This window comes from Drosophila santomea, chromosome 3R, assembly GCF_016746245.2.
Source record: "Drosophila santomea strain STO CAGO 1482 chromosome 3R, Prin_Dsan_1.1, whole genome shotgun sequence".
NCBI lineage: Eukaryota > Metazoa > Arthropoda > Insecta > Diptera > Drosophilidae > Drosophila > Drosophila santomea.
The window spans coordinates 12,232,438-12,299,724 of record NC_053019.2 but is presented as its reverse complement, the minus strand read 5'-3'; the positions used below and the strand labels follow the sequence as shown (position 1 = coordinate 12,299,724).

Genomic DNA, 67,287 nt, shown 5'->3' with positions numbered 1-67,287 from the left:
AATCGAAATTGGGCAAAAGGAAGCAAGCAGGCTGGCAGAAAAGCAAAAGTTGCACTCATTTGTAACAATTTATTTGATTTCGAGCATAGAAATTCCCTCAGCCGGTTTCCCATTTGTTGGCCTTTTTTGCCGACTTCCTATGATGGCGCTCAATGCAAAAGCGTTTTTTATTCAATTTTCTGCTCACGTAATATTGACAAATTATTAGCGGGGATTTTTGACGGTAGTGCGGGTCACAGAGGGCGGTTCGAGAACAGATGGTGAACCGATGGGAAAATTTTTTATTGTTCCTTCGAACGAAAGGTGCAGCTGGCAGAGGATTTTCCAGGGGCCAGAATGACTTTGTTTTGCATTTTTTATTGGGATCCGAGAAATAACAAAACGATAGGCATTTTTAAATTGATTATGCCTCCGTAGCCACAGCCTCGCTAAATGAGATTTGGCCACCCTCTCATCGATGCGATTTCGCAGCCCCAAGCAAACAAATTGTTGCACAAATATTTGCTATTAATTTCCATAGGCAACGTTTGTGCCCCCAAATGAGCACGAAAATGAGCACCCCTGAGGGTATATCGAGTACTAGGGCGTGCCACGCCCCATCGTGAAATACCAATGAAATTTCAATGTATTAATTGACATAAATTAGCTCTGGCTATCACAGTTTAGTCAGGCCATTTGACAAGTTGCCACCTTAGGTCCTTTTATTGCACTGGAAGGCGGAGGAACTCGTAAAAATGACTCCTTCAATCCGTTCAAAATGGCTAACAGAGAGAATAACAGCATCCTTACAGCGAGCGAGAGCATCCGAATAAGGAGCAGCGCCTGCGTTCTGATTTCTCTCAGCCGAAGGACCTCTTGCTCTTTATGATTTATGAAATTCCTGGCTGCTCTCTTCGTAGGTCCTTGATGGTGGGGAGCGGTGGCTGCAATCGTATCTGATATTGGCCTGTTGACATATATTTTCTAATTGGCATTTCCGCTGCGTTCCAGGCAGCCTTTACCTTTAGATAGCTCCCTGATCCTTTGACTACGTGGGCACTAAAGCGAAGTTTCAATGCATGCGGTTGCTTTAGTAGAGATATGCATATTTACTCGTAGAGTAAAAGGGTATACTAGATTCGTTTCAAAGTATGTAACAGGCAGAAGGAAGCGTTTCCGACCATATAAAGTATATATATTCTTGATCAGGATAAATAGCCGAGTCGATATGGCCATGTCCGACTGTCCGTATGAACGTCGAGATCTCAGGAACTACAAAAGCTAGAAAGTTAAGCATACAGACTCCAAAGACATAGACGCAGCGCAAGTTTGTCGATTCATGTTGCCACGCCCTTTCTAACGCCCACAAACCGCCCAAAACTGCCATGCCCACAATTTTGAAAAATGTTTTAATATTTTTCTTTTTTTTTTTAGTCTTATAAATTTCTATCGATCTGCCAAAAATCTTTTTGCCACGCCCACAAACCACCAAAAACTGTCAGTGTGGAAGACTCTCCTTCGCACTTCCTCTAGCTGGGTAACGGGTATCAGATAGTCGGGGAACTGGACTATAGTGTTCTCTCTTGTTGTAGTATTTTCGGTTTAAGTGTATTAGTGTGTATAAACACTAGTATGGTTTTTAAAGATATTTTATTTCAAAATGTGCTAAGATTGTTCTAGTGTACAATCCACCTTTTCTTATGTCTCCCTGCATCTCAAAAACTTTGAACGTACATGTCTATTGGTTCTTTAAAGTATTTAACAAGTATAGTGCCCAAAGTTATTCTTTTCATAATACTGCGTAATTATTTAATTTGAAACCAACACCGAAAAGGGCGCACAATTAGCTGCCTGAGTTTCCGCAATAAAGTTGAATGAGCAATCCAAATACTTAATAAATTTGGGTCAAGTATTCAGGAGCTGTGCCCCTTGGCCATCAGAAGCCACAAAATGTGCAATTTGATGAAAATCTTTTATCGAACTATTCAACGAACAAAGCGGAAAGGATGAAAATTAGCGAGTCAAGTATTCCGACGGGGACACGTGCCAAGTTTTAGGTCCAAGTGTTTTGCCATGCGAGTTTCGACTGAATGCACACGGACGGCTCAGCATATGGTCTAATGCACTAAGACATACGCAGAGTGTGGGCTTTGGCACACACACATCGTAAATCTCTGTGCATTAACAACAAAAGGGTCGGCAAAGGTTTGGGGCAAGGCTGGAGCCAATATTCTAATTAACTCATGCATAAACGAATAACAACAAACAAAAGTGCTATAAATTTCCACTTGACTTGATTGATGGCCTCTAAATTGCACACACATGTATACCCTAACGAGTTGCTTGGCACACACACTTGCGTGAGTGTGTCTAGGAGTGAATATGTTTTGTTGGATTTGACCTTTTCACATCTGACATTTCCGCGGCAGTGTGTTCGCTTAATAGCAAACTCGGATCCAATTAAATATTCGGTTAATGAATTTTCGGACTTTTTAATTCGTGCATTGTTTGCTTACAGGCAATATCCATCGAAACTTCATTGCAAATAATCACGTCAATGCAAATAATCTAAAATAATTTTAATATTAATCACGTATGTATATCAGCTTATTGACTGTATAAACTGGCCGAGGTGTTTGTTCACTTATTTGCACAAAATAATAGCGATACATGTAAATACATATATGCTCATCTCTAAAATCAACCTAGCAAAGTATGAGACCCGAATCCATAGAACTGCTTTCAAAACCGCTTAAATGAAGCACGGACCATTTGAAACAGGTAGAAAATGCTTTCGGCCTTCGGTCAACACGTCCTACATTGTCTGGACACTAAATCACAATTTATGTTGTTCTCACGTAAAGCCCATTAGAGGGACATCAAAAAATTATTACTATAGCACTTTATTTACGATTATTTGATCAAATACGGTGGCCATGTCTGCATGCCATTTGCGGCGTCCTTCGCCAACAACAACAAACACATCTTAAGAGGGGGAATTCACCCACATCCAAGTGGGCGTATAATGTTATGTGTTAAGGGTCATAAAGTTAATGCAAGCCAAACACTAGCAACAAAAGCATTTGCTCGAACAAAAACGCAAAAAAGGCGAGGGATATGAGGTTGTCTGGATTTCCTGACACGTTTCAAAGGTGCCTGCAAATGCAAAGTTGAAGAAAATAAAATGGAATACAGCCTCGTGATTTTAAGGCTCCTGTATACGCTGTATCTCATTGGATTTGTACACCAATTTTATGGTAAAATTCTTTCTATTAACATAATTTCCAATACTAATTAATACTCAACGGAGTTTCCAAAAGCGAAATCTGCAATCCTCTATATTTGCCTAAACAAAATAAACCGAGCAGCAGCACGGAGACGTATTAGATCTTTAAGACATCATTTGAAGCGACACACTGGCCAAACTGATCCGAACTTAACCAAGCCAAGGCATCAGGCATCAGGTGTATGCTTTTGGGCTGCTGCAGAATGTAAACACGTTTTAATTAAAATACTAAGACAACAATAATGGCCCAGGCTCCAGTGTTCCCAGGAAGGATGTCAAAGTCAGCAGCTGGCCAGGAGCAGCAAACTGGACTGAAGCCAGTTCAAATGAATTTGTGGTGAACTGGATATCAGTGGAGGGAGCAGCTTGCAACAAGGGACAAATCTAATCGCATTCAACGAATGGGTTTCCTACGCATTTTGTTTGCATGTGCATGACATAAACAACCGAAAGCTGCCGGGGATGGACTGTACTGCTAAAATTGAGTACTAAGTTTATTTAAAATAATAATTAAAAACAATAGTGCTGCTTTTTAGTAATCGAACAAGAAGTTTATAGTAGAACAATTTTTTTTAATCAAAAATGCGTTGGAAAATCACATTAACTGGTGTCGTAAAACATTAACCCTTTTTTAAATATTACAATTTGTTTTGCATACTTTGAGCATCCTTTTTAAGTGCGTTTATACCAATCATTTCTCTCAGTGCCTGTACGTGTACGAAACGTGCATATTGGGGCCCAGGAAGTAAGTCGGCTGTGCACGAGTGTTGGGAACTTAAACAGAGTTCCTGCCAGACAACTGCCTAATGGCTGTGGCTAATGAATGATGACAGCATTTAATGTCTCTCCCACTATTATTTCCTTGACCAGCATCATTAATAACCCGCCTGACCGAAAATGGCAGCAGTCGGACCATCAGCAACACCTTGACCAATAAAATCAAATTAAAGCCAACGGCAGAGCAACGAACCCACCAGAAGGATGGTCAGGCCGGCCGCCCACAAACGGAAGGCCGAAATGTTGACCGCAGCCCATTAAAAACTGATGCCCTTCTATGGCAGCTAGGCGAGCTAACAATGGACACATCATCGATACACCGCACGTCGGACTGGTCAGCCGGCCATTTGTAATGTATCCTCGGATGCGCGGCTGTCGGCAGGGTTGCGATCTCCATCCGCCAGATGCATCCTGCTTGGACCACGGCGCTTACTTAATTACTCTTGCTGCGTCCACAGCAAATTAATGATGCTTAAAAGCAGCGGGGGTGCCTCGTCACTGGATAAGGAGGAGCAGGAGCGGGAGTGGCAGGAGGCGGAGGGGCGGAATGTTGGAGTTATGGCAGACTCGGAGTGGCATTGTGCGTGCGGTGATGTGTGACCGCGGCTGACTGCATTACTCATACGCACCGTTGCACAATTAACGTAGTTTGCCCGTAATGCCGTCTGAAATCGGCACCAAAATTATGGCCCGGGAGTTATGCAAAAAAAAGAAATTTAAGGCTGAGAGAGAAGCGAGTTAAGGAGCTTAAAGTCTTCTCAAGGCCTTAATGATGAGTAATCTGATTAAAAGAGGAAAAAAAACTCTGGGATAAAGGTTTAAATTTGAGCTGGACGCAAAATCGAATTTTATCTGCAAAATATAGGAACTTGATGCTTACCTACTCAGAGCTATTAGAATAAATGCTTCTTCCTTATCTGTTTTGCTTCCTTTTAACCACAGCATTAAACATCGTGCTCGGGCTTTTTGAATTAAATTTGCTTTGTTTGCTCCTATTACACAGCGCTTAAATGATGCAATTAAAAAAGGCAAATATTTAGTTTGGATATTTAATAATTGGCCTTTTAAATGGAAACTGAAATAGTGGGGCGACCCAGAAGAACCCCTGGTGACCCAGAGTCCGCCCCCCCCCCAGACATTCGATAACCGGTTGGGGGTCAGTCGCTCGTTCGCCATTATACATAGCGTCCGATGTGTTGCACTGATGTTGGCTTAGTTGCGGAGCGAGCCAAAGCCAAATGGCAAACATCGGATGCAATGGCGTGGCCAAAAGGACGACCGCGCAAACAAAGTGCTGCAATCTACATCAGCCCACTTTGCCGGACTCCAAATGGCTTACTCGATGCGATGCGATGTGAAACGGGGGCGCTACACTAAATATAATTGCAACATTCAAGAGGCAAATCGCTGGCCGTTCCGTGATTATTATTATTTGTTGTTGCCGCATTAGAACTTTTGCAAATTGGTTTCGTTTTTACCAGCCGGCTCATATGGCTCATATGGTTCATATGCCAAGTATCGTGTTTTCACACACTGCATACGGGCTGCAGTGCCGCCTGGCCATTATAAATGATTATGCCGGCCGCTGGCCCTACTCCAAAAAATGTTTCGCATATTTCATTTATTTTGGGGAACACATAAATACCGAGCGCAGTCCAGACCAAACTGAAAAATGTACCATATGCAGGGCGCCCTTAGCTTCATATGCATAGATTTACATTCCGAATGGCATCGCTCAGGGACCTTTGAGTTGATGGTTGTTATTACACGGATTTATATTGTTGGTCGTGCGGATTGTAAAATTATTCAGGTTCGGCAAGGTGTAACATTCTATTGCACTGCATAACGTTTAGCCAATTGCAATAACTGCAATTGCATTAAAGCAAGCCACAAAAAAGTAAGCACAAGTGCACAAAGTACTCGAATGCCCAAAGCAGTCTTATTAACTGACTCCAGACGACTAAGGCCCACTGAATCCGCTGGAATCCCGGCTGAATCGGACTTTCCCAGCTTTAAGATACCTCCGGCAACCACTGCGGCATTCCCTGCTGCCGATGTCACTGTCCACATCGACTTGGGCAATGTGCGAGTCCTCCAGCGCCGGCATATGCAATAAAATTGGGAATCTCTCGACTCGACATTTTTCCATTTTATGGCACACTTCGCTGACATCGGTCTCGATACTCTCGATTCCCTCGCTTTATCGAGTTTATTGTGGGTAAATGCGCTGCGAAAAAATCAACAATAAGTGCACACAGATGCAATGTATTTAAAATGTTATATGTATATATATATGTATGTATCCACAAGTGGATGTTCGGGTGCATGAAACACGCGGACCTGATTATTTGGTAAACATGGCGAATTTACGTAACCAGGACAACTGGTAAATGACCATCGGTGGAGAAGGAAACGGGTTGGGGATCGAGAATGGAGAGAGCGGTCGCTGGAAGGAATTGATTTCGCCCTACTTGCTATTCATAAATTGGGAGAGTATCAATACAACTTTTATTTGGCGTTAATTAAAGATTGTTAATGATTTCATCTTGTATTTTACCGGTTAACACAACTCAAAGTTGCTACAATTAAATGTTTGAAAATAGGAGCATGACCTAAAATCAACTGATAATTTATAGAGTACATCAACTAGAGCGGATTGAAGTATCGGAACTAAGCCCCTTTCGTTATCCCTAAATGCGAAATAGGCCAAGCAGTAGTTGGCAGCTTTGTACACAAGCGATCGACAGACTGTCTGCCACTTGGGGATAGGTTTCCCCCGTGAGGTTAGATAATAGCCACGTTTCCCAGGCTTTCGGGTGCAAATGGGGGACGGGTTCCAGCCCAGAACCATGCGGATGAAAAAACCCGCTTGGCAGCCGTAATCAGTGCAGCCAATGCAGAAATTGTTCCCAAAATGAAAACTAATCGATGGGTGGGGAGGGGGAAAAGCCACAGGCGAGGGGCGCGTTGGAGGCTTTGGGGCGTTGGGTGGGCTGTTAGCCAAAGTGGGCGTGCCCGGCTTGATGGCGTTCCTTTAGGTGTTTTACACGCTGGACGTGCATAAAATTGTGCGCAACCCGACGTACGTGGCAGGAGGAAAAACCAAACGCAGAACCGGAAAATGGGATGTGGATCCTTCGTTGGATTCCCATCACGTATCGCAATTTAAATTAACACTTTGATATTTTTTGCTAAACGTGTCGCGGTTTTTATGCGCCGTTCCCAGTACGTTTGGCGAAAGGAAAAAAGAGAGAGGGCTAAGCTGCCAAAGGACTTTTGGCGCCGTATAATAGAGCATTTATTATTTTAATTAAGCGTTTAGTGCCGCACAGACGGATCCTGTGAAATGTACGAGTATTCACATATTCGAGGGAAAAAACGTAATCTATCAGCCGGATTGACAGACTCGCTTTTTTATGCACTCAATCAGTCTGCTACTTTCGTTTATTAAAAGGAACAACTTTTTTCTTATTTTCATATGCAAAATACATGCCTGCAGTACCAGATTTCCGTAGAGCAGCTATTGTGTGTATGGAAAATCCCTTTCCCTGGAAAGTCCCGCAAATTAGTTGCTCTTTGTTAAAACTCCGTGTCGATTCAGTTGCATCCAGCATACACCAAAGCCGAAAATACAAAAAAGCCAGGTGCAGTGCAACAATATGGTCAGGATGGGGCAAAGAAATGCATAATTATGGACAAAGTTCTCATTTATTTTCGAGCTGAATTAATTAAAAGTTCACTTATGCACGGAATTTGCATAAAAATTACATTTTAATTGCGCTTCATTTGCGAGCAGGATCCCAAGTCATCTTCGTCAGTGCCTTTTGCCATGGCGTTATGAGAAATTCCCCTACGTCTAGGGCTCCAACAAACGTTTGGAAACGAAGGGAAAGTCTAGGATGGGAAAGGCTTGGGTGCCAAAGGAGGGCTCCAGTGCCAGAGCGTCGGAGAAGTGCACTCAAGGCAGACAAGAACACTCCGAGATCCACTACAAAGCGCACTTGCCAGTCGTAATGAAAAAACACATTTTCCTTTAATGTCTTAGCCGAGTTTGCAATGGGTGGTGGCGGTGGTGTTAGCGGTGGCACGGGACTCGGTTTCACGGAAAGTAAACAAATATAAATATTTATTAGGATTCCACCATGAGTATTATTCAATCCTGCTGCTTCTAATGCGTTTCTGTAGGAAAAAAACAATATGAAGTTAGTCGATGATAGCGGACCAAAGGAACTGGATTATAAAGGAATAATTTGGAAATAAACAATAAAAAGGGATGGCAATTATTATAAAATATTTATTCATTGGGTGCTTCCATCACCGTCAGTTGTTGAATCCAAATTTAATACAAAAAGAATAAAAATGCACATAAAATATTTTGATCTCACTTCAATCTCGATTGTTTGCAATGAAAATAGTTCTAACTTTTCACATATTGTCTTTAGTCAAACAAGATTTTCTTAAGAATAAGTAAAAACAAATCACTTGAGTTGGCACCGATAACTTAAAAAGTATTAAAAGTAACTGAAGAGTGGTTCTGGGTAAGCTGCCCTGTAAACAGTATCATTATTTGATATTCACATTTCGGAGTGTATAATGCCACATTCATCGACATTAGTGAGAACTGCGCGCAATGACTGCAAATCTTGAGTGACAGCAATTTTCAGCTCATCGCATTAAATGTGCCCCTATTAGCTTAACAAGTACCTGACAAATAAGTTAATTCCCGTACGTAAACATCAAGGAACATTAACGCCTTTAGCCGAGCCACGCCCCTGCCCCTGCCCCTGCCCCCGCCCACAAATATGGTGGTGGCCTTCTGTGGAGGGTGCGAAAGAATCAACTCAGAGTTAATGTGGAACGCCCCCTCCACACCCACGCCCATGCCCATGAGGAGGAGGGGAGGGGAGGCTGGCAGACAAGACTCCTCGGCTTTTCATCAACTTGGTCCAATGCACAGAGCGAACTGAAGAGAGGAAACGAGACAGATGGAAGCTGCAAGAAAAAAGTTGGCCAAAATATTCTCAAGTTTCGGCTGGATTTGGCTTGTTCTTGTAGTTGTTGTTGGATTTATCTCCGTTTTTTTGTCCATTTCCGAATACGGGCAACCTGAGGTTTGTTTTAATTTGCCGCTTTTCTATGAGGCTGGGACTGGGACTGGGAATGGGAGTGGGACCCTCCGCCATTCCATCCAGAGCATTGTCTTACCGACCGAAGCAAAACTTTTGCATTTTCTCATTTTCGGAAAATGTGCAAAGGGATTTGTTTTCATGTCTGCCACTGGTGCTGCTACTGGTACTGGTACTCCTGCTGTTTCTGTTCCTGTTTCTGGTCCTTGTGTTGTTGCCTGATATGATTTCTGGCCTTGTCCACCCTCCTTCCCGCCAAATATGCGTGCGTGTGTGTGTGAGGGGTCCTTTGAGATTATTTTTGTGATGCGGTGGCACAAAAGACAACAAGCGGAGCCCCGATCCGAATCCCCTAACCCAGACTGAAAATAAATAAAGCCGAATACATCTGTTTTCCCATAAATTGTATGAGCATCTGTATGAGCTGCGTGGGAGTGAGTACTTTTATGAACACGTATGTATACATACATCCGTATCCATACGGTCCTTGAAATGATATCTTGTTTTTGGTTTGTCGTGCCACAAAGTTTTCCGTTTGCTTCTGCGGTTGCTTTTGCGATAATCTGGAATTATCTTCTGTGTACTTGATTCGGGGTTTCATTACGGGTTTCGGCCACGGCTTAAAATAATGCTCAAGTGTTTACAGCGCAGATAATTTGGATAATTAATCGAAGTTCTTTTCCGGTCCCGAACAAAGCACTCGATTTTCTTATTACGAAGTTCAAGCGTTCCGCTTCTATTTCAATTCTATTTTCGGTTCAAGGACTTGAGTCCGATTTCCAGGATAATTTTGGGCGCCCTGGCAGCGGTTTTCGTTACGTGTGTGTATGTGGAAAGCTTCCTTTGTTGTCGAACATTTCCTTGTGCAGTCCCAGCAGCAGGGAGCATTTGCCTATTAGGCCACGTTCTCGGCATCCTGTGGTAAATTACATTGTTTTATTTGAATTACGATTTGTCCCGGCCAGAGCACATAGTCCTGCCTCATTCGCTCTCTCCTCGGCCAACCTAGACATGGCATGTCCTAGACGTGAAAGCAGCTTTGGTGTAATTTAATTTGTCCCACTCCGAGGGAAATGCGTGTTTATGTGATTGTCTTCGGGTGCGGAGGTCCTGTAATGGGAGCCGGCACATCCTGGGAGAACACTTGGCATCTGCTCTCGTGCTCCCCAGCCTTACGAGATTACTGTTCCTCAATTCGTCAATTCGTCAATTCGTCATTCGAATTGCATTATTCACGCGTTCCGAAAGTCAGAGCGTGTCAAGACCCTCATTATAATTGAATAAATCAGAGCAGCTCGTAAAAACTCCATCGCATTACCGCCTCGTACGTGCCGCGCTCGCGAATCAATTAACCCAAAGCCGGGGAACTTCGCAATCCCGAGCTCAACTGGACTCCAAAATGCACTTCCTGACCACTTTCCCGTGGGAAAGCTGACTCAATTGAGCTGAACTCCTTCTTGGCTCGTTTATTTCGCCTGCGGACATGCTAAAAAGGTTTCGCCAACAGGAAGAAAATCTCGGGCTACGTGGAATGCGGCACGTGGCGAATCCTTCGTGGCGCGAAACAAGTGTAAATACCCGGATGATGGCTTTCCCTACTTTTTCCTTTTTTTTTGTTATGGCCGAGGTAATAAATGGACAAGGTTGTCATTGTCCTTGTGGCTTTGTTACCCGTCGCTTGGCTGGCCGCAAATTGTGTCCGGATATACTCTGCTGCAGAAACTCTAATCCACTCTAATGCACTCATGGAATATCAGACCTGTGTTTTCAGGGAAGCAGTTTTTAATATTTAATGTTAGTTCGTTTCAAACTTAATTGACGTTGCTATGTAAGCAAGCCATCATCCTTAAATATGGTTTCATATTCTAGTAAGAAAGTACTTTAAAACTGTTGGTTCATCACTGTTAAGAACTTGAACTTCTTTTTAGCTCAGCTTTAAAATTGAAGCCAACTCAGACGGGTAATTCAAACTGCAGGGAAAGCATACTCAAAGCATAATTTTGCAAAAATATTTGCTTACAGTCTTAAATTGCATCACATGCAGCGTTTGGTAAAATTTCACAGCAACCAGAACAAAACTTGGTAGCAGTGCCAACACATCATGCTCATATTATTGATCTACTAAGTTGAGAAAAACTAACAAGCTCGACAAAGTTTTCTCGCCAATGACTAAAAGGTAAAAAAATCGCTAAAATAATAAAACAAAAGCGGAAACGGAAAAAGTGCAGATCAGAGGTGGACAGGGACGGGAATCGCATGTGGAACTGGACATCTGGACAAGTGGACAACTGGAGAACTGGTCACTGGGAAGGCATTAGCACTGCAGGATAAATTCGGTGCCAGGCAGATGGAAAACCTGAGCTAAAAACTTGTGAGAATGGAAAAAGAAGCGACATCACGTGTGAATGTGAGTGTGTCTATCTGCTTTGTTGGAAGACATATGCTTGGCACTTAGGTGCCCTGCTTCCATTCCATTCCATTCCTTTCGATTCCGCACTGAATTCAGGTATACTCGCCAAACTGACAACGTTTTTCCAGCTCTTGGGTAAAAGCAAACGCTTTTCCTGCATTAGTTTTTGCCCAACTCACGGCGCTTTTGCAGCTTTCTTGCTCCTTCTGTTCTGAGTCCTCCGCGTCCCCCGCGTCCTCCAAGTCCTGCGAGCCATTTGTGCCTCATGTATGTGAATGGTTTTGTGGTAAATGTTTTTCAATTCCTTGCTCGACCAAGGACTTTGAGCCAACGCACGGCAACGCAGGGCATCGCAACCGCCGAAAAGTACACAAATTTAGCGTTTTATTTGCACCTGCTGCGGCCGCCTCTCAATGCGCTGCTAAGGTGTGTGTAAGTGCTGGCAATTCAGCGTGGAAAGGCGGAAATGGAGCTTATTATGTGGCCCTCTAACGCGGCTCACATGCTCCTGGCCAGGATGAAGTCAAGGGGTGGGGTTTCGAGCCAGTCCGGTTCGCTCATTTCGCAGTTCACAGCTGGCTTTGAATCGAGATTGAATGGAATTGGAGGAAGTGCCATAGAATTCCCTTAGAATTTACACTGAATGGGGGCCTCGTTTACCACATATTCTCAAGAATCATTTGCTTCCCCGCCGCCCATTTTGGCTCGCCTCTGATTGGGTTGGCCCAGAACCTTTTGGCCCATTTGTGGCCTCTATTTATGGTTAGAGTCCTCAGAAGAGAGCACATTCAATCTCCCGATTAGAGATGATTCCATGGCCATATGCCAAAGTACCTTTCCCCTTATTGGGGATCCACAAGTCACTGTGGCTAACTTCTGAGGGGCGTCCAATGTAAACGTTCTCCTTACTAGACAAAATATTTGGAATTCATTAACTTCCTAACTATGCCTACAGGAATCGGAAATTTTATTCAAGTATTTAAAGTTTCACCATCATAAGTCCAAGCAGAAGTCACGATTATAAGCTACTTAAATAAAAGTTAATTATTTGTTTATTCCCAAAGAGTCGACCATAACACAATCGGTTGAGTGCAAATGCAAATGCCAGCGAAGCGAAACAATTTGTGAGAGAAAGCACATAAAATGGTAAATAAAAGGAGTGCACATCAATGAATTCAATAAAAAATAAATTGATTCGGAAAAGAAAAGGCAGCAGTGAAAACGGAAGTGCAGCAGGTGAATTGGCAGTGGAGCATGGAAAATGCTTTGTGGACCCCAAAAAGAAAAGCTCCAAGGCTCACCGAGCTTATTTACTTTGAATATTTTCACAATACTTCTCCTAGATGTACATATTTTTGGAAACAACTTTTTTAAAAATATTTATGGCCAATCAATGGGAAAAATGCAGCTTAACTGAGTATTTTATTGTCCAACTGACCGTAGACTTGTCTCCCATATAAAAGAATTAGCTCGCCAAGACAAAAATATCCAAATTATGATGTGAACAATGCGGAATTGCTGCAATAAAATTGTTTGTTGGTCGGTCAAACGAGCATTTCAGTTAAATTAAACCTCAAGCTGGATAAGAAACATGCTGCACATCCCATCTGAGTGAAAAGTTCATAAATTGTGTATGTGCGTGCTGCTAAAATACTATGAACTTTTGTCAGAACCCTTTTGTATGGTAGGGGTAAAGGGGCAAAGGGAACATAATTCCTTGTTGCAAAAAGGACATGTGCTGAGTGCCCACAGTCGTTCTGAGTTGCGGCCTCGCCTGCTGAACAAATGTCACTAGGCGTTGAATGGAAACTCGGCTAAAACGAAGCTAAAACCCTACAGCCTCGCCCCACCCACAAAGATATTTCAAATTTCAGCAGCAACAATGCGGCAACAACTCCAGAAATGTCCACATCGACAAATGTAATTGACATTTCTTTAAGCGTTCACATGTTCACATCTAGAAAATATCCAAAAACCAGAGACAGCACAAGAAGTTCGGGCTTATCCTCGTTCTGGGCACAGGCTGTGTGAATACGTGTCCACATTTGAAGAAAGTGCTAGTCCTTGCGTCATGTGTTATTGTGATATCCTTCGGACATGAACCTGAAACACGTAGCCAAGTCAATGCTACCTTATCTTGAGTAGCATTTAAATTGTGTTGTAACTCGGACAACCCTCCTCATTGGGCCATGAAAATTGGCCTGGTAAAGTGACCACTAGCCACTGGACCTAATATAAACAGAGCCTTTCCAAACATCAGCCCATAAAATCATAAAAATGATTCCAAAGATGCGAGAGAATAAAGTGGGGCCCCCTCGAAGCCAAATCGAAAAAGTTTCCGCTTAGGCCTGGCATTAAAAACTTGGCAGCTTGTTAAGAGTCGGCTGAAGACCAGATTGTAGTTCGCAGTGCTGGGGGCCAAATTAAATCCGCAAACTGTAGACAAAATGCAATAAAATAAATTGCAACAATATCCGCAAAAACCGAAGCCAAAGGCGAAAGGCGGTAGAGTGGAGAGCGGAGAGCGGAGCTAAGCGAAATAAAAGTTCCTTATAAATGATGCTGCTAACCTTAGTGCCGCATTCGGAGTGAACATAATATAAATTTTCAACGGGGCTGAGCAGGAGCCAAATGAAAGGTGACAGCTGGGATGTGGGGGAATTGGGGCTGGGAGCTATGGCTAAACAATAGTTCAGCAAAAAATAAGTTGAAAACGAGTGAGAAAAACTTAAGTGCCCGTTAAATTTCCCAGCGGACTAATGATAAAAGTTACGCGACTCCTGGCCACGCCCTTCAGCCGCCTTCTTACACCTAACGCCCTCTTCCGCGCATTCTCCTACCTTTCCTGCAGCATTTTCGCCGGCTTGTCGGATTTGTTTGCTCTTTAACCCTTTCCATTTGGCGATGCCTTTTCATTGTTTTTTTAGCTCCTTTCGCCATACTTTTTGTTGTTTTTCCCTTGCCTCGAGTACCGGTAAATACATTGCGGCATTCAAGTTAATTTACCACAAGAAAGGAGCTAGCAAGGAGTCACAAGGAGCAGAAGCCTGCAAGGAGTGGAAAAGCAGTCTCGGGAAAAGGCTGAAAAAAATGCAATGAAAATTATGTTGAACCAGGCCAGGGATCGTAATTAGTTTACTGCCATTTAACTTGCTACATTAGTTGCAATTACGTAGTAAATATTGCTCGTTTATTCCGTAGTTCATTTGAATTTTTTAAACTGTTTGCTGGGGTTTCCCGTTCCTGAATATTTCCGAGAATTTCTGAAAGGGTGAAAATATCTCGGGTATTTAAAAAGGGCGTGAAGCATTTTCAATTGAATAGTCGATTTCATTTTTTCGCACATGGCATTTAGTTTAAAGTACTTCTTAATTTAATAAAGATCTGAAAGTTTGAGAATCGAGTACATAAATAAAAATAATTTTGAATAATTACTAACCCTGTCCCTAAATTGTAAATCTATAAAGCAAACAATTCAACAAGGAAACCCATTTACATTCCTAACCAGATTAAACACTTATCACCAAGTGCTTTAAGTGTCAAGTCCTTGGAATTTCGCCACTACGGAAATCTTGAAAAAGCATTCAAGTGGCTGGAGAATTTCTCAAAAGTTAATTGATGCAAAATGTTGATTGGCTTTTTTTGTTCAATATTTAATATTTTACTTGCCACTGCTGTTGATACAGTATGTGCGTGCGTGCCGTGCCATTCGATTTGTGTTTGTTATGTGCTTTGCATAATTTAACACTTTGCCTTTAAAACAATCAAATTGTCAAGTGTCAAAAGTTCGTGTCGGCCCAGAATATTCCTCCGCTCAACTGGTCTCTGTTCGAGCTGCCATGTAAATGTAAATAAAAATGCATTAAAAATGTAGCTGTAATTTACTCACTCACACTTTCCCGGGAGGTGAAAATGGGCTGAAAAGCGGAAAGGAGGTGGCGACCGAAAGTGTGTGAAAGTGGGTGCTTGTGTGCAATATTTTGCATTTGCCTGCCAGTTTTTCCGGTTTGCTCTGACCACAAAGTGTTGGCCATTAACCGAGCGCAGTCTGAGCCACCCGCTGGCCCATGCCACGTTTATGCCGCACGCTTCGAGAATGGGAATTTTCATGAAATTAAAAATGTTCAGTTGGAATGTGTCGGATAGGTTGATCGTACTTTCCATATTATATAGTTTTGTGGGATGTACCAACGAATTTGTCACCATTTGGTAATATACTTCGTAATTTGTCGATTCCTGTGAAAGTTTTTTGTCGATATAGTTTGCGACAAGAGCACCGCATAAACGCAGTAACAGTTAGTTTCCAAGGGAAGCGGAAAGGCAGGCTGACGCGTGTTAATTTGAATAAATTATTAAAGCACGTGATGAGCGCGACCTTTCAACCAATTGGGGCAACTACCAGCCAGCACCCACACTAACACCCACACCAATTCCAATTGGAGGGTCGGCATCACCCCACCCCCCGCACGCCAAGTGCAATTAAGCACGAAAAAACCAATCAAACTGGAAATAAATTGCGCCATAGTTGCAGCAGCCACACAGCGACCAGGGTTGCCATACGGCGCCGATTTTTGCGAATTTTTTTTGCCTAGCCAGCACTTTGCACTTTGTATGCCCCTTCTGCGTGCGGGGGGTGGGGTGTGAGGGGGTTGGGTGTTTCCCTTTTTATTGTGGCCGCTGGGTGAAAATTGTTTGCATTGCATTCTCTGCTGATGCATGCGAATTGAGAAATATTTGCAATTTAGCAAAATACACCCGGAAGCGGCTCCGGATTGAAGCTTCAGCTCCTTTTGCCACATTTCGCAATTTCGATTTTCGCCCCGCATTTGTATTCATATTTGTATTTGGTTTTTCCAATCGCACTCGGACCTCGGAGCCGACTTTCCACACGCTTGCAGTGCGTGCAAAATGACGGCAATTAGGTGTATGTGTTGCGCTGATTTGTGTTTTTTTCTTTTAGTTGATCGCCTCACCTTCGAAAATTGCCAGAAATGCTATATCCATTGTTTTTGTGCCGAGAATTACTTTGGGTAAAATGCAGGGGCTTAGAATTATTGGTGAATGCTGGTTGTATGCCATTCTTTCTAGCAAAGATAATTGGAGATCACTTATCAGTGACCCCAGACTCAGAGAGAATCGAATGTATTTGATTGAGGTACGCAAACTCCTTCGCAGCTCAGATCAATTGTCGAGCTCAGTGATGCAGGAGGAGATAGAATAAAGTATAAATACAATTTGTATGCTTGATGTAATTTCATTTCCACTTATCTTGGTATTTTCTCTGCATTTCGCTTCATGCGATTGATTTATCGCACAGAAAATAATAGGCAGCCAATGTCTGTGCATCCTGTGAAAGGACTCGCTCTCGGCCTTCCAAGCATTCAATCCCTGAGCCGGGTTCAGTTTATATTCAAATGCTTACGCTTAAATGTCAATAATACGTGAAATTGAACTGCCAATTCAATCTCCACAACTACTCCGCAGCGCTCCTCCTCCTCCACTGCTCCATTGCTCCAGTGAAATCATTTCCATATAAGCGTTTTCCCATCTCGTCTATTTATATATATGTATTTCTTTTCTTTTCGTTCGCAACTCTTTTTTATTTTCCATCCTGCGAGAAAAATTCTTCCTGTTCATATGTGGAAAAACTATTTGCAAAAGTCTCAAGTGTGCTCGGTTCCCGGCCAGCACAGTTTGCGGGGCGTGTGGAGTGGGGCGGCGGTGGAGCTGGAGGTGGAGGTGGAGGTGTTGGTGTTGGACTTTTTAAAACGACGCCTGCAAATTGTACGCAGATCACATTACACTTGCTCCAGCGGACGGCATGTGCAACTGCCTGCTGCCTCTGTGGATTGCTTTACATTTGGCTGCACTTCCTACCCGGCATTCACTCGAAAAATTGAAAGATTTATTTCTTAGTTCTTTGCGATTACATTTCCACCGAGCTAATGTGTTCCGATCCAACGGCTACGTAGTGGCAGTTTGTCAACTGTCATTGCATCAGACATTGAATGGGGCACGATAGCAAATGGATTGTGGAGGGTCGGTGCTATGCGGAGAGGCGTGGGGAGCTGTCGCATTTTGTTGACAACTACATTGCAAATACGGCAAAGTAATCAGTATTGTGTAAATAACCAGTTATGTGTCTGCGAGTGCAGCTGACAAAGCGAGTGGTAAGCGATATGCACTGAAGCACGAATAAATTCTTGAAAGCGTTTCCCCGATCAATTCGATGCATTTGGCAAGACGCGAACGGAATCGATAATCGAATAATATGCGAATATCACTCATACGTGGTGGTGAACACCGACGCATGTAGCACACTTTTCAGCGCCAAATGTTTCTTCGTGCGAGCCGGAACAAATTTAATATGTGGCTAAGGTCAGCTGGTAAGCACCTTAGACGCTAGAATCGGAAAAACGCAGAAAGCACTTGAAACTATGCGTATAGTTTGTGCACTCAATGGGCAGTTGTCGGACTTCTGAGCGAAGGTAAACCAATGAAAAGAGGTAAAAATGTCCAAGAAAACTGAGTCAACGGGCCAGTTAAACACCGTGTTTCTCATCGGCAAGTCGGTCGCTGTTAAAAAATATTCAACAAATTTAATTGGTTGGTACTATTACAAATATTCAAAAAGGATAGAGATACCTAAGAGTAAGTATATAATAGTAGACTACAAGTAGATTACATTTTAAACGTTAGGCGGGACGTTACTTTTGTAGTTATACCCGTTACTCGTAGAGTAAAAGGGTGTACTAGATTCGTTGAAAAGTATGTAACAGGCAGAAGGAAGCGTTTCCGACCATATAAAGTATATATATTCTTGATCAGGATCAATAGCCGAGTCGATCTTGCCATGTCTGTCTGTCCGTCCGTCTGTCCGTTTGTCCGTCCTTATGAACGTCGAGATCTCAGGAACTACAAAAGCTAGAAAGTTGAGATTAAGCATACAGACTCCAGAGACATATAAGCAGCGCAAGTTTGTCGATTCATGTTGCCACGCCCACTCTAACGCCCACAAGTGCCACGCCCACACTTTTGAAAAATGTTTTGATATATTTTCATTTTTGTATTGGTCTTGTAAATTTCTATCGTTTTGCCAAAAAACATGTATTTAATTATATGAACTCCGCACCACGCACCCCGCACACCACACCCCGCACCCCGCACCAGGGACCACGCACCCCGCACCCCGGACCCCACACCCCGCACACCACACCCCGCACCAGGGACCCCGGACCCCGCACCCCGAACCAGGGACCCCGCACCCCGGACACCGCACCCCGGACCCCGCACCCCGCACCACGCACCCCGCACCCCGCACCCCGGACCCCGCACACCACACCCCGCACACCACACCCCGCACCCCGCACCAGGGACCCCGGACCCCGCACCCCGCACACCACACCCCGCACCAGGGACCAGGCACCCCGCACCCCGCACCTCGCACCCCGGACCCCGCACCCCGGACCCCACACCCCGCACACCACACCCCGCACCCCGCACCCCGCACCAGGGACCCCGCACCAGGGACCACGGACTCCACACCCCGCACACCACACCCCGCACCAGGAACCCCGGACCCCGCACCACGAACCAGAGACCCCGCACCCCGGACCCCGCACCCCGCACCACGGACCACGCACCCCGCACCCCGGACCCTGGACCCCACACCCAGCACCACGCAGCATAAAAATTGATAAAAAACAAGAGAGAACGCAGCACCCCGCACCCCGCACCCCACACCACGGACCCCTGACTCCGCACCCAGCACCCCGCATAAAAATTGATAAAAAACAAGAGAGAACGCTATAGTCGAGTTCCCAGACTATCTGATACCCGTTACTCAGCTAGTGGAAGTGCAAAGGAGAAATTTCCACACTGACAGTTTTGGGTGCGGTAGCACCCCGCTGAGTAACGGGTATCAGATAGTCGAGAAACTCGACTACAGCGTTCTCTCTTGTTATATTTCTAAATTTGGTTAAAGCATTAAGTGCACGTCCAATTGAACATTTGGGTTTTTCAGGTGTTTAAACTTTCACTTAATTCGCCAACTGCAGTATTGTAATATTAAATCATAAATCAAATATACGTCGGATCACTAGTTTTTACTTTTCATGTAGTCAAGCTAGATTTAATCTCATCTAATCCGTGTCATTTTGTTTTATAGATTTTTGAATCAGTATTTTGGCAAGGTTGTTGTTTCTTAGTCTCGTCATTCTTACCCGTTTTCTCATCGATTTTAATTTTATTTAAGGCGATGGCCTAAATCATGGTCAGAACAAGGCAAACGGCTTGTCACGTCTCATGTTTTTCTCGTTTTCATTCCTCTGTTTTCAGTTGTCTGCTGACCATGAAAATCTGGCCATGAAACATTTTTTCAACTAGGCATTGGACAAGGTTAAGCCCGACGAAAAGGCACGAACAGATTAACTTTTATGTGAAAGTGGGCCATAGATAGACATGGAACCTGGAACGACTCCATCGCCTGTTGCAGCCCCGGTTTCTGCGCCTGTGGCGCCATCAGCAGTGGCTACCTCTGTCCAAGCTGTTAGCCCCGCGGCAGTGGCTCCCGCACCAGCGCCACCGATTGCTGTCACTCCAGTGGCTGCCCCATCCCCTGTTGCAAGTGTGCAACCGGCAACAGCTACTGTTCCTGATGCTCCTGCTCCAGCTCCAATTGCTGCCGCAGCAGTCGCTCCTGTCGCATCTGCGGCGCCTCCAGTTGTTGTCGCAACTCCGCCAGCAGCAAGTCCAGTTGTAGCACTACCCATTGCTGTTGCCCAGATTCCAGTTGCTGTTTCAGCACCGGTGGCACCACCCGTTGTTGCAACACCCACTCCTGTTGCCCCAACTCCTGTTGCTGCGCCTGTGATAGCAACACCACCTGTTGCTGCCGCAGCTCCTACTCCGGCTGCTATTTCGACACCCGTGGCGCCTCCAGTTGTTGCGACTCCTGTAGTTGCTCCTGTGATCGACACACCAGCCGTTGTTGCTGCTAACACCACGGTTCCCGTTGCAACACCTATTGCTGCAGCACCATCCCCGCCAGTAGCCCCAGCAGCTGTTCCTGTTGTTGATCCAGTTGTTGCGCCAGCCGTTGCTGCTGCTGCTGCTCCCGTCGTAGCAGAGACTCCAGCTCCAGCGATCGCCTCACCTCCTCCAGCTGAGACTCCGGTTGCAGCCGTACCAGATTCCGTTGTTCCTGTCATCCCCGAGGTTCCAGCTCCGATTGTCGCAGCACCATCCGTTGCTGTTCCCGAGACTTCGGTCGCCGCAACTCCCATCGTGGCAGCGACGCCTATAGCTACTGCTGAGCCAGTGGCCGCTCCACCAACCGCTACTGAAATCCCAGTCGCCGCTCCGACTGCAGCTTCGCCGCCTGTGCCTGTGCCTGTAGCACCACCTGTGGAGGCTGCAGTGGTGGCTCCTGTGAGCACTTTGACAGATGCTCCGGTTGCTACTGCAGCCACTGTACCAGAAACCCCTGCCGTTGTCTCAGTCGTTTCCGAGTCTCCAGTTGCTGCGGATCCTGTTGTAGCTACACCTACTCCTGCCTCGGAGCCCGAACCCATTGCACCACCTGCAGAAGCCCCAGAAGTTGCTCCAGTGATCGCTGCATCACCGGTTGCTGCTGCTGAAATAACTCCACCAGTTGCGCCTCCTGTGGCCGCAGAAACAATACCAGCTCCAGTCGTTGCCGCGACACCAGCTCCTGCGGCACCAGCACCAGCTGCAACGGAGCCTGAGGTCATTGCACCTGCTGTTTCCGAAGTAGCTCCAGTGATCGCTCCACCACCCGTTGCTACTGCTGTTGCTGAAACTCCTATAGATGAAACGCCTCCTGTTGTCCCTCCCGTGGCTGCGGAACCCGTACCAGCTGCAGTCGCTGCCGAGACTCCAGCTCCTGAGACCCCAGCACCAGTTGCAACAGAACCAGTGACCACTGCGTCAACAGATACACCAGAAGTTGCTCCTGTGATCGCAGCACCCGCTGAGGTACCAGCTGAAGCTCCGGCTGCCGCAGCTCCCATCCCCGTGCCTACGGAATCTATCGATGTTTCTGTACCATCAGAAGCCGTCGTGGAAGCCACGCAGCCAGTTGCAACGCCTGCCGAAGTCACAACAGAAGTTACAGTTGCAGACCCTGCTGCTGCAGCATTAATTACCGAGCCAGTGGACCCAGCTGTTCCGTATTCGGTTGAACAAATTACTTCTGTTGAAATCTCCGCAGAACCAACATCTTCAGCCGTACCAGAAATCCCATTACCACCGCCAACTGAAGCAGTCGCTTCTCCAGAAGTTGCTCTCGTTGCAGATCCAGCTTCAGTGCCCATACCCGAACCAAGCCCAGCGATTCCTGCAGAACCGATACCTGCGGAGACGCCAGTCGCTATTCAGGAACCGGGGGTTGCCGTAGAAGAGCCGGTAATACAAACTCCAACACAGATTCCAGAAACTGCTGCTGAGATTCCCGAACCTGTACCGGAAAAAGTTCTGGCTCCTGTCACAGCTGACGCTCCTTCCACAACTCCGGAACCAGATGTAGTCGCCATCAATGACGCTCCTCCAGCAACCGAAATCACCACACCCGTTGTTGAAAACGTTCCAGCGGAATCAAATGTGGAATCAGCCATGCCAGTGACTGAACCACCGGTTGCGCAAGAGATTCCTGCAGCCGAAATTCCAGAGACGGTGACAAAGCCAGTGGAGGTTGTGGTTGAACAGAGCACCATCCCTATACAGGCAGCAGTCTCGGAAGAGGTTTCAAAGTCTGCTGAAGAAGAGGTTCTTCCCATTGAGCCATCTCCAGCTGCAATAGAGGAATCTCCAGCTGCTGCCGAAGCTGTTCAATCTTCTCCGGAACCAGTGATTTCCGAAACGCCAGCTGCCGAAGAACCAATTACGACAGAGGAAACCCCAGTAAATATTACTGTGGGAACGTCTGAAGATGTACCCACAATTTCGGAGATACCAGTGGAAGAGGTTTCCACTGCGGAAATCCCCGAACAGTCATCGTCACCCCCAGATTCCGTACCCGTGGCAAAGATAACTCCTTTGCTTAGAGAACTCCAGACCACCGATGTTTCGCTATTGGCCATTGCCGCCACACTGGATGCCATTGGAGAAAAGCTAAAGGACCAAAAGGCCAGAAATCAGCAAGTAATGGACAGACTCTGCGAAATCGAGAAAATTCTTGGCCCTCCCAAATCCAATTAGCTCAAGTTTGATTGTAAAAGCCTAGATCATGTAAAATAAAGCTGCTAATAAAGCGTTATTTCATCAATTTAAAAGTAAATTCAAATATGATACTAATATCTTAATGTCTACTAAAGGTATAATGGGGTTAAAAGAGCCAATGCAAGCTAGGTTGTCCCAAATTGTTCCGTGCAAAATTAATGTAGCCAAAACAAATCTACCACTTCCACTTTTTGGACATATCAGCATGGCTGGTTCGAAAACCCCAGCCACAGAACCTAATTTGCAAGCGCGTCGAAAATTTTCACGTGGGAAATTAGCATTCCAAAAGGGAGTGGGACATAAATTCAAACGAATGCAAAAGGAGAAAATTAATGAACATTCCCCCCACTTTGTCAGCGAAAAAACAACATAAATTAGAGTTACCTCTCTGCTTTTGAACCGAGAAAGCTGGCGACTTCTGATAATTGGAAATTTATCAATGAATAATTTAATTTTGTGCTCCTGCTTACACTTCCTTAAAAGCTTAAATATAAAGACCATTCTTTCTTCATTCCATATAAAAATAGACCCATGCAATTTATTTGGATCGGTCCTGATGCAAAAGTCAATCGAGAGTCGTAAAAACGGTCAAAAGGGGCCAAATGGATACTTTTATTGCGGCAAACTGAAATTTGTGTTTATGGGCAAGTAAGTCCGGGTAAGTCAAACACCTTCGGCGATTATTCTAATCATTTGCATTGTTTTGGCTGGTTGGCTGCTTGGCTTGTTGGGTGACTGGTTCGTTGGCCTACCTCACAAAGTTTCCCTTTTTTGGGCTTGTATATGGGCAGAATTCGACAGAACCCAGTTACATGTTCGACAGTTCAATCTAAATCTATCGGCTACCCACACACATAGTACGAAAAAAAAACTAAGCTAAAAGCTGAATTCCCATTTGACCATTTTGTCTGGAAACAATAAAATGACCTCCCGCACACAGATACACTAGATACAACAGATACAACCGACAGCCAGCAACATACGAAATCGCATAAATGTTGCAAATGGAGCAACAGAGTGAAGTTGTCATGCCGAGGATGCCGTGGCACAGGACCAAAACAACAGCCACAGCCACAGCTACAGCTACAGCTACCCGAAACTGGAAAAAACGTATTTCCTTTTTTAGACTTTTTGGCACATTTGAGAGGGGGGAGGGGGGAGGGTGTGGCCCCGGAGGGGGATAGTCGGCTATTCTCATGCGACTGGGATGAAGGTTACACAGCCTAACCGCATTAATGCCAGCACAGAACAACTCGGTCCGAGTCACAGCCAAATGTGTAATTGTTGCCTGGAGGATTTGCAGAAAGATTTTCACTGTCATTTGAACTCTGTTTAAGGCTTCATTCGCTTTCCCCTCTGCCTTTACTGCCATAAATGCTGTCCTCTCCCGTTAAATGAACCAAATTGAAATGATTCTTGTTTGCGAACGATGAGAGTGCTTTCTATTTGCTTCAGTTTACAACGTTCTTATATACCAACTATACACATATTTTTTAATTTTTGGTGAAAAAATGTGAGGTTTTTAGGGATTTTGCCCGACTTTTGGAAAAATGAAATATTTACAAATGGGTTGTTCGTCATAACTTAACCAAAGATGGCCATACAGCTAAAAGAAATACTGTTTTGTGCAGCTAATTAACAATACTAACCATCCCTTTCACTTTTGAAAAGTTTTTGACCAATTAAATTTTTGTTAATTTTTTTGCATTTTTGATATTTGATCTTTCATGATTAACATCATCAAAATTTGCAAAAAATGTGAAAAAAAAAAATCTCCATTTTTGAACACAGTTCGATTGGAAATTTAAATACGAAATCAACGAGATATGACATTCCATATTTAGACCATTATTTCGAATGCTGTGATCAAAATACTGATAATAATATTCGCACAAAAACAGAAAATCGATTTTCGGCAAAATCTTTATATTTACGATTACTATACTATTCGGTATAACTTGGCTAAAAATGGTCAGAAAGTTAAAAGAATAACATTTTTTTTTACTCCTAATTACTAATACTAACCAACTAAATCACTTTTTGATCGACTTTGTTAAAATAATTTTTGGCAAAATTTTCGCATTTTTTGTAAGGGGTAACTCATCAAGATTTGCAACAAAATGGAAAAAAATTGAATTTATGGACACAGTTCGATTGGAAATTTGAATACGAGCTCAACGAGGCATGGCATTCCATATTCAGCCAATTATTTTTAAAGAAATTCTTAAGAAACTGAACATTTTATGATGAAAAATCGGATGAACTGATTTCGGCAAAATTAAACCAATTTGCATTTTTAGGAAGCTTATCATGCTATAGTAATCTTCAGTGCGCTTTTCTAGTGCAGTGATCAACACTTCAGGCTGGAGCTGCTGTCGACCGCAGGAACATTGGTTGAACATTAACTTGACTCCCTCGAGCTGAGGGGCTCCATAGTGTGCCAAATCAATCAGTCGCCAATGCATAAATGACACAGTCAGGACCGGCATACTCCTACTCATATGCGACAACGTCCAGCTGTCACACACGGCCATTGCGGCTAATGCGGTCCCTTGTTACACAGTACAGTAGCCCCTCCACCCGACATGGTCCTCTCAACAGCTAAATTGGAATTATCCCCTTAACGACCCCCTTATCCCGAGCAGAACACCGCCCATGGGTTCACATTAGCCAGACACGATGGATGTGCCGGGATGTGGACAATGATGCCTTAGTGCTTGACTGGCTATAAATTTTGAATTAATTGCTGGCTGCTGAACACTTTACCCAGAAATTTATGTTTTTCCTGGCTGGTATGCCTCTTCCTGGCCAGAGATTTTCAGCAGTGATTTTAATGTGATTTTCGGTATAAAATAAGTGGAAGAGAGACGTTTACCTGGAGAACAGATAATATACTGCTCAATATAGTAAAAGAGCTTTGCTAGCTTGGATCCAACCTCAAGCAATCCCCTATTTCTATCCCTTTTAGGGTCCAGTCTTATACAGACTCTATATATGCTATGCTCTTTGTAGAATTTTTCGAAATCGCTTAAGTTCTTTTTCCGATTTTAATTTGATTACCCATTGTAAGGGGAGCGGGCATTAATCGCATTAATTCCAGCGACCCATTTAAGATGGCTCGTTCATATCAAATTTTTTATCTGCTCCTTTGAGTAATTTTATAATTCTGCCCTCCAACCTTCCTTCAACAACTGTGATTAATGACTTGTGAGAAAAAAGTGAAAGGTGTGCAAAAGGCAGGGGAAATTCATTTCCAGGGTTCTTGCATGATTGAGTTCTATTGAGTGAACTGCAAAGCTAAGCAGAAAATTTTTCTTCATTCCAACTGGCAAGGATAATTCGCTCGATTGTTTATACATGTGAATGGAAAAGAAATGCGAGAGGTAAAGGGAGCATTGGTACAATAAAGAAGAAATTCAATCAAAGTCCATGAAACATTATTAAAATGTAAAATATTTCTGTTTGAACAACTTTTGTTATGTATGCTCTATTCAGAAAAACTAATTTGGTTCCTGCACATGACAACTCTTAATGACCAACTAGATACAAATTTGACGGGGCAAACATTTGTTCGGTCAAGCTACTAAGCCCATATAATAGCCCTATAATGAACTCTCGACATGTCCGTGTTCCGGGCAAATGTTTTTGAGTAATTCTTTTAGTTATATTGTATGAAAAACAATTAGCTGCGGGCCTTTCAATACATCTGCATAAAGCAAAACAAAGGCGTATATAGTATACGAGTATGAAAAAATCGTTTTAATTTGCCAATGATTGTGTGTGTGGCCGTGGGTGGTTCAATTATTTAACTACATAAACAATAAAAATATTCGCAATTGTGTATGTGGGCGGGGATGCATTAAAAAGTGAATGTGTCTTCTGCATATATGCAGCCTTTGTTTTACACGCCTTTGTGGGGGTTTCGGCATGGAGCTGGGATTGGATGGAAATTGGGCTTGGGCTTGGACTGGGACTGTTGCTGGTGCTGAGGTTGGAATTGGGTTTCGGGCCGACACTGGGGTGGTTCCAGATCCAAAACTGTCACTGACAGCACTACGTAAGTAATTTCGCGCATATGTTACGCCCAGGGGGCGGAGTGGGCGCGGTGGGAGCCGTGGGACCATCAGCAGGTTCGGCTTTAAGCCAGAGTTCGGCGTATTCATGGCTGCTGCACACGACAAATTGAATTTTATGCAAAAGCTTTAGTTTTTGCTGGGGTGGTATTTCCTCTTTTCGAAACCGAACTCCTGCCTCCTCCCTTTAAAGTCGCGAATGTCCTTGCAGTTCGCGGCGACATCTATGTCCTGTTCGTCTGCATTATAATTTGGTCCTTTGTTTCCCTTCCAGCCCGCCACATCCTCGGTTATCCCAGTGCTTTGCACTTTGCCACGGTATATCCGTCCAAGATGCGGTTTTCTCTGGCTGCTGCTGCTGCTGCTTCTGCTGCTGCTGTCCCACTTTCGTTCGTATCCGCTTTGTTTTTGCCCCTCTTTTTTTGGCCAGCACATTTTTTTGAGCATTGTGCAGGCGCCTTTGGTTCGACGTTAATGAGGAATTATGTTATCGCTCTGTTAGGCTGCCATAAACGGTGCTATGATTGCATCCTTCGCCTCTTCTTAACCCTTTTTTCCGAAATTAACTGGGCTTACGGGATAATTTAGGACTCAGTTGGGGTTTATGCATTCACAGACTACAATTTACATAAAATCCAAATGAGTAATTTGCCTAACTGCTCAATGCATAAAACATGCCCCATAACAATAGAGCAGTTTACCCGTGTAATTGCATTTGTTTCGTTGACAGACTTTGCAAATTTAACATCACATGCTGGGCGCCATTTCTGCTGCTGTGAACGTGAACTCTCGCTAACAGCATCAGCTTCATTTCTCTTTCGCTGTTAGCGCACATTGCGTATACGCCACCGAGCCAAACTTTTCGGCTCACTTCGGGCCCGATTGACTTGGCCTGTTAAGGTGTCGTCAACTGCCAACTGGCTTAGTTTACTTTTAGCCGGTGCCAAGCGTGGTCGCTTCTCGCTTCACAGCCGCCGAACGCAGACTAAACAGCCTCCACGGAGAGCCCTAAATGGTTAATATTGCAGAGGATCTTGACAGAATATACAGTGATCGGACCTGTGCCGTAAAATACTCCAAAATACTTATTAAGTGATTCAAATTAAATAAATCGAAGGCGAAAGATAAATTACAACCAACACAAGCTATAAGTAAGGAAACCGAAACAGTTGCGTGAACTTTATCCAAACAAGGCCTAAACAAATTATTATAACTTGTAAAAAAAACTACTTCATAAACATTTTGGCTATATAGTCACAGAGAACGAGACTCCTAATTGAAATAAAAATAAAATAATAAACAATTTTATAAAGTAAACTAATAAAATAAATGAATCCCTTTTAATCTTAATAAGAAACAGTTGTCGAACTTGCCTATCTGCTGTGACTGAACAAATATACGAATATAACCAGTTCAACTATAGTAACTTCCCTTTACAAAACAGTTGAAGAAGACCTACCACGAAAATCGTTTTAAGATAACCCCATAAACAATAACGAATTAATGACCCAGTTGTGAAACTGAATGGCAATCAAAATAAACAAAATTACAAGAGATGGGAATTTCCCGCTTTCCACTCCGTCGAGCATGGGCCAAAAGTCTGAGTGTTCGAACAGCAGATGGCTCAGGCCAAAAGTAAGACGACGACCGAGACGGACAACAGTCAAAAGTCGAGGATGCGGAATGCGAGTGGAAATAGGAATTGTGTTAAATCATTTACACTTCCGCTGCTGTTTTGTTTGTGCAATCAATTTAATATTATTTGTGTTATCCAAGCTCTGGCTCAAGGTCCAACCCAACTCGTTCCCATCCTTATGGTGGGCATACGACCCAGTCGTCCGGAACATTACATTTGTTTAACATTTGAGTTAACGCTTCATTGGGCCACCTACTCCACCGCCATTACTTATGTATGCCTGGCATTTCTCAAGCTCCGACTGCCACTCGTAGTCCGACTTCAGGCCCATCTGTTGGCAAAGACAAAACAGCATTTAAATCATTATTCTTGGCCAGACTCAGCCAGCCAACCAGTCAGCGAGCCAGTCAGCCCGACCTACCTACATCTACACCTACACCTACACCTACACCTTGGCTAGCCATCGAGAATCCTTTCAATTCATCCTGCGCGTGTCCTGCATCCGTAAGTGGACTCGGTGGGCGTGTTGGCCCACCCGGACGGGATGGCCATATGTACTCCTTTTACGCCCCACTAAACACCCGCATAAATAAATTTCGTTAATGCCAAATAGTCTGGGGCGTAAAAGAAAGATGAGGTAACACAAGCAGCCGCAGTAGCTGGATAGCTGGGTAGCTGGGAAACCGAGCAAACGACGGCAACTGAGCTTGGTCAAATGGAATGCCCCAGCTCGGCCTTACACAACATGTGTTCGGATTCCGAAAACCAAATTCGCCACGATATCGCCAAAGCTGCCAGGGATACTTTTTCATGCTACCCATATGGGTCAACTCTTATAAAGATTACATTTTATTACTTCTACTCTAAGGTTTTTTTCATATTTTTATTTAAATATTATCAGCATTCCTCTCTTCCTGTAAACATCTTTTCTTAATCTGTTTTGTGCCACACGGGCGAAAGATTTGAGTCAGATTTCAAAATGTCCGAGAGAAATGGGAACACCTTGTTCGGGCAACTAATGCCAAGAGCACCCACATTACCCAAGCCATCCGAAAACTTACACAAACATATCAAAAACAGGACGCGGCGCAAAATGCCGGCCATAAACTGGGGCACGGGCCAGAGGAATCAGGGAAACCATAAGAGCCAGTGGGGCCATAGGAGCCAGAGAATATGGGAATACAAGACCTAAACTGCAGGATGAGACCCAGCTCGACGGGCACATTGTGGGAATATTTAAAATTGGCCACGTGTTGTTCTTGCCTCTCAGCTTTCGCTACGACATTTTCAGCTTTTAGTTATTTTAGATTGCCCCGACAAGCTTACCGTGCAAGTGCAATTTGAAAATATGTTAACCCTGCGATTTTGTGCACCGAGAAAACGCCAGCAACGCGAAGCAGAAGAATATATTGCAGCAGTCCGTGTCAAGGCGTATACGCGATATTAACAAGAGCAACAGCAGCAGCAGCAGCATCCAACAAGAGCGGATTTGGACACGGAATCCCCGCCGAGGCAGGGGATAAATTTACACAGGCTCCAGCTTCAGTTCCAGCTCCAGCTTCAGCTTCAGCGGCCCAACGCCGCCAGACAGCCAATGTGACCCAGTTAAGGCCACAGGATTTAGTTGGCCAAGGACCGCGAACCAAGGAACCGAATCGGCAACCCGGAACGAGATACGCGGCTCGAGCATCGAGATACACGATACGCGATACGCGGAGCTCGGGGCGCGAAACACGTCCAATTCCAGACTCGACACGGAGCAAGGATTATCAATTTGCGTGGCACTTTAATGGAGTTGGCCAAGATGCCGCGGCGCCTGATCTTGCTGGCCTTGCTCATCTGTTTGCCGGGTAAGCTGCGTCAAATATGAAATTATTTCGCACGATACATTTGTCGCATATTAAATGACTATCCCCCCAGCTTAGTTGCCCCCATGAATCCCTCCCTGAATCTTTTTCCCATGTTGTTTTCGGGGAAAACAATTTGATATGCGCGGCTTAAAAGCATTTTGTGGGCGAATTTAGGGCATTTGCCTGCCGTACATCTTACGGTCTTTGTGCATATTTTAGCGCCGACTGTCTGAAGAAAGGTGCGCAAGGGCGTGGGGCTTTGCTGCGAAATTTTTCGACTGGCTTGTCAGGGTCAATTTAAATTATGCTGGTATTCTCGCATCGGAACACATTCTGGGAAAATCTTAAAAATTGCTGTACTCAGTCGCAGATTTTTACATTGTGAAAAAATATATGGGTCTTCCAAAATAAGTTGTTTGAAATGTTCTTAACCAGTTATCGTCTAAAGCAATAAGTGCTCTGTCAGGTAATGCCATAATTAAATAAGATTAATGAGTAACTGAAGCACAGCCATTTTAATCGATTATATCCGTTCAATGGTTTTCCTTGTTAATTAATGGTTTTCCCAAATTGTCCACGATTTTTACCTTTTCCTGGAAAAAGGAATTAAAAACACGTTTTGACCGAGCCCTTGTGCAACAATTTTCAGCAAATAAAAACGACGAATTCAACGGGGAAACAAGAGAGAGAAAAAGGTAATTAAAATCAAAATAGCAACATGAAAAGGCAGGAATTGCTAAACTAAAAGTTAAAACTAAAGCATAACGAAAGTGACTCTCGATATTTTCATCAATGAACCAAACTCGATCAAACGCTGCCCTCCTGCCCTATCAGAATTTTGTTTTTTGCTTTTTTCAATAGAAAAGTTTTGGGTGGGTCGGAAAAAAAATGCAGCAAGGCCGAGCAATGGGCGAAATTTCCCTGGAAGCAAACTATGGCAAGGGGGCGCCTCTGGATGCCTTAAATTGTGTTAAAAGCTCGCAACTTTGGCATCCACCCCTGGCTTAACCCCTTTTATTGTAGTTTTTTTGTACTTTTTTTTCCTCCTCTCGCAAGCTGTTCGATTCTTTTGGCCATGAAAGTGATTGACGAAACGCTTGAGGAGACTCAGCCAATTGGACGGGAAATAACAACAATCCGGGTAACAAGTGGGGCAGAAGGATGCTTGGGGTGGGCGCAAAGTGGAAGAGCGAAAAAAGTTAAAAACTTTTACTTTTGTTTAATCAAATTCAGCTGCCCAGTTGAGCATCATTCACTGCTTGTAGCAAAAAGCAAGGCAACTCACAAGTACCTCCACGAAAAGCGAACCCAACTCAACTGCAGGTTCTGTTCTGGCCACTCCCACCACTCGAAACTCCCCTTTTGTTGGCTTTTCGGCCGTACAGCCTTGTGGTAGCGATAAGTTGCTCAAGTCTCGGGTTATTTTCCCACGGGAAGCCTTTTGGTTGGCCGCCAAAGTGGCACGCCCGACTTAAACGCTTAACAACAATTATTACACAAAGTTACGGCCTGTTTTCGCCTGTTTCCCCATCCTTCTGCCTGCCATCGCATCGGTGTTGTCATCATTATGGGCGAAAACTAGACTGGCATTTTGATGAGAGTGTCCGGCCGAGAGTCCTCCTGGCATCGAGTTAACTCCGGTTGGCGGCGGTGGGAGATTACGCCGCTCCATAACTGCGGCCGGGCGCCTTGGGGTTAAGCCAATTTCCATCATCATCATCACCATCATCATCAGCATCAGCCTCGGTATTAGCCTCATCATTCCATCCAGGCAACATGCCCATCATAATTAGGAGAAGTGTCGAAATGTTGTCAGGCCGAGACGGACACAACGAAGGCGCGACCAGGACATCAGTCAGCCTGCAGGGGTTCACTGAGAGAAATACTGGAGGCTTTCCTCCTCATCAGGTACAGAAAAATAATAATCGCAAATAGAGGAAAATCCAAAAAATATGTTCAATTTTAATGAAAGATGTATTTTGGGTGTAGTTATAAAACTAATGGCCTTTTTTAATTTATATTAATTGTATTGATTATTAAATGAATCCGTTATTTAAGCAAGCAACGGATATAAATTAACAGTATTTGAAGGCCCATTTATATGTGGTCGTTAATTAAATGGACATAATTTATAGGCCAAAGAATGTGGATAAGAACACCATTTAAATCAATGGTTCAAACAAATGGCAATTAAAGCGCGGCCAACAAAGAGAAGAAGAGTCGAAAAAGTAGAATTTTAACGGAAAAGTCTGCATAAGTTATTATTTTGAATTCGCGAACATTTTCCGCTGCTCAGTTGCGATTTTTCGCATAGTTAGTCGTTCTTGTGTTGGTGTTGTTATTACTGTTGCCATAACAATAAGAAAAGCACCCAAACAAAAACAAGCAACTCCGCAACAATAACAGCAGCAGAAAACTTGGACTCCGGCAAACGCAACTCGCTTCCGGCCGATGAAAGTGTAGAGGGGCGTTTGATTAAAACACTTTCGACTAAAAATGCCCGCGGGACTTGGGAGCCTGCCTGCTCGGTTAATTTTAGTGTAAGGCGGCAGCTCAAGTTTCCGTGCAGTCCCAGCAGCTTTTCCCCCGACCGGCCCCCCTTTCCCCCATTTGCCCCGTTTTCCCCAGTCAATGAAATTCTGCATGATGAAGCTCATTTTATGTGTGAGAGTTTCGTTTTCCCCATCCGCTTTGCCACCGCCCCCCACCCCAGGCTCATTACGCAAGTTTTCCTCCATCCGCCGTCAAGTGCTCGACTTGATTTCCCCTCCCATCCCCAGCATCGCTTTGTGTCTCTTTTTATTTTTGTATTTTTGTATTTTTATCCTTGCGCACAATTTGTTTTTTCAGTGGCGTAGGGTGCAGAGGGGCCTGTGTTCGTGTCTGTTTTTACAACTTTTTAGTTTGCGACTTTTCCCTCTGCTTTGCCGCGCAAAGATTAAGCAAATTTTTTTAGGGCTTCGCCAGTTGTCGCGTTTTCTTCCATCTTCGTTTTTTGGTCCCCAAACAACGCTAATGTTCCCATGCAGTGCTGCCCTAAATGATACTTTTTTTCGTAATAATTTGAGTTTATTATTTTGTTTTCATTTTTTCTTTTCACTCGGCCTGCGCCTCGGACTTCCCAGTAATTCGCTTGTTTTATTGCACTTTTTTATGCTCTTTTGATTTGTTTCATCGCCGGCCAACACGCCCATCTTACCGCCCACTTACTGCCGCGAATGCCTCATCCTTTTTCGAGGTCCTTGAGCCGCCAGTCGGCAGCTGTTGGTTTTTATATGCTTCGCGGGCAATGAGTTGAAGCATCTGACAGTGGTCGACGAAAGTCCACAGAAAAAAAGAAGTTCTTCATTTAATTACTGTTAATGCAAATTGCTTTATTTTAATAGCTTGGTGAGTTACACATAAAGTGAAATAGTTATAGATAGTAAAGTTCTTTTCTAACTACAGTAATCAGAAATGTTTAATATTATAAACATATTAATTTTAAATTTAAATATTAATAAACGCGTAGGAAAATGTTGAATTTATTGAAAAATAACACCATCTTGGCTACATATGGTAGACTACACTCTAGGCTACACTCTCCTTTGAAATTTCTTGCCCACTGTGCTCGAAGGGAAATGGAATTTTTGTAACTTTATTATAATCAAGTTGGCTGCAGTGCATCATTAGTGCAGGCAATTAAAAAGTTTTTATATGCAATCGCTTTATCTTTATTGCACGTACACGAAGCATAAACATAAAACATGATAACGCACACACACTGCCGCACAGCCGCGCTCTCAAACACACACATAAACAAGCAGGGCGCAGAAGGACGAAGAGAGGCCGCACAGACCCACGCACGACTTGGCCGGAATCATTAAAAGGACTTCCAGAGTTTTGCATCTACTTTGAGCCCGGCGAAATACGCTAAACTTGATTAGATCCTGCCGGAGTCCTCGACTCTTCCCTTGGCTTTGCTCGATTCCACTCGAGATTCAATGGCTGGCGAAGGGCACTTGATGGATTCCACTTCTTCCCGTGTATCTGTGTGATCTCTGTTCATTAGCTAATTAAGACCAAGTTACACACACCACGCTCCGATGTGCATTGCAAATAATGGAGCTAAGGGAAAACGAAGCATTGTGGAAAAATGTGTTGCATATTTCTAGGCGCTAAAGAACCAACTCACAAAATGCGGCAGACAAAATATGTAAACGTTTTCTCAGTATTACAAAATTAGTATGCATGAAAAAGTTTTGCTTCTCAAGCCCAATACACACCACTTCACTAATTTCGACATTCGTTTGGTACACTCTTACCAAAATGCATTTTACACACTGGTTTAGTTGGCAAGTAAAGTGCATAAAGTTGCACAAAATTTAAATCAAAGTCCTGGCCAATCTTTGGATAACTTTCTTATAACCTACTGCCAAGTATTTCCCAGACCCCAAAGCTCACCCACACACTCATACTTTCGCTGTCGGTGGCTGTATCTATCATTTGACTTTCGAAAAGTTTCGAGCGAAATTTATGGTGCCAATTTGGCAGAATTTACGCGCTGCAGTGTATGGAGAGCTGCAGCCAGCAATCTGCATTCGGGGAAGCCCCATAAGCTTTCGAATCGTGTGTCAAAGACATATAATTTATAGTCGATGTTCGTAAATACTTTATTGCGATTTCAGGTGAGGCGCAGTGGCCGTGAACCCGTGGTTCTTCTGCACCAACGATTGGCGCCTTATGAGTTGTCAAGGCTACCGAAAGGCAGTTTAGTAGCAATTACCAGCTTTGGGCATGCCACGAAACTTTTCTGTCGCTGAAAACAGGCACTTCACTCCACTTCACACCAAGTACATGCAAATCAATTCAAGTCCCTAATTAGCTAATTAATTTCCCTTTCGCTGAGGCTCGACTTAAACTTTTGCCAATTTCGGTACTGAGGTAGGCAACCGAAAAATGAAGATTAATTTATTGAACGAAAACGTCGGGGGCCGTAAATCGTTTTAATTGTCGTAACGAGTATTTCAGATAAATGGGGATCATGGCATTTCAAATATATATACCGGAGCTGAGGGACAGCGATGGGATCAGGGAAAGGGAAATGGACAGAGGACTAAGGACAATGGACAATGGACAGAAAACAAAACACTAAGTCATTAATTTCCACTCACAACCTATTCATTTTCCTTTTCTCTCCCATTATCCAGCGAGCAGAGGGCAGGCGGAGGAGACATCAATATTAAACAGCAATGGAACAAATGGGCGAGCATTTCAAAGGACTCAATCAAGGCGCGAGGCATTAATTCCGGCGACAACGCAAATGGCCCAGACGCTGGACAAAGCCAGCGCATTTAGGCCAACAATGGCTGCAGCCCTGGATGCATCGCCTCCGAATCGCTCCCGCAACAATGTAGCCATTAATAACATTAGCAACAATGGCGATCAGCGACTGAGGCTGACCGCTGCCCTCGAAGCGAATCTGATTATGAGCAATCGGAATGTCCAGGAGCAGCACAGCTATAGAATCACGCAGGACAACGCCACATCTGCAGCTTCGATTGCCCCGAACGGAACGGCATTTGGGGATGCCCCCCCAGTTCCAGGAGCAGCAGCTGCAGCGACTACAACAACCATGGATCCTGCCACAACGACACCAACAACAACAACGAGGCGCACAACTCGCCGTCCGGTGGCGACAACAACGCTGAAGCCACCGCCAACAATAGATGATTACCAGACAATAATTAGCCAGGCGGGCACCCATGCCTATCTGCCATGCAATGTAAGTTAAGCAGCTACACTGAAAAAATTCCCTTTAACCGGGCACAGAATTGTGAACAAAACTTCTGGGCCCTATTCCAGGATAACGAGGAGATAGGAAATGCAGTTGTATCCTCAATTAAATCAAGTTCTAACTTATATGAACATTTTTTATTTGAGCAGACAGATGCTTCTTTTTTTGGGGCAGCCACTTATACAAACAACTTATGGAATGATTCCATTTGCAAATATACAGCCATGAGTAAATAAATAAAATTGAGCGAAAAAATTCTTGTTTTTTCAAAAGTTCAGACTGAGACAAAAACGTCAATGAAAATGCGCAGGCTCATAATAAAATATTTCTTTGCATTGATACTAATAATGTATGCAAAACATTTTATTCACGGCCAAATTATAACACACTTTTTTCCGTGTGAATTCCCCCATGACTCTACCTTTAATTAGTCAGTGGCCCCTGATTAGATTTCCCTGTTGAAATCAGAATCAAGAAACGAGAACGCTGCCAAATCGAAATGTGAGTTCACAGAATTCTAAAGGCATAATTGGCTGAAACTCGAGCTAGAAGTGGCTGGAAAATTTCCTGAAAATTCAATCAGCCACCTCAAGCAAACTCTTTCATGCTCCTTTGTTTACCAAGCAATCCATCAGAGCGAAGTTGTTCGGCAAATTGTTGGTTGTGCCAATATTTACAAGAGCATTTTTATTAATCATTGATAATTTATAATAAGCAGCTGCTACTACAGCTCGTCCCACCTTCAATCAGTTCAAAAGCCAGGCCAATTTGGAAGTCGGAGGAAGCTGAACCCAAGGGATGTGGCATCGATTGGCTCGACTTCCGCTCCGCTTTTTTCGCCATTTTAGAGCTTTGAACTAATTTACGCTGGCCGTTGTCGGAACTGAACGAAAACAAAACCGGAAATTGCCGATGCTGATGTCGATGTCGATGCCACGCCCTGGCCAAAGGGCATATATAAGCAGATGTATACACTTGAATAAAATCTTAAGCTTCAGAAACTATTAGTAAATAGCTTAAAAAGGTCGTGTTTCAAGTTTTACCCGGATGCCGACTTGCACACTTAAATTAAAACTAAGCTACTCGTGAGAAAATATGAGGAAAACTTTCGAATTAGTTTTAAATATTAGAGAAAACTCATTTTCCACTGCATAAAGGGAAGAAAACTTATTTCCAAATCGCAAAGCTTTTATTTGTGGCTGTAACTGCGCTGATTGTATTCAGCAAACCTTTCACATTAACCGTTTGTTTGACACTTATGTAATAACAAAATGTATTTAAATGTAGGTTGAACTCATGTTCCCGAGTTTTCTTTTGGGATATTCGAGATACATATAAAGTTTGCAGGAAAAGCAAGAAAAGTTTTGCCTAATGATGCCAAAAAAGAATACCAAAACTTCTTTCTTAGAGCTATATCTTTTTCACTACGTTGCGTACTACTGAACAAAAAATCATAATACCCAAGCGAGGACTAGGACGCAGGAGAAGCTGAAGAAGACAAATTTTCGTTTGGAGCTCCTCAAAAACGATGACCCAAATAGTTGTCACTATGTACGCTTATACATCCGCTAAGTACATAAGTGCACATTGGGGATTGGGGAGTGAGGGGAAGGTCGAGTGAGATGCCCTGGCATCCGCTAATAACTTAGTTACCCGTCGTTCCTTGGCTCTTTGCCTGCTGCCTGCTGCATCCGCACATCCGCGTATCCGCGTGTTGCATCCGCACATCCGCATATCCGCGTTTCGCATTGCAAATTATAATTGGCGCTGCTGGATTCTATCGCTGCCACTGCCAGAGTTACTATTTACTGGTTACTGTTTGGACAGGAAATTACTGCCAAGGCGTGCAGCGGAACTTAAAGTTCCAGGGATAAATATACCGCCCAACTGACGGCTGCAGATGCGAACTTATTCTGTTCAGCATTTTTAGCGATTGTAGTGCAAAGAAAAAGTAGCCATCGCAAGATGAGGTGCCGAGTTAATTAAAGGATGCACCTGAAAGGCGAGGGGTCATAATTACCCACCCTTCGATCCGTTCTCCACTTGTTTGTACTAACTTCTGAAAGAGTTATTAAAGATACGTTATTAAAGATACACTTTGATTAGCCAGGTGAAAACTATTGCAATCAAACTAGGCATTAGATTTAAAGCGACTAAAAGTATTTTATTTTGGTTTTAAATTCAGCCAGCAATAAGCAATTCACAGTTTTTTTAGTGTATTACATATTTTTACGTCCAGTGGCTAATAACGAAAATTACAATTTAGTTTCAGCTTATCCCCCCTGGAATTTTTAAATTATTGGAATCCATTTAAGCTTAAATAAGTTTGCCAACTCCCCACCGGCGAAATGCTCCCTCAACCATGAACTTTCCCCGCTCGGTATCGAAAAACAATCTAGTGTAAAATATTTATCAGATAATTTAAATTCGTCCACACAATCTCGGGTATCCCATATTGCCATACTCGCTTGTGGCTGTTGGCAAAGTGCACCGCACCGAGTACATATTTATATGCCCGGAATAATCTTCAAATCTGCTTAAACCTAATCAATTAATAATACATTTTGAGACCGTGGGCGTCACAAAGAAAGCAGCTGAAGGATAACGAATCGAAGGGAGCCGAAAATCGGGGGAAAGCCACAAAAATGCTTTGCCTGCAAGCACTTGAGTATTTTTTACCCAGAATCGACAGTCCTTCCCTTCCATCGCGCTGTCATTCTTTTTCTTGGTTTTTTTCGGCAACTCAGCGAAAAGTTTTCTCTCATTTTTGTATCTTGTCTTTTTTGTCTTTTTTGTATTTTGTGTTATTCTGTGTTATTCTGGTGAAGAGATATAAAGGCAGGCACTTTGAGGTGTATTGTTGTGTGAAAAGAAAGAGGAAGACGCGCCAGTGAAGACAGAGGAGAATCAACAAAATAAAAGAAATTATTTGCAAACAAGTTTAGACGAAAATTCGCAATGTTATGAGCAAACTTTGCTGTCTGCTCGACTGTGATGGAAAACGATGCTCACGCGGAGTCCCAATGTGGCTGGCTGGTGGCTGGTGGCCCAGGAACGGGTGTGGTGATGACGACAGCCAAGGGAACATAAAAGCCATTGAGGAGAGGATGTGGATATGGCACTTTCTAGACTTGGGACCACCCGGATCTACCGATTCGAGCAGTTGATACAGTTGATACTGTTTTGGGGCAGCTTGAGCTGCAGCTAAAACTAATTAACAATATTTAAATGGCAAACACTGGGCCATCTTGATAGCTGCCTATGGGGCATCACTTTACGGTGGAATAAAACGCCATCTCCACATCTCCACAGGCAGCGAAAATTTAAATTAGCTAATATCGGGCAGGGGGAACCTGTTCAAGCCACACAGGGATATTTGTCAGCCGCAAGGACAAAGGAGGCGGATTGGCAAAAGGCGAGTGGCGTATGGCGAATGGCGAATGGCGAATGGCGAGGGGAGACCTACTTACTCACTTGCCACGTACACGACACGAAGTCCTGACTTGGCTGCCTGCCCAAGCCCATCGGCCTCAGTGGATAAGCATCTTCACTTAATGCCGAGTATAATGTCGATGCTCAGCCCGATAATAATGTCCTTAGAGCCGGGATACTCCTGGCGGAGACTGTGGCAGAAATTTAATAAACTCTCACACCGCACAGTGGCTTCCATCGATGAGTTTTTCGATTCTTCACAGATTTGTGGCCCAATTTTGCATGTGCATGCACACACTAGGAAGTGATTAACTTAATGGATTTTTTGAAGAACGTGTCGCGTAAATGGGTAACGCGTTTAATTCTCGCCTTTCTTAAAAGGTTGTAAGTTGAGTCAGGATTTTAAAGGAGTTCTTGCCAGTTTTCAGCAGAAACAAAGATTATAGCGCATAAAAGGCAGTGCTTTTAAGTACTTACGTACCACTTTTCGAGGAGAAACAACGTTTTAATGAGCGATGTAAAAATGTTTTACTCGAAAAAGAATGAATAAAAGTTTTCTCCAACGCTTTCTGTGAAAACCGATAATGAATCAAACTTACACTGCTCAAGGGTGATAAACTGGAAAATTTTAATAAGAGAAAAAGTGTCTGCTTCTCCTAATCATTTAGTTCTGCAGTCTCAGGTGTCTGAGCACATCAGTCGAATGCTTGGATTTGCCGACCAAGCGGAGATGTTCATATTCATTTAAAGAAGATGGCTTTTGACAGCACGTGCTCAACCGACAATAACAGCTCGAATACCAGCTCTCGGCTGTTCGAATGGGGGTGTGGGTGTGGCTGGGGCGAATGTGGGGCATCTTCAGCGCCACTTCCTTGGCGACATCCACAACAACAATGGCGACAACAACAAGCACATAAAACGCAAATGATTATAGTATCTAATCATGACGTTGTCGTCGTCGCCGGGTCCTTGGAGTTCCTCGTTGTCTGGGGCCCTGACACCGACAATGTAGTTGATGACAGTGGTTCAAAGACAGTCATTTGCCTCTGTCACGACGCCTTCGTTTCGGCCAGTTACCACAATAGTTACCCCCTCCGATAATCACACTGAGAGAAGAGATGGGGGGCATTTGGCAGTGGCAGTTTCCGAGATTTCAGCTTTGGCTCGCTCAACTGGTAGGCCGTTTGTGTATTGGGTCAGTGTAATTAGGGGAAGTCAGGCCAGTTACTGTCTATATTTAAATGTTAATAACTACCTGATGGTGGGGGAATGGTTTACGGGGCACTTCCGTATCGATGACTGGCAATTTAATGGATATTATTTTGTTTTGCTACTCGATGGCTGCCTGGGCAAATTGCTACTAAATTATTATTGGCATTATTGACACAAATGAATCGTCGTTTTGTTATCGTGATTGGGATTGTGATTGTTTACTGCCCCGCCAGGGATCCACGTGCCCCTTTTACCAAAATCTCCCCGTAAAGCTTACCAAAGTATTTCCCGCTGAGCTGAGGTAGGGCATCGCAAACAAGCCAAACTTCTGCTGACATCATCATCATCATCGTCCACATCGCCGCGCTGACCAAAGCCCCAGGGTCGGGAAGCTGGGATTTACTGTTTGAAGTGCTTTTGTGTGGGGATAATTGAATTAATTTTTAAAATTGAAACCCCCAATTCGAATGATTTGCCGATAATTGAAAGCAAACTTGCTGTCTCATCTGGGCAGGTCAAGCAGCTGGTGAAGAAGCCGATATCCTGGCTGCGGATGAGGGACGGCCACATCCTCACCGTCGACCAGACCACCTTCATCGCGGATCAGCGCTTTCAGTCCGTGTTCTCACCAAATCCTGAACGCTGGTCGCTGCAGATCAAGTACGTGCAGCTGAAGGACGAAGGAACCTACGAGTGCCAGGTGTCCACGGAGCCGAAGGCCAGTGCCATTGTCCATCTGAGGATTGTGGGTGAGTAATCCAAAGTTAGCACATTTATTGGGGCAACTATAGTGCTTAATAGTTTCAACTAATCGGGCTCATGTAAAATGGCACTTTTGTTGGCTTAAATTGTAAGTCTAATGGTTTAATCGCATTTGTATAATTGTCTTTTGGACCCAGATTTATCTTCAATTTTGTAGGCGATTATTATTAGACAAATAAATATGTAAGCTACAAACTATAGTTGTGCTGGCAAAAGTCAAAGTACCACAGTACTGGCCAAGCAATCCATTATCCTTCGTCCGGCAAAACCGAAGCCAAAATCAGAATTGAAACCCAAGCCCAAAATCAAATCCAACCCCTGACCACACCTATAAATCTGCAATGCCAGTGACAATAAATCATTGACCGTTGCACTTTCGAGAGCAAACTTGTGGATCCATGTGTGTGAATCCTTGCTTTCACTGCATCCTCCCTCACTCACTAACCACCCCCTTTGCCTTTGTAGAGCCGAAAACCGAATTAATTGGCGAGTCAACGCGACATGTGAAGGCCGGAAGTCAAGTGAAATTGCGTTGCATAATTAGCCAGGCTCTGGAGCCGCCGCTTTTCATTAATTGGTTTTACAATCAGAAGCAAATCTATTTGCATAATCGTCGCGGTTGGCGTACGGAAATTGAACGAATCGATCTGCCAGCGGAAGTGCCAACCACCAGCACTAGCACCACCACCACCACCACGACAACAACAACCAGCACCACAGCCACCAGCACAACGCCAGCGACACCATCGACAACGGCCGCAGGATCAACAGGAGGCGCCACACCCTCGGATACGCTTAATGGTCTGGTAACCATAACACGTTCATATATTCTAGATGCCATATCCCAGAATGATGTTTCCGATGTGGGTGCCGCTGCAGGAGTGGCAGCTGCAACCGAGACGTCAACAGCTCAGCTGGCTGCCGAGGTGGAGGCAACGCCTTCGACTTCTGGGACGTCGACGGGCGCAGGACTCCTTGCCTCCTCCACTAGTGCTGCATCCGTGGGAGGAGCTGCAGCAGCAGGAGAAGGAGCAGGTGCAGGAGCAGCTATAACTGCTGCTGCGACAGGTGACTTCACGGCAGCAGCAGCAGCAACAACCAGCGTCTGGCTGACAACAATGGAGGCCGAGGCGGCAACAACTGCGGCCACAACAACGACAACCATGCTGCCAAGCAGCAGTTTCATTAAGCAGATAACGGTAAGTGGCTTACCGCATTCCGCCCCCCCGAACCCGGCACGCCCCCTGCCAATTTGCCCGCTGAAAACGTTCCCATTAAATGCCTTTTCATTACGCAAATGGTCGTGAGCGCGCGGTGGGTAAAATAATTTTTATTAAATTCTTATTGTCAACGTTTGTCAAATTATAATTTTTAATACGGCCCCAGCAGTCAGCGTCTGCCACACTCGATGTCCTATGACGGCTGGCTCGGTGGATGAATAATATTTCCGTATGTGAATACGGACGCGTGTCCTTAAGTGGAAATATGCATTTGCATCACTCAGTTTCAGGTTTATTTCCCTCGCTGCTTACAAAAAATAATAGGAAAAACACATCACAAATCTTTGTTTTTATGCTACATCATGATATATTTTTACGCCCAGAGGTATTCATTTAACTGATCTCTATTTTGTCGTATTATTATTTAAGAACTGTCCTGCGGAATGTGTTGGGATTATCCTTGATAGTTTAAGTTTTAGCGAGTCCTGACTGTGTCTCTACATGCCTGTCCTCATATTATCATTGCAGACGGCTTCTCTCATCATTCCGGCCGTAGTCAAACTGGATTCCGGCAACTACACGTGCAGCCCCTCGAACAGTGCCCCCCGCACCATTGTGCTCCACGTGCTGAACGGTAAGGAGGGGGTGGCCTGTAATGTGGGTGATTCAGTGGGTGGTGGGTTGTGGGTGGTGGGCGGCAATAAGGTGAGGTCGTTTGGCGGAGCGGCTTCAACTGTTTGTCTGTCTGTACGGCTGAGCAATTGAATTAAGTTTTCATTTAGCTTAATTGAATTTCATTCGGATGCGTTTGTGTTTGGTTTGACTTTTGATTTTCGCGAAATATCCGCACAGTGAGAGGCAGTCAACCAATAAGCAGGCCCGCCAATTATGAACGTAAATTGAACTTAGGCTAAACAGAAAGTTCCACAGCAAATAGACGCCGAGAGCACAGCGAATTTAACAAAATGTTGTTTGTTACCGTCTTTTGTCCCCGGACAAACCACTGTTCCAGCCATTTGAGTGGTTTTTATTTTGTTTACACAATTCCTACAATGGCAAACACAATGGCAGCGAAACGAAACGAAACGAAATGAAACCGAAACCCAAGCCCAAGCCCAAACCCAAATCCAACCAAAAGAGTCGGTACCACCAGCAAAGGAACAGTTGCAGTTTTATTGTTATCTCGAAATGGCCACAATTGCGTTATTTGCTCAATGTCCGCCAGGCAACATGGACACTGCCGAGTCCGAGGACCAAGGACGCCTGCAACAATGGCAGTGATGCCGGCATCCTGCTACTGCGATGACTGACCTATAAATGTCGCTACGTAATGGTTAGCTATCTGTCCGATTTTTCATCTCACTCTGCTCTATTTGCCTCTCGTTTGGCTTACACAGCAAAAAACTTAGGAAAAACAACCAAAGCTTGAAAGTCCGCCGATTGGTTGAAAGTGACCCATGGCTTTTTCATATAATTTCAATCAATTTTTTCTGCTCTTGTGCGGGATAATTAAAGAGTTTATTAAGTGAAAAAACGAAGTATAAAGTTCTGCCACGTTTCATACGATAACTTCCACCTCATTCGATTGTGTTTTAATTACCTTTTAATAACAAGCATTTTAATTTCCGAACAACAAATAATTGTTTTCAAAGCGAAAAAAGTACTATAAAGTTCAACTCAATCGAATTAAATATAATAACTTTAGGCATTCCTTTGAGACTCCTCGGTCGACTACCGTTTGGCATCGTTTTCGACTGTGTGTTGTGGTTGCCACACATTTCCGCTTGCATTTAAATCGTTTGAATATCTCTCCCGCCGGCTGTGTTGTCCTTTCTATTCCTGATCCAGTTCCCGTTCCTGGTTGTCCACTCCGTCAACATGTCCACTTCCTCGTCCTCATTCTCGTCCTCATCCTGGTCGTCGGAGGAGGTCTGTGTTTGTGTTTGACTGCTATTTGTAGCCTGTCGCTCTACGTTCGGAGCACGCTACTTAAAGGCACTTCAGCAGATGACAATATGATTCGACAGTGCCGAGTGTTAACTCACACTCGTCCCAGACCCGGCAAAACAAATGCCGAGCGATTGTGACTGATGACACCTGACGGAGGACAAGGACTCGCAGCAGGATTTTCGGGGCAGACAGGTGCCAGTTGCTGGTATTACTGTTACGCAGCGAGTAATGGCCATAAAAACGCCGACCTGTTTGTAAAGTACCATACTTGTGTGTAGGTCGCAAACGAAAGGGCAAAACAATCGTCAAAGAATTTTCCGACGCGCGCTTAAAAATAAATTCACAATTTAATTTGCTATGAAATGGCCGCATTGTTGGGCGAGAGCAAACATCATTTATAACAGGGAATTAATGTATTTTTAATATTCGACTAATTGACGCAGATAAAAGGAAGGCTCACAGCCCACTTGCCACGAGCTTTTTTCCCCGTTAAGCTGGGCAAACGTGTAAAGGGATGTTAAAGCCGAGGATAATGAAAAACAATGCTCCAGAGATAATGTACACGAGTATCTGTGTGGGCGTAGGCGTGTCTGGCTGAGTGTGTGTCTGTTTGTGTGTGTGTGTGTGTGTGTGAGAGAGCCTGGCTGAGTGCCTGACAATAATGAAATTTCAGACAGAAGAGGCCCATACTTTGCGCTTTTTACATAATTTTAATAACATTCTCCACGAATCGTGTGCAAGTGCGAAAAGGTTAATAAACTTAATGTCATTCCTGTGGCACAATTGTTGTGGCATATTACAGTTTTTGCATTGCCGCTGCCCCGGCGTTGTGTCATGACAAATGATTATTAATAACTTAATAACATTATCATTTATTTATTCAGGGATTTTTATTTTAATTGCACTTCTCTCTCTCTGTGATTTATTAAATCAGCTAGGCTGGTGGCCCTAGACCCATCCGGTGGCATAATTAATTTGCTTACTCACTCGCCCCTGCGCTTTGTGAAGTGGCAATGTCAGCGTGCGGTTGGCTTTTAAATTTATTCAAGTTTAATTATTTTAAATAAGTAATTCCATACATATTCGACAAGTTGCCCCCGTCCGCATTGCATAACTGATTCAGCAAACCACAGCTCGTTTTAGGCCCATTTTCTGATGACTTGCATGATTTGGTTGCCTTTGCCATCGCTTATATTCAGTGGTTTGGTAATTACTATCGGAAGGATAATGGAAAGCTGGTGCTGCGAAACCCATAATTAGTTTGCAATAGTTGTGGTTAACTTCTCGACTCTTTAGTGCCATGGGAACTTTGAGAGTTTTGGATTCTGGATTGAAATCTGATAAGCTTATTGAACCAAACTCAATTTCTGCAAATTTTTAACTTAATATTACCTATGAATACGAATACTTAGCCTTAATTTCATCAAAATTCATTATTCACAATCAATGTATTGTACTGATTTTATTATGCTCGGTGCACATTTAGTTCTAATGAGTGGTTCTAGAGAGCGGGTATCAGGTGCAAACTTTATTTGCTCTGAAACTTTCAGTTCATTTCGGGGCAGTGCCAGCAGCATATCAATATTTGCCATGAGCGCATTTCACGCGGATGCCACAAAAATCCATCAGCTGAATTAGCCATACACGAAATTCACGCATAACCCACATGGACCAACTCGTGTTTGCTGTTCAATTTTTGAATAGAAATATTTAATTACAATGGGCACTTTATTGATCCAATAGGACGTGTTCGAGTTTAGCAGAACTGTGTGGGAAGTGTCTGGATGGATTTAATTTTTAGTCAAACATTGATTCTGATGGCTGCGGATTGGGTGAGATTTGGGCTTGCGAAATTGGGCGGATTGCAGTATCATTATTGAATTAGTTTTCGCAACCATGGCGGGATTTATACTGGTGCTGGTGCTGGTGCTGGTGCTGGTACTGGTACTGATGCTGGTTCAAAAACCACAAAAAGCCACGCACTGTGCTCTCAAATAACTTGTTTCATTCTGTTTCCATTCTGATCGGCAGGTGAATATTCCGCCTCGGCCATTAAGTCGGGCAGTGTCAGCTGGAGTGCGCTAATTGGATGTCACGGCTATTTGCACTGGCGGAATGTTTCAACGCTTCTGACACTTTTGTGGATTATTAAATTTGCACTGGCCAGGGACATCTGCCAACCGAATGCCACCAGCAAAGCCACCACAAGGACATCGGCTCCACTCGTAGGAGACGGAGCCACAGCAGATGTGACAGGGGTAACAGGACCCAAATTAGGGGCCAACTTGCACAGGGTCAGCAGCTCAATTAGTGCCACCAAAGTGGCCGAGGACAAGACTTGAGTTGTCCTCAGGCCATCGCCTACTTACTTGGATTTTACGCATTAAAGGAGGCTACGAATTAAGATTTTACTCGATTTAATTACACATAAACAGAGAGTAAGGAAGATACACCCTCGCCAAGGCAATATATACAGAACTAAGGCCATAAGCTTCATTTATAAACATACCTGATTAATGTTTGTTTCCCATCTGAGTGTAAATTGATATTGATATTCATGCCTTAGTTCCACCATATCGTATATTTTCATTGAAAAGTTGCAAGAATTGTGTAAATAGAATGCACAGAATTCGCCCTTAACAGATAAGAACATTTGCATTACGTTAATCAATTGGAATCAGCCATGGTTGTATCATATATAAGTTAAATAATCAAAAACGATTCGTTAGGCTTGAGAGCACTAACAAATTTGCAAAGGAAATTGTATGCAATGAAACCCAATGTGTAGTTCGGCTCATGTGGGGCGATTGAATGAGTATCAAATGAATTTCAAATTTCTTTGGTTTCCTTAAGCTATAAATTGTAAATATGTATGTATACCTTATGATATCTGTATGAATACTCTGATTTTTTAAGACTTAAAATCAATTTTTATGCATAAACGATAATGATAAACGAATACTGAATACAAGTGTAAATAAATGGGTGTTACTGCGTTCTATTCAATTAAATATCCCAAGCAAGCCAAAAAACTTAATGTAAACATTAGTTAGTATATAAAAGACTTACTTAAATTTTAGACGCAGCCAAGCCACAAAAACCCAATGGGAAACCAAAACTTAATCAACTAAATAAACAGAATTGTAAGGAGTTGCTCCAACGTTGCGTATACTTGATTTGCAAAACGAAATTTTAAGACATGCAAATGAAAATTAAAATCAAATGGAAATCAATCGAAATTGAAATGAAGTGTTTGCAATAATTCTTAAGCCATTCGAAATAAGTGAAATACAAGTAAATAAAATAAAATTTCTTCAACGGACTCAAATCGATTACTTCCTGAAATCAGTTTACATACCATTAAACCTTTGGACACATGCTGACCATTTGCTAAACAAAAACATTTTTCTAATCAAATTCCCACTGATGTAAAATTCTGTAAAAATCCATGCCACCTTACCGTCTTGGTCTAGTCAACTCACGTATTCCAACGTCGCTTTAGAATTTCAGACAAGTTGGTTAAATATTCACCAATGGCATACAGTCCAGAAAACCACGAGGAGCGGGGGATTAAAAGGGGGACACCATTTTTTCGCACAAACAACGTATTAAAGTGATGTAAAATCCGGATGGCTTGCAAACCAACTGGATGTCAAAATATTTCCACCCGTGGCCCAACAGGCAACTTTTGCTGAAATGAATTCAACAGTAATTTTCTGCGGTTATTGGGCGGTCAGAGGGCGTGGCCAACTGTGCGAGTTATACCCGCATGTTGTGGACTCGGCTTATTAGTTCTGAATTCGGAATTCGGAATTCTGAATTCGGCAGCCGATGGCCTTTTGTGAATTTTAAACTATACTTTCCCGCATTTTATTCAAATTATTTTATTTAATGAAATTTAGCCCATTTTTACTTTTTAAGCCTCATAAATTCTATTTTGTTTAATGGAATTATAGAAACCAGGCATGACTACTTATTTGATTATTCTCTTTCGAATTTGTTCGGCTAAAAACCTATTAGTCACCTAAAAAGCTTTGTTTTGAAGGCAAATTCAAAAGCCATGTCCATTTGATAATGTCAAATATGGCAGCTTCTACAGCGAAATGCATGTTCCAGGGTGCTTAAAGATTCTTCAAGGAAGTCGGATTGCGTTAGCGGCGAGCAAATGAAAAATGAAAATGAGAATGAAAACCGTTTGTGGCATTTGTTTCAACAAGCGTACGCAAAAGTGGTTGCCGACTCGCGAAGATGTGACGAGCGATGTGATGCGATGCGATGCGATGCGTTGCAGGTGACGACCCCTGAGCGGTGAAATGAGCAAGAATATGGCATAAATCAGGCTGTACCTGGGACAAGCCCTGCTCCGCATCCCGCATCCTGCATCACGATCCAGCTCTTCTGGCTGCTCCTGGTTGTCAGCCAATCATAGTTTTCACACTCTAGTTAACATCATTGTCACCGAGTTTCACTCACTCCCAGCTCCTGTACTCCTACCGTAGTAGAGGGGGCAGAAAAGAATTGGTTGACGTTTGCAGTTTGTCACCATCTCTCTGCTGGCTCGTCCCCGTATTTGGTGCACAAATCCAACGAATTTCCATTCCTGCCATCGCTGGCAGTGCTTCCATTGCTGCCGACCACGTTCGCCACCCTTTTTCGAGTGGAATTCTGCGTTTGTCGTTTTTAAAATTTTACCAACGTTGACATTTAAGTTAATTTGCATATTGCCGCACAAAATTTGCCGCCTGGCGGTTGCCAAGGCTGATGATGATTATGACAATGAGGGCGAGCAAATGGTTTGGGCCCTGAACTCCATCAATGAATGTCAAAGCCCCAGCGCACCTATCCTTTTGCTTTCCCTTCGTGAAAGTTCTATATTTGCATTGTATTCGGCGCTCCTTTATCGTGCCGAGTCAGTTTTAAAAACTAAATGTTGGCCAATTACACCGGGAATTAACATAAAGTTCCCATTCAAAGAAATTTCCGAAATTACCAGCATCTGCATATATAGTCGCAGTTGGCAAGGGAAATACATTTCTGGTTTTATTAATACTGCTTAAATGGGATATTAAGGCTTTGTGCTTCTGGGAGAAGTCACATTAATTCGCCCAAAAATTTAACGTTCAGCAAACGTTAATTTGGCACCGAACGAGTTTAAAATCTCAGCCATATGGGTGGCAGTAAACCACAGCATTCCGAACTACGTGCACGTTGCATATTAATCAAATCCGCTCCGCAGCAGCGAGTTGTTGCAATTTAGCTGGATTCAGAACGCCATAAAATATGCCAGCAGAAGCCGAAGAGTGCCCGCATCCCCATCCACTTCCCCATCCCCATCCCCATCCACATCCACATACTCATCCCAGCACTCCGCTGGCATCCGCAGGGGATCACACTTGTCTATGCGCGTTTAGCACGATGGCTGCCACAAGGCTTTATGGCTGCCTTGCCACCCAGCTCGTGGCACCCAATTTCCGGTGCTTGCGTAAATACATTATGCAGCTTACAACTACTTAACTGGCGGCAAAGTGCGGGGAGCTCGCGGCATAAAGTGGCAAATTCAAGGTGCAACTTTTGTCGATACAAGCTTCTGGTTTTCCCACCACCTCGCCACCTTGCAGGACCACCTTTCAGGACGCCCTGAAAGGATGCAATAAAAGTGCACGGGAAAACTGTGAAAAAGGTGAAGATTACGCACTGAATAAGAATACGAGGCTTTCCGAAATGGGCGTTAGTGCACAGGGAAAAATTATGGTCTTCATTTCCTATCCGCTCAGTATGATAACGAAAAAAGATACAGAAGAATACAACAGTGGAAACATTTCTAAACTTTTATAGGTATAGAAAATGCCTTTCAGAATAAGAATACAACTTTTTTCTTTTTATAAGCGTTGACCATTTGATATTGTTTTTTGTAAACATTTTGTTTTGTAAGCAGCAATTTTCTTTGTAGTGCTAAAGACTTACAAGAAAGATTGCTAATACTCGATAACTTTTTACTTGGCTAAAGAAAGGCAATTTAAAACCATGTTTTTTTTCTCTGTAAATGGCTGCAAGTATGAGTGCGGTGAAAAGTTCTGCGAGAGAACTCGCACTCAACCTGAATCCAGACAGACACTTTGAGGCAGCGCCATTCACATGACAAACATGTGTGATACGCCACTTGCACCCAGCCAGCAGCCAGTGCTATCTGCATTTGCAACAACAGTTTTTCTTTGGCGCAGCCTTTTCCGCCTTTTTCCACCCTTTTCCAGCGCACTTTCCCAAGCCCACTTTCCGCCCACTTCGTCAACACCACACCCACCAGATAGCTCGTCTGTCAGCGTGGCATACTCATGAAAGTTAAGGACTTGCATAACTTCTGGCATTTATGTGCGCTTTTCACCTGCTTGCCAACAGCTTCCCCCACTTTTCACTTTTCACACGCGCCCCCCGGGCGACCGCCCACTTTTGCATGCTTCATTACGCTAATGCCGTGTTTTCAAATTATTTTACAAGCCCCCACCCGCTGGCAAGTTGCAACCTTTTCGCCATTTGTTGCATACAAAATGGAAAAGCGGTCTGATTAGCATGTGATAAACTCGCTTGGGTGCTGTGACACACGTGTAGTTGCTGGTCTGGGATCGATTCAGATGTGGGTACACAGCTGGATACAGCTCAGTACATTCAGTACATTCAGTACCTTCAGTACGGTTAAAGATCTTCGGGCGAAAGGGCCATCTAATTAAATGCATAATAATTAAGATTGGATGTCATCAAATTAATGAAAGTCAAAAGCAAGTCTCTGCGGCAAAGGTGATGGCCAAGGCGGGCATATAACGACAGGTTGTTTGCTATACATAATTATTTCATTAAGTGTTATGTGTGCGGCTTTGAGACCGAAGCTGTCTTGAGCCACCAGGCGCCGGCCCTGCTGAGGGACCTTTTCACTTTTCCACTTTGGTAATTCCAGCATTTAACAAGTCGGAAAGCAGCATCAGCATCACCAGCAGCCTCACCAGCAGCAGACATTCCGCAGCACTCGCCTTGACCTCCGGCATGGCCAAAATCGCTGGCGAACGCCAGGATGCCATAATGCCACGATGCCACGATGCCAGGATACCAGGATGCGGGGAGATGTGGCATAGCTCATTAACAAACATTAGTTGCAAATGTTGTGAATTACTTAAGGAATTAATATTCCATGCTTCACACTCACACACACACACACAGAGGCCTCCTGGGGATGAGAGGAGGTGGCTGGAACTTAATCTCCCCGAGGGCTGCTGCCACTCTACGACGGCAGCCAAATGAGCGAGAGTCATAAGTCCTGCCTCACAAGCACAAACACAAGCACAGGCACAAGCACAATCACAAGCACCAGCACACTCACATCTACTTCTTAAATCCTCCTCAGCGTCTGCTGTGTACACTGCGGCGTATACTTAATGCAAACTAATTCATTTCCACGTATACACATCACTACTATCCACTCACAGTAGCACTACCAATCGGTTATCATCGTCTTCATCATTAGAACGATGCTTGTCTGCTGCTGCGCTAGTTAATGATAGTTGACCTCCCCCGTAAGCATATTGAATTAATGAAAGCTCTTTGTCTGTTGACCAAGATATATTCACCGGCTTGCCCCAGTCTCCCATGAGCGAGGGATTCCAGCTTTGTCTTGTCCTTATAGATTGACTTGAAGCCATCTAATCATCAACCGCGCTGTTGTCATTTGGAGATGAACAGTGTTAGGTGATTAATAATTTTGTGCTATTTTGGATAAACCATTTATTGTTCAGTATTGGTATGGAAAAAATATTATTTTTGCTATCCTTAATTTGTATGCATGTAAAACATTAGATCGTAAATCCAATTACATTTGCTATGCATAAAATAAGATTATATTAACTACCCATACATTTCACCATATTTGTATCACAATAGTATATTTTTTGTAGGTGCTTTGCGAGTTTGATGTTACAGGTGTGCAATACAAAGCCTTCTCCATTCATGGCACACGAAGTTTTTTCTGCATTCATTTGGTTCAATAGCCATTGTATTTTTTGTGCCCTACATCAATTTATAGTTATTATAGAATGAGTAAAAACGGTGTGTTCTGCCATTTTTCCCCCAATTTCACGATTACAAATGACCCGTTTCATGTTTTATAAACATGTTTGTGTAAAACTAGCTATCTATTAACAGTTTAGTTTAACCCTAATTTTTTCAGTATGTATGAAACTGGTTTTTTCTTATACTTTTTGCTGAATTCCCGTATAGTTCTGTTCTGTTTATTTCAGGGCCCTTTTCCTATTTGGACCAATTTTCCTTTTAGGTTCTTCAGACTTATCGCATTACATACCAGAAGTGGCCATTGCTTCATCTCGAAAACATTCAATTTCGTTTTTAAGCGGCTTTCAGGCCATTCTGCTGCTGGCTTCCTATTTCAACTGCCATGCAGAATTTTTGCCATCCCAATTTTTCAAAACGAACTGGTCGCAAATGCAGATTTCGCATAAACAAAGCACGCACAACAAATTAAAACGATTCATATGAGTGTGTGCTTTTTGCCAAGCACAAACGGCAAACTCTTTCACTGCCAAATGGGATCGTGGAAAATAGGAAACTGGAATATTTTGTGCGTGTCTTGAATATTCTATGGCTGTTAATTACGTTGTTCTTGTTGCTGCCAACTTCTGCGATATCTTTGTCCATGAGGCAAACTTTTGAATATTTCTACGATTTATTTGGTTTCGGTAGGAAAATTAGCAAAAACGAAAAAAAGGGGCAACGGCAACGATGGGAGGTGTGGCAGAGTATGAAAAATAACTTGCGCCTTTTTATGCGCAAAATATTGAAATATTAGAGGGCGGGGAAGGACCCACTCGCACTCTCACTCACAAGGCAAGGATGCGATACCCTTGGCTGGCCGGACCCAAAGGATTCATCAGCGGCAACAGCTGTTGACTGCCGGGGCTGCCGAAAATGTTAGCATTTTGCGATGATGTATCGCTGGCATCATTATAACAGCTGCCAAAAAGTGCACAGTACGATAATTTCGAGCTCATTTTAAGAAAGAATGTAACAGTACCCCATTATTACTAATTTCTGGCATTTACATTGGAATAAAGATAGTATACTTAAAAAAGGGGTATAACAATTCATTAAGTCCAATGACCACCTTAATATAATAGTATATTTAATTCAAATATTTAATTCATATTTTTTTCGTGTGCATCCCCCTTTCAGTGCCCCCAACCTTGGGCTCCAAGATGGGGCTTCCAAATTTGGATGCGTTTCCACCCGAGCCCCGATGGGCCCTTGTGCGTGTCTCGGGTACTTGTTGTTATATTTATCACAGAAATGTACTTTATCTTTGCCGGTGCTCAATGCGCGAAGCGTAGAACTGGAGAGCCGGAGATTTGGTGGCAGGATCGGAGGCGGGAGTCCCGTAACCCTATACCCTTGGGCCAGGGCATTCGTCAGCAGCTGTTGCGGAGGAGAGTTGCCCGGATCTGCCGGTAATATTGCCATTGCCATCTGCCTGCCAGCGGATGTTGCGCAGATTTCCATGCAAACTAAATTATATAAATATGCCGCCGCACACACTGTTATATGATTAAACTTGCATTATAAACCCGCATCGGACAAAAGTTGTGTCGTAAAAATTGGCCAACATGTGTTTGATTTTCACTTTTAAAGGGCCAAAGAATGTTGCCAGCGTGTATGTATTTTTAATGTTTAAGTACATTTTGATGGATGGCAATAAAAAATGCTGTTCTATGCTTCAAGCCCTTTAAAGGTTAAATACAAGCAAGCTTCGGCTTTTGCATTTAAAATTCATCACGATGCGATTTTGCTCTGGCTCCCAAAATATCCTATTGCCTTCGTTAGTTTCTCCCACCCTTTTGCATTTTCACCTGCCGTGGCCTGGTGATTTCAAGTCGCATGTATGCAAATGTCTGCAGTCTCCAGGATATTCAGGATATTGATTCAAATGCAATATTCTGTGCGCGGTATAACTCACTCATTTGCATAAGTTCATTACTGACCGAAGCTGACCTGGCCTGTATTTGAGCGGCTGTTGATGGGTGGGCGTTGGTCTATACTTATTCCCTGTCATTGATGCCCCGTGAAATATGCGAAATGGGTGGTCCATTTAGGAATCCATTATGGCTTTAAGTTCGCATAGAGAACTTGCAATGAGGGAATTTTAAGGTAAATTCTGAAAGCAACGCAGTCTAAGAAGTATTAAATTCGCTTTCTCAGGAAATGTGAAATTCCCCAATCAGCTAAGCTCCTAATATTAATTGGATTTATCCATAAAAAATTACCCTTTCTGTTTCAGACTTTGACATGCATGTGCGAAACCTTTGTGTGAATTTCAAAGTCATAATTAATAAGAGAAACCTTGTTGCTGTGCTCAACGTCTTGTGGTCTTCCCTTTATTTCTGTTTTATTGTTCTCCACATTCAAGTCTATTTATGAACCGAACCGACTGGCAAAATGGAAGCAAAAGTCTTTCAAAAGGCGATTACCCACTTTAGAATCTCGGAAATGATGTGTGCATGCAGCACGGCCCTTAGTTCTGTTCCAAATCTCATATAATCGCTGCAATATTTTATAAACTTATTTCCCCTTTCAATTTTCGTTGCCATGGCAAAGGGCGTTTGCTGCTCGCCTTCTTATTGTTTAAGGAGCACAACTGCATAAATGTATACATGTACATGTGTATTGGGTAAGAAAGGCATATTTAATATGAGACATGACAATATTGTCTTGGCCTTTGCCCACAGAGTGACTGTTCTTTTTCATTCAGCTCCGTTCGGTTTTATTCCATTCGGCATTGTGCAGTATTCAGTTTTCAGTATTCTGTTGCCACTGTCACTGCCATTGCCAGTGCCTTGTTACTCGACTCCTCAGCCGGCAGACATCATTATTCCTCGAGTGGTTGTTGCGCTGATAAACTCGCAGAGCGTGGCAGTTTCGCAATCGCAATCCCAGTCCCAGTCCCAATACCAATACCAATCCCGAACCCAGACCCGGTTCAGTTAGGACAGCAGCATCATCGTCTTTGGGCGTCTTTATCCTTTATGCTAAGGAGCGGGGAGAAAACAGCCAAGTCGAGTAAATAAAAACAGAGAAGGCTTCTTCCCGGCTGGGGAGGGCAATAAAAAAAATGCTTACAATTTATTGATTTCATATTAGTAGACTCTCGCAGCGCACACACATCATGATCGGGGAAAGTCCCCTGGAGTTCTGTGCATAAATTTTCATCAGCCTAAAAGCGTGCAACTAAGTTGTTCGATTTCTTTCCCTCGCAATTTCGATGTTGACGCACCACTTTTTCCTCTGTATTTTTTTTTAATGCCTTGATTTCGGTTTGTCTGCTCCACTCCACCGCCCAAATGTGGGTCAGCTTTTTTCTCCATTTCACTTCGGGTTGGCTTGCTAATTCGGACCCAGAATTTTGGGGCCAAAGAACTTGCTAATTGAATTAAATTGTTTCCTAATTGTTGTCGAGTTTCGATTTCTTTAAGCTCAGTTTTCGTTATAATGTTATGCTAAATACGAAGGTGGAAAAATTTCCACCTCCTCGAATTGTTCTGTAATGCTGTTAGCCAAATTAAAAATTAGAAAAATGTACTTATTTGTAAGGTTCTAATTTTCATGAATTTATGTAGATAGGGCCATTGTATGTTTTTCGATGTCAAAGTGTAAAATATTGGCTGAATATTTATTTATGAGAATTTTGATAGGAGAAATATCGACCGCCAATGCTTTCCGCCCTTAGTACACGGAATTAAAATTTTATTTTAAACTAAATTCCCCCAAATTAGTTGTTTCCGGCTGTTTCTCCATTGGGAATTATCTGATAATACCACATCGCGAACAAACATGCACTGGCACTGGCACTCAGTCTCACTCGTTGGCGAGTGCAATATTCCGCAAACAATTCATCATTTATGCCAAATATTGTGTTGCCTGTACAAATTATAAGCCAAACTACTGAATGCCGATTTGATAAGCTGATTTATGCTTCGTGTTTAGTCTGCGGCTACCCCAGTTCCATTGATTTGCACTGTCGGTTGACAGGGAAATCATTAGGCTAATGTGATTGAGGGGCGGCGAATGGATGAGACTGCCAAATGTAAACACAAATATTGGAATTGCCAAACAAAATCGAGCTGGGCACATAAATTAAGCGGGAAATCGGTAATCCCTCCGAATCGGTAATGCCGGCTACAGCTGAAAGTGCCCGATATGCAAAGTCAGCCCGCTCGGCGATAACAAATGCGGAGCAATTATGGCCGCATTAAGCATATGCCCGAGTGGTCATCCTCTCCATTGGCGTGTGTGGGGATTTTTGGAGTGCATCGCAAGGATTTGCATAAATCCCACCGCATTTATTCAATAAGCAAACCACAGAGAACAGAGCAGGAGCACTTGACTCGGCTCGAAGACCACTTAATAATCCACTCGGACGGGTTAAAGCAGTCTCTCCCCAAATGCTGATTGCCCGCACAGTTGGCATTGATTTACGGTGGACTAGAACCAAGAACTCCACCTTCCAGCTTCCCCTTCACTTGCTATCCCAATACCATTCCCAATCCCAATCCCAATCCCAATCCCAATCGGGTATGCAAATCGAATACAACTAAATGTAAACACACACAACTGCATTTCAAGATGGCAACCTTCGTTGGTTGTTCCATTTCCATTTCTATTTTCCGATTTGATTTCGCAAGGGTTCAAATGCCTCAGCTTCTGGGCTGGAGACGATGGGGTTTTCGGACGACTGGATGTCTGGCAGACATTCTCAGCAAACTTTTGCCTGAATGGCTAAACTTTTTTGCACGTGTAGTTGGCCAGCAGGAGCTGGTAAAAGTGTTGGTCGCTGGACTGAGACGGGGACACACTTTTAGTTAAACTTGTACAAAAAAAAACCAATCTTTTGTTCCTGGCAATCCCCTGAAATGTTTTCTTTGCGCAGAAGTTTCCTAATTTACCAGTGACCCATATTGGACCAAGCAATCGGCTTAAGCCTTGTGAATCACTCTGTTTCTGAGTCTTTCAAAACCATTTCAAGATGAGCTGTCCTAGTCAAGGTCCCAGAAGAACAATAACTCTGCACCCACTTGAAGGAACATGATCGACTGTTCAGCGATGAGATGTAAATGAGATGAAAGACCTTGACGGCAGTTCAACCAGGTAGATTAACACCAACCGTTAACGCCCATTTTTCAGGCAGCAGACAACAATGGGCCATAAACGCATTAAGGTAATGGCAAACAAAACGGAGCCAACACAACAGGCAAAAGATGGATCGTGTCCACGAAGTCACACCTGCGATCTGACTAGCCACAACATGTTCGAGCTCAAACCGCTCTTCGAACCTCGTTTGTCAGCTGCGCAGGCGCCACCACACGCATGGGATCAGTGATGCGAATCTGGCCATTTTCCGTTCAGCAGTAAGCAGGGCTTATAAGATGGCCAGCACTGCTGATTAGAGAAGTGACCATCTATTTTATTCTAAAATAAAGTAGATTTACCTTTTTAAAAAGTCTACTTCAATTTATTTATTATTTGACTATTTAATCCATTTTCTTGTGTTAAAGAGTAATATATTAAATGAGTGGATTAACATATGGCAAATACAGTATCTTCTTCTATACGAGTATAAGCTTGTTTTTAGAGCGCACTGACAAGTGTGAAACTATCGCCGCCTTCCAACATGTTCGCCTTCGAGCCACTGCGGCTGCATTTCTTCGGCTCGATTCCAGGCCCATCGCGAAGACGGCAAAATGGGTCAGGCTATAAAAGCAGAAGTTCAAGGCGATCGCCGTTTCAGACAACTTTAGCAGCCGTCACAGCAACAGCTCAAATCGCAGCAAGTAACCAGCTATAGCTGTAGTGCCAAGTAAAATCCGAACACTCTCGAAGATCGAAGTTAACGAAGAAAGTTGCCATCGATCCGACTGTCTCAAAAAGAGAGAGCAATTTTCGTGTGCAAAGTTTTGGGTGAATTTTTAAGTGAATTGTGTGCTTGACAATCGCGTGCTGAAGTCTGCACTTTTTCTAGTGCGACCAGCCAAACGAACTCAGCTGCAGCTGTAATTAAAATTTAAATTGCTTCGAGCTCGACAACTAGCAGACTGCAGATAAATAGACAGGTAAGAGAAGTGCTTCAATGATGAAAGGACATTGGAGTAACTTTAGTGGCATTGAAGTGACCGACGTTGAAGTCACTTTAGTGACATTGAAGGGATATTAATTCAATGACCGAAAATAAATGCTTATTTTTCTTCACATGAATTCAGTCATACAGTTAGGAATACACTTAAATGTGGAAATTGGCAAATCTTTACTACACGCTAAAAAAAAAACTTATTTTTATTTGAAAAGATTTTTAACATCTGGAATTTTAGGTGTCAGTATCTCTTCCCATTTTTATATACATAAAATAACTATTTAACAAATGGATAGATATTATAAAAACGCCATAAATCAATTTTAAAGCAGAAATCAACAACGTCTAATTCGAAAAGCAAATACTGCAGTGCGTTCAGCTAGAATTTCGTAGTAGAAAGTTATTGACAATTGATCGACTGCCACTATTTGGCCTCGAGTCGTGTCGTGCGTTTGTTTGTCGAACAAATTGGGGCTATATGGCAAGAGCCAAATATTTGGGTCAGGCCAAAAAGAAATAACAGAACTCGGGGCATAAATCCAGCAATGAAAAAGGCAACAACCGGGAGTAGCGGAAAGAGAGGAGATTTCTGTTAAACGAGTTAACAACTTTGCATGAAAAAGCAAACAGAAACCCATCGACTGGACGGAGGAGCATGAACATGTCAAAGCGTTCGAAACCAGGGGCTTCTCTTTCCACCCGGGAGACGAAAGACGGGAGACGGGTGGGGCCTTCCATTTCTCTGACGAGGTGCGATGAGGTGCGTCGGGCACACACACACACATACACACACACACACACGGATATGTGCATTCAGCCAAGTTCTTTTCAAGCCAAACTACCAACGCGTCGTGCACCGATGATGGCCGCCCACTGACCCAAATGGGCGCCAGTTGACTGCCGCTGCAAAGAATTTCGGTTTTGAGTACCCAGGAGAAGGCAGCCACACACCACCACACCACACACACACCCCACTTTCAGGTGGTGAGGCCTTGTGGCCGTTTTGTCTGTGGCCTTGATTCGATGTGGGTATCCGACTTCGTTCCGTATCTGTCTCTGTCTCGGAATCGGAATTGGAATATCTCTCTCCGGTGTGGATCGGCCAATTAACGCCTGCCTTTTGGCCAAGTCTCTGGCCAACTCCCATAGAAAATATATTTTTAGTTTAATTGCTTGCAAAAAGGTTAAAATTGTCTGCTATTTGTTTACCCATTCGCCCGTGTGCACTCCTAGACTCTCTGCTTTTTTCTGCCTTGAAGCAAGTATTTGTCGTTTTATTTTTTTGTAACTTTCATTCATTGACCGTCGTTGCTTTTGGCATTTTGCGGTTGTCGTTGTCGGTTGTCAGGCTGAGCGAGGTGAAAGTTTTTCTTTGAGGCTGTTAGGTCGTGTTTAATACAGTTTATGTTTGGTGCGATCGGATTCGAGACAAACTGAATCTATTTTCCTTTCCATGCAGGAAAACTGCACAACTATTTGTGGATTAAACAAAGCGAGGCTCAACAATGGCAGCTGCAATTTGTCCATCAAATGCAGCTGACTAATAACCATAATGGCTGTGGAAATTGCAAGTGCAATTGGTTCTGCTTTCGTGCGGCCTTAAGTTGGTTGTCATTTTGCCCGCTGCCGACTGGGTTTCGGGGTCAGTAAAAGTTTCCAGCAGAAGTTGTATCTGCAAAAAGTGGACCGCTCGGCTCATAGCTCATCCCGCCATGGGATTGCATCAGGGCTTAGGGTCTTACTCAATAATCAATCCACCAGCCGCTCACATTAAAATGCAGCACAGTTAGTGCGCGATTTGGCCCATTGACAGCTAGGTAGCGGTTTGCTGTCAGGGGTTGCTGACCATCGAGTGGAAACGAAAGACTTAAGACACAAACTCGCTAGAAAGCCGCTGGGCATGCCAATTAAGGTTAAGCACTCGACGGCAAGCAATTGCCGCTCTTAAACACTTAATTAAATTTTTATTTAGAGTTGCTTTTCTTGGTCAATAAACCTTGGCTTGATTCTGGGCGAAAAGAAAGTGAAATGTGCATTTTTTGAGGCTGCCTGAGTTTCTCTCAGCCGGAAACCTGTCCGTGACCGGCTAGAAACCCGGCTGAGCCCGCAGAATGACTCAGGGCCCTCCAATTCAGCCGATCCACTCCCAGAAACCCAAGAAGACGACGACGAAGAGCTTGCTCACTTACCGCAAATCACGAATGTTTTGCCGCTTTCTCATCATCATCATCATCATCTTTGACTTTGACCAAGGAGCCAGTGGAGCGTGCCTTGGCACGAGACCGCAAACGAAAATGAAAATAAATATCTCAGAGACAAGCACATAAATTACTATACAATGATATTTCTCGGCAGAGAAGTGGCAAAGAACTTGGTTATTGTTACACCCCCGCCTCCGTGACTCGAAAAATTGTTTCTCTTTCTGGCCGTTTCTGTTCGTTTCTGTCGGTTTCCACACTTTCTAATTTGCGACTTTTGACCAACGGCAATTGGCAAGTGTAAATGCTGCTCTCGTTTTATTTTGTTATTGAAATAGTTATATTGCCCGCTGTTTGTGAAGATTTTTAATTGCCGTTTTAAGGCAGGCCATGAAAGTAAGAGTAGCGTGCAAAGTTTCCAATTAGAGTTGCGTGTTTTCCTTTTAACAACAGATAGATAGATAAAGAGAGAGAAAAGCCGGCCTAAGATAACGAGGGAACTAACACATGTAGCAAGCAGGCATGCGAGTAGAATTATGTCATAAAAGACCAGAGTGGCGATATCGATGTGACTAATTTGTCCATCACAATTTCCACGGCTAATTTGCCGCGATCAATAAAATTTCTCTGCCACACATTCCAGCTATTAATTACCATTATCTTCACCACTAATCGCTGAATCACGCTCAAAGCCAGAGTCTCCCGCTCGAACAGCTTTCTAAATTTACATGGCCACCATAATTTCCAGCTGGGAAATGGAACTGGGTCGCATTGTGTCACAAGCCATCAAAACTCAACTCCGATGGAGTTGCCCGTTTGATCAATGGCACCACAATTTACATCTCCGCACTGACCCATTCTGGAGAGCCTGTTCTCGGCCAGCAATCAAATGGAAATCAATGCATTCTCCCAGCCATTGGCATTCCACAGCCTCGCTGGCTTTATTAATTGTAACGGGAACCTGTTGCATGACATCTGAGCGAAAAGAACCGCTAGCTGGAACTGGTTGTGTGGCAATACAGAAGACCCAGAGGTGAGGAGTACCCAGCCACTCACATTCGCGATCCCATTATGATTCGCAGCCGTGGACTGACCAATTGTGAATGGTGCTCGATGATAATATCGCTAATAAATATCTACCCGCGAGGAAGTCGCTGCTAATTGCCGGTACTTGCCACCCCACCTGTGGCGGCTTTCTATGTTGCCCAACCTGCCACTCGGTCGGTGGATAGCCATGCCTCGAGTGCTCCTCTTCATTCCGCGGATTTCCACTGGGGAAACGGGTTCGGTTTGACCGACACCTTAATTGGGAGCAGTTTGACTCGTTTCTAGATGTTTCGGAAGCGAGTGAAGACGGCTCGCCTTTAATTACACGCCGCTACAACTTTCTTATCTAGTTTTCCATGGAAACTGTAACATATTCAAGGCCTGGGCAATGGGAAAATTTTTGACAATGACTTTGGGAAGCACTTGACATTCAAATGCAACGGAAAATAATTATTAAATATTTTATTAGACTTGAAAACGTTAGAAAAAGAATCACAAGCTTATTATAAGAGCTTTTTGTAATATCAATAAAATAAACTCGTTTTTCTTCGTCAAGCAGGAATAGAAAATATTTTAAGGTTTCCCAGGAATCTATTTATTAAAGTCCAACTTATTTTTCAATAACATAATGTAATGGCAAATCTCAATGGGGCCAAGCATGTGCCATCCAAATGGGCCACCGCTGATTCCAATGCTCAACCCGTGCCTGAGTTCAGGAAACTCCAGCGCACTCGGTTGGGCAATGTGAAAGTGTTGTTATGCGGATGGCTTGGTGTCCGTCCCCCAATGAATTTCAAATAGGTTTAACCCATTCCCCATTCCCGTCTCGGTCTCTTCCAGCAGTCGTCGTCATGTGGAATCAACGGAAAGTACACGCCTGCCTGCTGCTCTCCATAGTGGCCAGCAATTGTCTGCTGATGACCTACGCATTCCCACAGCAGGAGGTCTATCAACGGCAGCACCAGGTGACCCAGTCACCTGTCTACCGGGATGAGAGTGTGGCCAGGAAGTTTGCGGTGAAGCCGAATGCCTCGAAGAAGGTGGCTCTGGACGACATCGAGGACGACTTGGAGACCAATCAGATCCAGGAGAGTGTGGGAGGACCCGGCGGTTTCACCTGGTCCAACATGCTGTCCACCGTGATGACCATGTTCTTCAACGGCGCCGTTAACGCACCAACCAAGTCCGACGATGTGGACACTTCCATTGGCTTGGGCGGCAGTCCCTGGGCGAATGTCATCTCCATGGGTAAGCGTCTGAGTCTGATTTAGATTTAATGGTGTCTAAGGAAAGCAAAACAACAAATTCCCATAACTGATCCCCGTTCGTTGCTCTGCAGGTCTTCGCATCATCAACACCTTGCTGGGCGGCGGAGCCCCGAGCGATGGCATCGATAAGGTCGACAACGGTGGATCTCCCATGCAGGTAATCTATCGATCCATTAGCCCATAACATGGTATACACTCACTGATTGCTTTTGTGCCACTTTTGTTTTGCTTTATCGTAATTGTTGCTGTTCGATTGTTACCGTTTTGTTTCGTTACGTTTTGTTTTATGTATATCCTATATCTTATACTGATTCTGATTCCGATTCTGATACTGATACTGATTCTGGGTGCCTGGCTCTTCTTATTCTCTTGATTATGATTGCTTCCCGCCTACCTCCTCTACCTCTACCTCGCTAATAATCGCACAGGGCATATTGGTGGCTGTGATGTCTGCCGTTTTAGGCTCCAGAGACCCCGACCAAGTCAACTCGATGGCCAAGCAAGCTGGCGAGGTAAAACATCTTTATTGCTTTCACAACACACAGAACAACACCAAGCAACAAGATTTGGGTGTGAATAGGGCTAAGTAAATGTACGCTACTGATTGAACATCTTTTGGGGGTAAAATATCTCATTTGCAATTAATTACTACTTGTTATTATAAGGTTTTGGAAATGTTGATACAACACAATACAATAAGATGAGACACATTTTCTAGACGGCAATTGCCTAGCTACTAAATCATTTGAAGCGTTTCTTTTTGTTTTGATTTCATTATGTTTTTGGCTGACCATTGAGGGCTATTTATATAGTAGTCAATGGGACCCGGATTAGCTAATTAGTTGAATAATTTACACCTGAATCTTGTTGCCCAGTGCGAAGAATGTAAATTGTTTCTATGCACAGCAACACACACTCCGAAACACACGCTCTGAAACACACACACACCACTGACACCACTCTAGTATTGGCACAGCAAATGCAAGACTAATTGACTAATGCTTCCTCTACCCCATCTACTCCATCTACCTCATCAACCCCGTGTTCCCTCTACCTATCACACACACACACACACACTCCACTCCACTGAACAAAACGCTCCCCCTTCCGCATCCACAGTTCATTCAGATCGTGATGAACCTGCTGGACGCCCTGAAGACCTCCTTCTCGCACCGCTCCCTGACCGCCCGCTCCATGGGCAAGCGGGACTCGGTGAGCGACGCCGTCGTCGCCGGAATCTCGCTGATGAAGGGCTACGTCCGCACCTACCGCACCTCGGAGGACAAGTGCACGCAGCGCTACATGTGCGACGCCAACACGGAGTGCGTCCGCGAGATCGGCGGCAGCAGCATCTTCTGCCAGCTGGGATCGTAAGTACAAACTGCATTTTGGTCAGTTTGGAGCATTGCTTCTACATCAGTATATTGGCACAATGTCAAGATATAGATCGTCACATCATGAGGAGCATAATTATGATAAAAGAGATAGAAAGATATTCCAGTATTTCGAAATTTGCTATATGAAAACATCTATTGTAATTGACAACTTGGCACTGAAACAAGTCTATGACCTATTAGCAGTAGCTTAAACCATTTATTTAAACATTTGTGCCCCGAATCTGTTAGTTTCTAAAAATCTTAAAAGAGCTACTCCTTGACAATTCATTAGGCTTGTAAAGCGGCTACCTTTCTATAAAAAAACTGATGAACATTTTGCTTCTCCCAATCTAGTTATGCCACCAGCTACGTCCTTGGCCGCACCAGTGGCAGCAACTTCGAGGAGCTGTACGACGCCGGACGCAGAGGTCGCTCCGGATTCGACTGTCGCCAGATTTATCTGGAGTGCAACGAGGTCTAGACTTCGCAGTGCTCACCGACTGGACTCTCCCTAAAATAATTTAAATTAATTTATGACTTCCCTAGATGATAGCTATTTATTTTATTTATTTAAAGAATCTGTACTTATGGTCGCCGGAAAAAGCGACTGGCTTCTAAGTTGACAAAGAAAACCGTTAAAAATACATGCATTAAATGACAACACGCTATTTTAGTTATACAAATAATCACTTAGTTTGGTTTTATTTTTTATCAATTTTTTTTAGATGTCAATTGAATAGTCAGTCACAGATTATATTTTCAGTTAAGTTTTAATTTTATTTCTTTAAAAGCTCGTACCTAAAAGCTTTCACACACACTGACAGAAGCTAAATGCTAAGGAATGTGTAAACTGCTTGGGTATTACTGCAAGCAGATTGGCCGGAAGTCCCATAAGCAGTGTATACTCTCAAGCAGTTTTCACAGCACTGCTTGCAGAACTATGGGAGTAAGTATTACGTATACGAAGTGGTGGCCTTGTTCACAGAAATTGGAAACGGTCATCTATCTTCGGACTTCAGGCGAATTTCGCGAATGATCAATAAGTTTAAAACCATAGGGTTTAATAAGGACATTAAGTTAATTGGATTAAGTGTATGGTTTTTATGGAAAGTAGGTGCTAACAGTGCGCCAGCAATCGAACTCTCAACATTTCTCCTTGCATTGTAAGCCAGCTGTCAAAAAGTTCCGCCCTTTCGGAGTTGCTTTGATGCAACAGTAGTCGCTGTCTCAGTTCTTATTGCATATCCGCATGCAGAAGCAGACTTAAAGTTCGAGGCGATGGCACAAGGGATATTCACGTGAGCAAATCGTGACACTGAAAAGAAAATATTGCTCTTATACTGCAAGCTGTTCTGGAGTAAGCTATAAATATATTTGTAGTAAGTTTAGTTTTCTTAAAAGGTAATAATTAGTTCCTAAGAATTGAAACATCTATAGATAGAATATTATATAATATATTAAACTATTATAGAAACGGTCTTCCCCAGAAGGGACATTTTTTGTTAGGTGCAGTGTAAAGTCTACCAAGAAAGGATAAGGGCTCCCAAGTTGACAGCACGCCCTCAGCCCTGACTGCAAAGTTTCCGGGAGGCAATTTCGGGAAAACAAACAGGCAAACTTGGGATGCCAGAGGCAGGGAACTTGTCTTGTCTCGTGCCACTGCGCAGCTGCAGCCGCTCTCAAAGTTTTTGCTATTTTGATAAATGCTACAGCACAGCTGAAATTTATTGGACAGCCGGCAACGCCGACGCAAAGAAAATTGTAGCATGCAAATGCAATGTGCGGAAACTTTACTCCAGATTCCATGCTTGAGACTTCGGGCGGCATATCTGCAGTGGGCCTAACCCACATTTAATGGGCGGGGCGCGACTGGCAACATTTTGTCCAAGATGAAGGCAATGCTCCTGCTGCAGTGGCAGTGCCTCCAAAGTTATGATTAATTTGTGCGGCCAAGTTTTGCTGCTGCCACCCACCGAAAAAGTTGCTCCAACCATCGGATTGTTTGCTGCCACTATCTGCAGGAGCAGCAGGAGCAGCATGAGCGGCCGAAGGAGCCTGCTGCCAGTAATTAAAGGCGCTTTTGGCCCAACTCGCAGCCGACAACTGGCAACTGGCAACGGGCAACCGACAACTGGCGCTCCGACCGGCTGCGATGCATCGCTTGAAATTCCATTTAATTACGTTGAGTGTTGAATATCTTTAGTGCGCTAATTAGCGCTGTGCGCAAAACTTTCCTCGGACACCGAATGCACTTCCAGGAAAATGGAGCCGATGGTGAAGAAAAGCTGCGAATGCGCTGCAAATGAAAAAATCGAATTTGGACAACGACCTAATTTGCACCAGAAGTTCTGGCCACCGTGGCTGGTGCAACTGCAGCCGACTGTCTGGGAATGACAAGTTTGTCAGACTGCTTAAATTGTTTTACGAAGATTATAATTTACTTCTTGTTTGTCCGGTGGAATTAATCTGCTTCCCAAATTCTTTGAGCGTTCTGGCGA

The 67,287-nt window shown here is 43.7% G+C and overlaps 4 protein-coding genes and 1 long non-coding RNA gene across 9 annotated transcripts; 3 read left to right on the top strand and 2 right to left on the bottom strand.

The window, feature by feature from the left end:
* Nucleotides 1–7,748: 7,748 nt before the first annotated feature.
* On the bottom strand, nucleotides 7,749–14,828 carry LOC120451880. 2 transcript variants are annotated; one of them, XR_005616416.1, is made up of 3 exons: nucleotides 14,718–14,828; nucleotides 14,419–14,659; nucleotides 7,749–8,221 (listed from the first exon to the last, which is right to left on the bottom strand). XR_005616416.1 is itself a non-coding variant. In XM_039635888.1 (2 exons), exons 1-2 carry the CDS (start codon nucleotides 14,430–14,432, stop codon nucleotides 7,825–7,827), a joined length of 411 nt encoding a protein of 136 aa, XP_039491822.1. In that variant the 5' UTR covers nucleotides 14,433–14,828; the 3' UTR covers nucleotides 7,749–7,824. The 2 variants fall into 2 exon arrangements, 1 of the variants encoding a protein (XP_039491822.1); XM_039635888.1 differs by having other exon boundaries at nucleotides 14,419–14,828.
* A 422-nt stretch (nucleotides 14,829–15,250) lies between these two features.
* On the bottom strand, nucleotides 15,251–16,101 carry LOC120451881. Its single transcript, XR_005616417.1, has 3 exons — nucleotides 15,736–16,101; nucleotides 15,468–15,666; nucleotides 15,251–15,412 (listed from the first exon to the last, which is right to left on the bottom strand). It is a non-coding gene; the product is annotated as an uncharacterized LOC120451881 (long non-coding RNA).
* A 2,007-nt stretch (nucleotides 16,102–18,108) lies between these two features.
* On the top strand, nucleotides 18,109–23,305 carry LOC120453028 (calphotin). Its single transcript, XM_039637548.1, has 3 exons — nucleotides 18,109–18,229; nucleotides 19,916–22,820; nucleotides 22,858–23,305. Exon 2 carries the CDS (start codon nucleotides 20,039–20,041, stop codon nucleotides 22,793–22,795), a length of 2,757 nt encoding a protein of 918 aa, XP_039493482.1. The 5' UTR covers nucleotides 18,109–18,229; nucleotides 19,916–20,038; the 3' UTR covers nucleotides 22,796–22,820; nucleotides 22,858–23,305.
* A 4,534-nt stretch (nucleotides 23,306–27,839) lies between these two features.
* On the top strand, nucleotides 27,840–48,034 carry LOC120453465 (mucin-5B). 2 transcript variants are annotated; one of them, XM_039638182.1, is made up of 7 exons: nucleotides 27,840–28,040; nucleotides 29,833–30,375; nucleotides 35,565–36,139; nucleotides 41,310–41,544; nucleotides 42,023–42,756; nucleotides 43,306–43,411; nucleotides 46,759–48,034. In XM_039638182.1, exons 2-7 carry the CDS (start codon nucleotides 30,315–30,317, stop codon nucleotides 47,067–47,069), a joined length of 2,022 nt encoding a protein of 673 aa, XP_039494116.1. In that variant the 5' UTR covers nucleotides 27,840–28,040; nucleotides 29,833–30,314; the 3' UTR covers nucleotides 47,070–48,034. The 2 variants fall into 2 exon arrangements, with proteins under 2 accessions (XP_039494116.1, XP_039494117.1); XM_039638183.1 differs by having other exon boundaries at nucleotides 29,824–30,375.
* Nucleotides 48,035–58,561: 10,527 nt separating this feature from the next.
* LOC120453783 lies at nucleotides 58,562–65,452 on the top strand. Of its 3 annotated transcripts, none has more exons than XM_039638632.1 (6): nucleotides 58,562–58,883; nucleotides 62,989–63,393; nucleotides 63,485–63,570; nucleotides 63,842–63,925; nucleotides 64,533–64,783; nucleotides 65,144–65,452. In XM_039638632.1, the coding sequence occupies exons 2-6, from the start codon at nucleotides 62,997–62,999 to the stop codon at nucleotides 65,268–65,270; spliced, it is 945 nt and encodes a 314-aa protein (XP_039494566.1). In that variant the 5' UTR covers nucleotides 58,562–58,883; nucleotides 62,989–62,996; the 3' UTR covers nucleotides 65,271–65,452. The 3 variants fall into 3 exon arrangements, with proteins under 3 accessions (XP_039494566.1, XP_039494565.1, XP_039494567.1); XM_039638631.1 differs by having other exon boundaries at nucleotides 62,986–63,393; XM_039638633.1 differs by lacking the exon at nucleotides 63,842–63,925 and having other exon boundaries at nucleotides 62,986–63,393.
* Nucleotides 65,453–67,287: the final 1,835 nt, after the last annotated feature.

Bases quoted from the DNA above. Each gene is read 5' to 3' on its own strand.
- LOC120453783 (XM_039638632.1), top strand. From the start codon at position 62,997: ATGTGGAATCAACGGAAAGTACACGCCTGCCTGCTGCTCTCCATAGTG. The intron at 63,571-63,841 runs GTAATCTATCGA...ATAATCGCACAG, and splicing joins ACGGTGGATCTCCCATGCAG to GGCATATTGGTGGCTGTGAT. The intron at 64,784-65,143 runs GTAAGTACAAAC...CTCCCAATCTAG, and splicing joins ATCTTCTGCCAGCTGGGATC to TTATGCCACCAGCTACGTCC.
- LOC120453028 (XM_039637548.1), top strand. From the start codon at position 20,039: ATGGAACCTGGAACGACTCCATCGCCTGTTGCAGCCCCGGTTTCTGCG.
- LOC120453465 (XM_039638182.1), top strand. From the start codon at position 30,315: ATGGAGTTGGCCAAGATGCCGCGGCGCCTGATCTTGCTGGCCTTGCTC. The intron at 42,757-43,305 runs GTAAGTGGCTTA...TTATCATTGCAG, and splicing joins GTTTCATTAAGCAGATAACG to ACGGCTTCTCTCATCATTCC. The intron at 43,412-46,758 runs GTAAGGAGGGGG...TCTGATCGGCAG, and splicing joins TGTGCTCCACGTGCTGAACG to GTGAATATTCCGCCTCGGCC.